Source organism: Ovis canadensis, chromosome 13, assembly GCF_042477335.2.
Source record: "Ovis canadensis isolate MfBH-ARS-UI-01 breed Bighorn chromosome 13, ARS-UI_OviCan_v2, whole genome shotgun sequence".
NCBI lineage: Eukaryota > Metazoa > Chordata > Mammalia > Artiodactyla > Bovidae > Ovis > Ovis canadensis.
The window spans coordinates 56753468-56809993 of NC_091257.1; the positions used below are offsets into that span (position 1 = coordinate 56753468).

Sequence of the window (56526 nt, forward strand, 5' to 3'; positions counted from 1 at the left end):
TTACATCGTGGATAAACCCACAGAGAGTCATTCATCACAAGTGCACACGCACAAGCTCAGAGCCTCTTGTCTTCTGAGAGGCTGGCATGTGGGGCGAGTTCCGTCCTGTCGGTAAAAAGGGAAAGTGAAGGCCACGGAGAACTAGCCTGCCTGACCCCTCCCTCCATGTTCAGCCTCAAGGTTCAGTCCTCTCTCCTTGGGCCCTGCCGCGCCCAACTCTGCTTCCACGAACGCCACTGTTTTCTCCCTTTCATTTCTTTCCATTGGGCGGCCTTTCCTCTGGCTGCTGGATTGGCTTTGCAGTTGCTTTTCTGTTGTTCTGAGTAGGATTTCCATAAACAACACATTTCAATGGTAATACAAATGATTCTGGCACCTTCCAAGAAGCAGCAAGCTGTGAGCAATGAAAGGAGCTGTCAAGCTTCCCTCTGAATCCACTCAGCAGGAAGGTGAGACCCACTTCTCAGGCAGTTAAATAGCTTTATTGTGGGGATTGTTTCCTGCTGCAGTTGAGTCAGATCAGATGACTCTTCAATATGAGTGAATTAAACCCATCTGAAGGACTGCTGTTGCTAAGGATGGTGATACCAGTTGTGCAATAATATTTCTGAATGAGTCTTCAGGGAAGCTGCTTTCACCCCAAGAGACTCTGCCCCACCACATCCATCCACAGAGGCAGGTGGAGGGTCTGTGTCAGCTGACCTGCCTCGGCCACGGCCAGTCCACCCAGAACAGGACCCAAGCTGGACTCATTCGTCGCACCTCTCTGGTCCTCCGAACGTGCACCACTAAGAAAGCGATGGGCCACCAAAAGGGAAAGGGGAAGCCTGGAGCCAAAACCAGTAGCAAGTGGCTTGGGGATACAAACAGGGTATTTGTGCAGAGAGCTGTGTAGCCAGGAGATGGAGGGGTTTTCTCTGCCTTGTGATAAGGGGCAGGCTTAGGGGCCTAGGGGACACACCTCGGCCTCTTCTATTTCTGCTCATCCATAAAGCTATGGGTTTTCCAGTAGTCAGGTACAGATATGAGAGCTAGAAAATAAAGAAGGCTGAGTGCCAAAGAACTGATGCTTTTGAACTATGGTGTTGGAGAAGACTCTTGAGAGTCCCTTGGACACCAAGGAGATCCAACCAGTCAATCCTAAAGGAAATCAACCCTGAATATTCATTGGAAGGACTGATGCTGAAGCTCCAATACTTTGGCGACCTGATGTGAAGAGCCAACTCACTGGAAAAGACCCTGATGCTGGGGAAGATTGAAGGCAAAAGGAGAATGTGACGGCAGAGGATGAGATGATTGGATGGCATCACCAACTCAATGGACATGAGTCTGAGCAAGCTCCAGGGGATGATGAAGGACGGGGAAGCCTGGCATGCTGCTGTCCATGGGGTCACAAAGAGTCGGACACAACCAAGCGACGGAACTTCAACATCATGTGAGGCAAGGTGCTGACCACTTTGCTCTGAATAGTCTTTGCAGGCTGTTTGTCCAGTGATAGCCTTAGAGAAAGAGACAACATGCCCTGGGGGCTATCGGGAGATGGATTCCTGATCAGAGGAATAAAGATAACAACTCTCTCTGTAGGAAAGTTGGGCAAGTTTGCTATCGCCCCTTAGAAGATGAAGAATGCTTAGATTCAGGGCTCCTTTTCTGATGTAAACCCCTGGTGTGCACAGGATCCACCTGGGCCCTCCCCATCACCCTCAGGAGCTTGGGGGGCGGGCGGTGGGCAAGGAGGTAACAAGCAGGGACTGGTGCCAACAGAAAGCTCAGCCCCACTGGGCCCTAAGCAATCAAGTCCCTGCGACCCCATGGACTGCAGCACGCCAGGCTTCCTTGTCCTTCACCATCCCCTGTCTGGGAGCCCCTGTTTCCTGCCAGCTGCCATGAGACCATGGCGGGCTGGCTGGGGAGCTGGGAGGTAGTGTAAACCGCCAGACCTTCACAGTTCTTGGCTGAAGGTTAAGCAACGGACCAAGTTGCTCACCGTGCAGGACACGGGCAGGCTTGTGTGGCGTGTATGCCGATGGGGCAAGTCCACTCCTGAGCTCCAGGGGTCTGGTTTGTGTCTAGAATCAGACTGTGCTCCTTTGGTCTCCAGATGGATCTGCAGGAACTTGCCCTGAGTCTATTTCTAAATGTCTGTATTGTAACCTGACCACCAGGAAGACAGTTTCCTACTTACCAAGTGCTATACTGTACAGCTGGAAGAGGGTTTGAATTTCTAAAACTGACATGGGGCAAAAATATCTTTCCAATGCTCCTGCTACTGTCCCCTCTTGGGGTCTGGAGGGACCACAGGAAGGATATTTCTTCCTGCTGCAAATAGTGTCCAGGAACAGAATGTCCAGACTAAAGGCCTGGTTCCTGTAACAACAACAATTGTAAGGGTCAGTGTTGAGAACATGCAAGGTTCAGGATCCTATGCTGAGTGCTTCACGCATGTTTTAAACAGAGGCTGCCATGCAACAAGCGTGACATGAATGTTTCCTGGTGTTATCATCACAGTAGTTCATTCAATGAGGTAAGAACTCCTGTGTTCATGCCCTAGAGATGAGAAAAGCAAGGTTTAGAACAGCCAGTGACTAGCTCAAGGATAATGGGGTAGAGTGTTTGTGGGGGTAAAGACTGAAAACGCATCTGAAGCACTAAAATCAAGCACGTGGACCACCTCACATGAAAAGGAGTTCAGTGGGAGCGGTGTCAGAGTTGGTGGCCTCATGAACACTCAGGGTTACCAAACCCTCTAGTTCCTTCCTGGTTCCTGTCCTATCGTCTTCAACATATAAAATAAGCTTTTGCCTCACAGTCACAAAGTGGCTGCAGCTCCTCCAAACCATATATTCCCACCAGACAACAGCCAAATCTTCCCCAGAATTTGTCCCTATAGGGAACCATCACCTAACCCTGGCTGCCCAGTGGTTAGGACTTGGTACTTTCCCTGCCACAACCCGGGTTTAATCTCTGGTTGGGAACTAAGATCCCACAAGCCTTGTGGGGCAGCCAAAAATAAAAACAAATCAGCCCTGCAGTTTCAGTGATGCCCTCTCATGTCTCATTGGCTAAGTTCAGGCCACATGCCCACCTCTAAAGCCAGACCAGATTCTGGGAGGGGAACCAATTTGAAACCTTGAGTACACTAAAAGATAAGGCCTAAACAAAACCAGAGATCTGGCCACGGGGAAGAGGAGCATGGACTTGGGAGGTGTGCGATAATGGCTGGGATCCTGTCAAAGCCAGATGGGACCCAGGGCATGGACGCCATACTCTCAACCTCATGTTACACTCTCCCCTGCAATGGAACATTCTACATTTCCACCCTGTGGCATGGTGGCCACAGCCATGTGTGACTTAAGTGTTTGAAATAAATGTCATGTGACTGGAGGGCTGAATTTATTATTTAAGTCAAATGGCATTCAAAGAGCCACCAGGTCTGGTGGCCACAGGATGGATGGTGCAGGGACAGCATGTCCGTGGTGTTGCTGGAGGCACTGAGATGGCCTGTAGGGCTCTGGTGGGCTAGAAATGTAACATGAGGCACCGCAGAACTCGACCCGTTTCAACAGCCACATAAATAAAGGGAAACAAAAGAACTAAAATTAATTTTCTACTACTCTTATTTTGAAGAATTGAGGCTTTTGAACTGGGGTGCTGGAGAAGACTCTTGAGAGTCACTTGGACTGCAAGGAGATCAAACCAGTCCGACCTAAAGGAAAGCAGTCCTGAATATTCATTGGAAGGACTGATGCTAAAGCTGAAACCCCAATACTTTGGCCACCTGATGCAAAGAAATGATTCATTTGAAAAGACCCTGATGCTGGGAAAGATTGAAGGTAGGAGGAGAAGGGAATGAGAGAGGATGAGATGGCTGGATGGCATCACCGACTTGGACATGAGTTTGAACAAGCACCGACTTTGGACAGGAGTTGGTGATGGACTGGGAAGCCTGGTGTGCTGCAGTCCATGGGGTCACAGAGTTGGACATGACTGAGTGACTGAACTAAACTCTTATCTGCACTTTATCTCTTCATCCAAAATATTATCACTCCAACACATAATCAAAAAATACCACTGATATACTTCACCTCCTTTTGTTCATCTTAAAGCTTTGAAATCGGGGGTGTATTTGGCACCCACAACTCATCTCTGCCTTTCAATTGCTCAGTACCCCGTGTGGTCTGCACTGCTCTAGAGATTTCAGAGGCTCTGTGTCCAATTGTCTTTCCTGACACTGGTTTCCATCTCTGGAAGGTAGGCCGGATGCCCAAGGTATCCCTGGAGGGCTGGTCCCCACCCAGAGTCCCTGGAGGGCTGGTCCCCACCCTTCCTCTTCTGATTAAGCAAACCAAGGATGAGAGGCCATACTTGAAGGAGCACTGCTCAGGGCAGCCACCCAAGCCCACTTCCTCTTAAGCAAAGGGTCTAGAATTAAGTCCACATTTTCTGTCTCCAGCTCACTCTCTTCTACACACAGAGCTATGAGACCAGGATGCTGAGACAGTCTGAAAACAACCCCCAAAGAGAACACCCCTCAACGTCCTCGATTTGGAGACTGACAGCAGCGACTGCCACCCGGACACCACAGACTCATCCCCACCCTCGACCTGTGCCTTTCTCACGCTGACCTTTTGCTCTTCTTATGATTGTAGGCTCAGTAGCTTCTGAGGAATGCATTTGACAAGTAATAAATTCTCAGAGGGAGCCCCGTATGCAGCGCTGGGTCTTTGAGGCAGAGAGGGTTGTTGCCACCGCACTGTCTGGATGTCACCGGATCTCAGCGGGGCGTGTGAAGAAGGGCGAGGATGTAAATCACTCCTGACTAACAGAGCTGGGCACCTGGCCTGGTGAATTATGCCTTTAACACACTCACTGCAGAAGTGGTCAAAGCCACTCTGAGAGCACTTCAGATAATTTTCTAATCAGTGGTTGACCGACACTCCCAGGACCTTGCCCAGCCAAGCGCCAAGCCTCCCCTCAGGGACTCCTCTGAGCAGAAGCTTCTCCCGAGAACTGCCGGCCAGGGGCCTGAGGAAATAGACGAGATGACCCCATGTCCAGGAAAGGAACCGCTCCTGTCCCTTTCGACTCAAGGAGGGACTATGAGGCCTCAGCTCCACCCTCTTGCCCATCACTCAGTCTGAAACCCCCTCCAGGCCTTGGGCAGCTAGGACCAGCTGGACCCACGGTGGCCCTTCCACCGCCTGAAGGAGAAAGTCCCTTGGACACACCCCAGGTCCAGCTCTGCACAGCTTGTAACCATACAGGGGAGCCCTGAGCCTGAGATCAGACATTCGATCAACAGACCCCAAACCGGCCCCATATTTACTTCCTACACAGAAGAGACCGGTGAGTTGGAACTATGACACAAACGGCCTTCACTCCTGCCCCTTTTACTCTGTGTGATTGTCACACTGGTGTTCTCTCCTGCTTGAGAAACGGAGTGTCTGTCCCCCTTCAGATGTTCATTTACGGCCAGGGAGCACACAGCTCTGAGGCCCAGCCTCTTCCAGCCAGGAGGACACCACGCTAACCCCCTTGAGCAGAAGGGCCTCTGACTGGTTGCTCCCAGGCTCTCCCTGCAGCCCCTCCTGGGGGCACAGTCATTCCCACCCAGAGTGGCCCCTGGCTGCCTGCCTTTCCATAATTCCATTCAATTAGAAGTTGCCTTAGGGGACTTCCATGGTGGTCCAGAGGCTGGGACTCTGAGCTCCAAATGCAGGAAGCCCAGGTTCTAGCTCTGGTCAAGGAACTAAGACCCACATGCCACACAACTAAGACCCAGTGCAGCCAAATAAATAAACTGATTAAATTAAATTAAAAAAAAAAAGTTGCCTCAGTGCATTTTAGGATTTTCCAAAAAGCCTCTCAAACATTCAGATGCCTGGGGCACCTCCAGACCAAGTAACTCAGAGTGTCTGGGACAGGCCTGGGCTCCCTGCTGCTGCCAACATACAGCCAGTGTCAAGTACTCACACTGCAGAGAGGGCCTGGCTCTCTGGGAAACAGTTCCTGAAAGCCAAGTCTACGTCAGACCGCCACCCTCCGTCCCAGGCTCCAGTGGGGATGGGACCGCCTGGTCCACGGTCAGCCTTAGCAGGCTCTGAGCCTAGCCTCTCACATACTAGCAGCCTCCATGTCCCAGGAGTGACATCTGCCCCTCCCAGCTCACCCGCACTGATGAAGTGGTCAACTGCCTAAGTCAGCACACCTGGGGTGAACACACACGCACCCAGGAACTCTGAGCTACCAAGCTCCTTGTTTTGGGGTGTTAATGATCACATCTAGTTGTTGTAACTGCTTCCCATACGTCAGCTTATTTAGCCCACAGGACAGCCCATGTGCCACTTTGTAGAGAGGTTGGGTAACCTGCCCAGAACCACACAGCTGGGGGCAGTGGAGTGGAGACTCAGCCCAAGACTTTGTGCTAGGCTACCTCCAAAAATGACTCTGTCCCCAGCCCCCGCCCCACACTGTCAGCTCAACCAAACGCCTGCTAGGTCAGCCGAGTGACGTTTTCTTGACTTTGGGGAAGAACCTCCACGTTGACCCGGGACTTCCCCGTCTCTTTTTCTTCACGTCCATGAAGTTTAGTCACACGATGACACTGGGTCAAGGACAGTGACACTTGGTATCAACTTAACTTTGTTTTCCTCACCTGAGTCATTTTTTCAAAGCTAAGATATCACTGCATCCCACTCCCAACCTGGGCCTGGGGTTCGAGGCATGATGGGACACGAGAGCGAGGTAGGATGTGGAACTTGCGCAGAAGACCATCCATCTCGGGACCAGCCCATCGTGGGGGGCCTGTGTGCCCTCAAGTCCACTGCAGGAGGAACACCTGTGCCTGTGTGCTCACCCTCTAGAGAAGTCACAGCTGTGGGGCAGCCCCCATCCCAACTGCCTCTCAGATTCTTCTCTATAAACACAGAATTTGGAGAGACAGTGACACTACCACGTGTCCCCGTTCTCCACCTCCTCTGATCCACAGGATTCCGGGTTCATCTGGGAGCCAGTTCATCAGTACTGAGCTGGGGGGGCCAGGAGGCCACTGCTTCCAGAGGCTTGGTTCCCAAGGGCCAGCACCACCCGCTACAGAACTTTCCAGGGTACACCTCTACTTCAGAAATTCTGCACCCTGTACATACTGGCAGAGAGGGCTGGGGCTGGGGGCTACTGGACGGGCATCCAGCCCGGGATAGTCCAGCCTGGGGGTGTGAAGTCGCACTCTCTGGAGTTTAGGAGAAGACTACCTGTGCTGAGTGCTCCCCTGAAAACCACCTGTTTCATGCAGTCTGTGTCCAGCCCCAAGGGCATCGGAGCCCCTCTGGCTTCTCCTCTCCCCAGGATTCTGACTTTTAGAAGGAAGTTTGCGAGGGGGCGGGACCCTCTGAGAACTGGTCTAGGATGTGAATCGTTCCTGAAACTCTGGCTGTTTTTCATGGGGAGGGAACAGAGGGTGCCGGGAAGAGTGGCCACACGTATGTGACTTGTTACAGTAACTCTGCCTGAGAGAGAACTGTCTGGAGGGTGGAGGCAGCCAGCACCCCTGCTTGGCCCAGACTTTCTGCCTGTGGGGGGGATACAGCATGTTCAGAAAGAGGAGGTAGAAGGGAGATGCCTCCAAACTCTCCCCCAGCTCCCCCTTGGCCGCTGTTCCGAGGCCCTTGTGCAGAGAGGTATTGCTGTGTGACAGCCTGGAACCCCGACCTTGTCAAACCCCCCAGGGCCCCAGTGCCTGCTTGCAATCACAGGTGTCGCCCTGGTCGTTGTAGGCCAGCAGCCAGCTTCCTGTGAGTAGAGAAGGTTTGGAGAGAATTGGCATGGGTTTGTCAGGAGGCATGAAACCAGGTCAGTGAAAAGGAAGAAACCAGGAGCATAAATGCCATCTCGTTCCGACAATGGGGTTTTTTGCACCCATCCACCCACTGGAAAATCCCATGGATGGAGGAGCCTGGTGGGCTGCAGTCCATGGGGTCGCTAAGAGTCAGACACGACTGAGCGACTTCACTTTCACTTTTCACTTTCCTGCATTGGAGAAGGAAATGGCAACCCACTCCAGTGTTCTTGCCTGGAGAATCCCAGGGATGGGGGAGCCTGGTGGGCTGCCGTCGATGGGGTCGCAGAGAGTCAGACACGACTGAAGCGACTTAGCAGCAGCAGCAGCAACCCACTGGTGTGAGAGCAAGAGGCCTCCTCATGGCAGCGATGCACACGGTGATGGCCGTGGGGGAAATCTGGGGAGGCAAATGGAAACCAGCCCAGATTTTGGATGGAGGAGGCAGCTCTATCACCCCCTAATAAAAAAGAGTCGACATTCAGTAAAACATCAGCCAGATGTAGATAATAAACAGATGGAGGCTGAACACAGTAAAAGGCCATAACTTTTTGCCTGATATTAACCCAAGGATAAATTATCTTTCCCCAAAGGACAGAGTCAGCTTAAGAGGAGCTTCAGTCCTGTTTTCTGCCAAAAGTGGAGGCGGGGGCTGCAGAGATGCATGCAGGGATCCTGCAGGGGGCTGGACGGCAAACGGGCTGATCTGTGTGCAGGGAGCGCCTCGGGGCCCAGTCTCAGCTCAGCCAACGACACTTCTGGGTCTGGCTGGCCGGTCCTGGCGGCAAGAGGAAGATACTAGGGTGGGAGGGGAGCTGGCCCCTGAGGAGAGGCCCCCTCCACTCCCCTGAGTGTTGGCCTCGTGGAGCTCACAGCTTCCTGGCAGGAAAGCTTCAAGAGAAAACATCCTGGGCCTGCCTTAGCCCAGGATCTGCCAGACTTGGGTCTCCTCTGACACCCTGGAGGCACCAAGGTGGACACAGAGGGTGCTGGAAGGCTAAAGAAAACCTGAAGGATGGGGCAAGGCCAGAGGGGAACCCTCCACCACCACCCCTACTTCCCCGGTGGGCAAGGACGCCTCCCTCAAAGCCAGGGCAGGAGGAAAAGCAGAACAAGACCCTCCCCTGAAGCTCTCGGGCCAAAGCCAGGCTTCATGAATATGAGCAGGCACCTGGTGTTCTGGAAACAGGCAGAAAAGCTGAGTTCTGGTCCTGGATCCAGTGTCCTGTGACCTAGCCAGTGGCTGAACCTAGGTCCTCAAGTTCTGCCTGTAAAATCAAGAGAGCCATCCCCAGCCTAACCTTAGGGACTTTTCCACATGGCTGCAGATGCTGTTTTCTCCTTCACTGGATGAAAAAAAGAAACAGCCTTAAAAGTGACCATTGGACACTTACTCCCTCACGTGGCCAGCCAGCCTAGTGACCCGGAAGCAGTGATCAGCGGGGATCAGTGAATCGCGTGGGCTGGAGTCTAGGTGGACGCACAGATGCATCAAGTCTGCCCCGGGGTGGTCTCCATCTGTCTCAGAGAGAAAACGTGTAGCCAAGTCTGCACTATAGACTAGAGACATGGCTGTGGGCTGGAAGCTCCTAATGAAGGCGTGAACCAACCCACACACATAAACACACACACACACACACACATGCACGCAGACACACCCAGACCACCCCCGACCTGGCAGTATGTCCTGGAATCACCTTGGGCACCTGGAGTCAGTCAGTTGTTGGGGCTGCGCATAACTGTAACCTCCTGGCAGCCTTTGAAAGTCAACCATGTCTTTGTTCCCTGGTGCCTGGCGATGCCTGGCAGGACTTACACTTGGTACAAGTGGCTGAGCTGAGCTGCATGAACCACACAGGTTGATGTGGTTCCAGCTAGGCATGTGGTTTCCTGGCGTGGGCAGTGATCTGAATGGGCCTGGGCTCCAGGTCTCTGCCCCAGCCCTGAGTGGGGCTTGGAGGCCTCTCTTCAGCCTCATGCAGTGATTCTCACGGGGCACAATCTCTGACATGCAAGACTGGGCACCAACCCAGAGCCCTGGCAACAACTCATGCTCCGCTGAGTAATTTTTTTTTTTTTTTTTGGCTATGCTGGGTCTCCGCTGAGCTCTGTAGTTGTGGTGCTCAGGCTTAATTGCCCTACAGCATCTTAATTCCCGTCTAGGATCTTAGTTCCCAGACCAGAGATTGAACCTGCGTCCCCTGCATTGCAAGGAATGTTCTTAACTACTGCACCATCAGGGAAGTCCCTCTGCCTGAGTATTTTGTGTTATTAACAGACTGAAATCTAAATACCACTTTCTTTCATCCTGCGGGAGGGGGAGACCCAGTCCTGTACAAACATCTATTCTGATTCTTTGGACATCCTGAAGTCTATATTTTAATTTCACCTGAATTATGAATAATTTCAAATACTGTAACTTATGATCACAGGGGGAAAAGGGCCTTTTCCCCCTGAATAAATGCAACCTTTTCAACTTAGTTGGTGATGATTGAAAGCAAAGTGATGGAAAGAAAGGTCACTGGGAAGCAGGGGACCTCCTCGCTAGCTGACACAGTGGATAGCGGTGTAACCTCGCTGAGCCTCAGTTTCCCACCTGAAATGTGTACAAAGCCACAGGTCCCACCTGAGACTGAGTTTTGAGTTCTTCCCAGCTGCAACTCAACTTCATCAAGGAAGCAGGAGCGGGGTTCTGAGGTGGTGGGAGGGGACTATGGCATTCTTTTGTGTGTACCGCTCTCTTCACCACTTAAAAATGAGCACTGACACTGCCTTTGACCTTGGAGTCACGAATCATGCGGTGGAGAGGGGGTGTCTTGCTGGGCTGTCTTCTTTGTCAGCTGCAGGGCCTTCTCAACTCTCAGGCTTAACAAGTCGGCAGCTATGAGTCATGCCAAGCGTTTGTTGGGAATGCACTAGAGTGCTAGAGCCAGCTGTAGTAACAAGAGTCTTCGCTGCATAAAACCCTCCCTTGAGCTCTGAGGATACCTGCACGTTTTACTGGCCTGGGGCATCGGCCATATAGACACCCTCTGACCCCAATCCTGCTCCACTTATCAAGACCAGGAGGTCCCAGTTTGTGGTTGCATCAGGAATGAAAACATTTTCATCCCGGGTAGAAACAGCCTTCAGGTACCTTCCACCAGTGAACTAGCTTTACTTTTTAAAACTGCCTTTGATTTACTGTGCAGTGACCAGCCAGGCATTTAATTTTTTGCAGACGATCAGGAAGATGGTATTCGCATGTGACAGGTGATCACTCATCAGAATTCTTGCCCAGCTGGTCAGCACTATGTTTTCAGCAAACATGAAAGCAGTTTGCACATTTATCTTTAAATTCTTGCCTTCACTTTCACCATAAACTCACCCTACCTAGCACATGGTAGGTGCCAACGCTGATATCAAAGGGAAAAACAACACGAGGTCTGCGTTGGCTGTGCTACCTCAGAAATCGGACTTGGCAGCTTGAAGAGTGGCTGGGAAAATTCCTGCAAACCTGCCCATCCAAGCTGTTCTCCACCAGGCTGTTGAAACTGTGAATCATTCCCACCCCGCCCTCCCTCTCCCTAAGGAGATAACCGAATAACCTCCAACTCTGTCAGCACAGATGTCAGAACCCAGAGACCTGTCCTGTTGCACCTGGTCAGCGGGCACCATGCCCTGTTGCTCTGCTCTGGGAAGGCAAGAGCAGAGCTCAGGGGAGGCAAGCTGACCGCACACAGGGCAGGGTGGTGGGAGAGGCTCTGTAGATGGGGCCCTGCCCTCTTAGAGCCTGGAGGCTGCTTAGTGGTCACCTCTTGCATTAATCTTGAATCTGGAGAAGACTCTTGAGAGTCCCTTGGACTGCAAGGAGATCCAACCAGTCCATCCTAAAGGAAATCAGTCCTGAATATTCATTGGAAGGATTGATGCTGAAGCTGAAACTCCAATGTTTTGGCCACCTGATGCGAAGAACTGACTCATTGGAAAAGACCCTGATGCTGGGAAAGATTGAAGGCGGGAGGAGAAGGGGACCGCAGAGGATGAGAAGATTGGATGGCATCGCCAACTCAATGGACATGAGTTTGAGTGAGCTCTGAGAGTTGGTGATGGACAGGGAGGCCTGGTGTGCTGCTGTCCATGGGGTGGCAAAGAGTCTGACACAACTGAGTGACTGAGCTAAACTGAACTGAACTGGCATTAATCAGATAAGCCCAGGAATGAGAGTACACTTCTGGGCCAAAATAAGAAGCATCAGGGATCAGGCCTCAGCGAGGTGAGGCACCCAGGACCCTACTTTGTGCAGGGCTGCCTCCCCAGGAAGGCTGTGGGGGGCCACGTCCTCCGTGGGCTACATGGCAGTTACCAGGACCATAGCGCTTGGCAGAAGGGCCAAAGCAGAGGGGACGATGGGTCCCGGTGGCCGGGAAAGGAGGCACTGAGAGTGTCCAGGAACACAGTCCAGTAATTGCTGATCATCGGGACACATTGGCAGGTGAGGACCAGAGGCTCCTCACTGGGGACTTAGGCCGTGGGACAGTGGTGGCAATGAGACGCATGGGTCCAGCTGGCCAAGAACCCATGGACAGTTCCAAGTCCCTACAAAACCGGGGTACATGTGCCTCCATTTTTCAGGGGGAGGTTGGCCAAAGGAGTCTGTCCTCATCATTTTAATGCTTTAAAATCATTTTATCGCCAAGGAGGCAGGATCCCAGGTTCTGTGACTAGACTGGCCTAGTGTCTATCAGGGTGGGCCTCTTTTGAAAACAAGGGAACCAAATTAAAAACAAAAACCCAAGATCATCAACCATGTCGCCTAGAAAGGGAGCCCTGACCACCGAAACAAGACCCGAGGCTTCCTAGCTGGCGAGATGTGGACGGTGCGCCAGGTGAGAGGACAGATTTGGGGACATGGAACAGGAATGGGTCACTGGTCACTGACCCAGCACAGCCACAAGGAAGCTGTGGGATCCCTGGAGACAGAGCAGAGCAAGAGTGTCCGGCCTGGGTGTGTGGGGCCAGCCTGGGAGGCTCAGTGCTCAGATGGATACCCAGTGGCACAGGAGGAGGATGGGAGGACTGCTCCAGGGAGCTGGGGGGTATTTGGGGGGATTGTGCTTAGTTGTTTTTGTAATTTTTTAAAATTTACTTTTAATTGAAGCATAATTGCTTTACAGCATTGTGTTAGTTTCTACCAAACATTAACATAAATCAGCCACAGGTTTACCCATGTTGAACATCCCTCCCACCTCCCTCCCCTTCCCACCCCTCTAGGTTTTTGCTGAACCCTGCTTTGAGTTCCCTGAGTCAAACAGCAAGTTCCCATTGGTGTTTCTATATTTTTTTGCATCTAGCTTTCTTTAGCCATTCCAAGGAGGCTGTGATTTCTTTCAAAACCATTTTTATGGGAGTATAATTTATATATTCTATCACCTCCACTAGCTTTGTTCGTAGTGATGCTTTCTAAGGCACACTTGACTTCACATTCCAGGATGTCTGGCTCTAGGTGAGTGATCACACCATTGTGATTATCTTGGTCTTGAAGATCTTTCTTGTACAGTTCTTCTGTGTATTCTTGCCATCTCTTCTTAATATCTTCTGCTTCTGTTAGGTCCATACCATTTCTGTCCTTTATCGAGCCCATCTTTGCATGAAATGTTCCCTTGGTATCTCTAATTTTCTTGAAGAGATCTCTAGTCTTTCCATTGTGTTTGTTTTCCTCTATTTCTTTGCATTGATCACTGAGGAAGGCTTTCTTATCTCTTCTTGCTATTCTTTGGACCTCTGTATTCAGATGCTTATATTTTTCCTTTTCTCCTTTGCTTTTCGCTTCTCTTCTCTTCACAGCTATTTGTAAGGCCTCCCCAGACAGCCATTTTGCTTTTTTGCATTTCTTTTCCATGGGGATGGTCTTGATCCCTGTCTCCTGTACAATGTCACGAACCTCAGTCCATAGTTCTTCAGGCACTCTATCTATCAGATCTAATCCCTTAAATCTATTTCTCACTTCCACTGTATAATCATAAGGGATTTGATTTAGGTCATAGCTGAATGGTCTAGTGGTTTTCCCTACTTTTTTCAATTTAAGTCTGAATTTGGCAATAAGGAGTTCATGATCTGAACCAGTCAGCTCCTGGTCTTGTTTTTGTTGACTGTATAGAACTTCTCCATCTTTGGCTGCAAAGAATATCATCAATCTGATTTCAGTGTTGACCATCTGGTGATGTCCATGTGTAGTCTTCTCTTGTGTTGTTGGAAGAGGGTGTTTGCTATGATCAGTGGATTTTCTTGACAAAACTCTATTAGTCTTTGCCCTGCTTCATTCTGCATTCCAAGGCCAAATTTGCCTGTTACTCCAGGTGTTTCTTGACTTCCTACTTTTGCGTTCCAGTTTCCTATAATGAAAAGGACATCTTTTTTGGGTGTTAGTTCTAAAAGGTCTTGTAGGTCTTCATAGAACTGTTCAACTTCAGCTTCTTCAGCATTACTAGTTGGGGCATAGACTTGGATTGCTGTGATATTGAATGGTTTCCCTTGGAAACAAACAGAGATCACTCTGTCGTGTTTGAGATTGCATCCAAGTACTGCATTTTGGACTCTTTTGTTGACCATGATGGCTACTCCATTTCTTCTAAGGGATTCCTGCCTGCAGTAGTAGATATAATGGTCATCTGAGTTCAATTCACCCATTCCAGTCCATTTTAGTTTGCTGACTCCTAGAATGTCGATGTTCACTCTTGCCTTCTCTTGTTTGACCACTTCCAATTTGCCTTGATTCATGGACCTGACATTCCAGGTTCCTATGCAATATTGCTCTTTACAGCATCAGACCTTGCTTTTATCACCAGTCACATCCACAGCTGGGTATTGTTTTTGCTTTGGCTCCATCCCTTCATTCTTTCTGGAGTTATTTCTCCACTGATCTCCAGTAGCATATTGGGCACCTACCGACCTGGGGAGTTCCTCTTTCAGTATCCTATCATTTTGCTTTTTCATACTGTTCATGGGGTTCTCAAGGCAAGAAAGAATACTGAAGTGGTTTGCCATTCCCTTCTCCAATGGACCACATTCTGTCAGACCTCTCCACCATGACCTGCCTGTCTTGGGTGGCCCCATGGGCATGGCTTAGTTTCATTGAGTTAGACAAGGTTGGGGTCCTAGTGTGATTAGATTGACTGGTTTTCTGTGATTATGGTTTCAGGGTGTCTGCCCTTTGATGCCCTACACTGAAGAACTATATAAAAAATATCATCAAGACCAAGATAATCATGATGGTGTGATTACTCACCTAGAGCCAGACATCCTGGAATGTGAAGTCAAGTGGGCCTTAGAAAGCATCATTATGAACAAAGCTAGTGGAGGTGATGGAATTCCAGTTGAGCTATTTCAAATCCTGAAAGATGATGCTGTGAAAGTGCTACACTCAATATGCCAGCAAATTTGGAAAACTCAGCAGTGGCCACAGGACTGGAAAAGGTCAGTTTTCATTCCAATCCCAAAGAAAGGCAATGCCAAAGAATGCTCAAACTACCACACAATTGCACTCATCTCACATGCTAGTAAAGTAATGCTCAAAATTCTCCAAGCCAAGCTTTAGCAATAAATAAACCGTGAACTTCCAGATGTTCAAGCTGGTTTTCGAAAAGGCAGAGGAAGCAGAGATCAAATTGCCAACATCCGCTGGATCATCGAAAAAGCAAGGGAGTTCCAGAAAAACATCTATTTCTGCTTTATGGACTATGCCAAAGCCTTTGACTGTGTGGGTCACAATAAACGGGAAACTTCTGAAAGAGATAGGAATACCAGACCCCTGACCTGCCTCTTGAGAAACCTATATGCAGGTCAGGAAGCAACAGTTAGAACTGGACATGGAACAACAGACTGGTTCCAAATAGGGAAAGGAGTACGTCAAGGCTGTATATTGTCACCCTGCTTATTTAACTTATATGCAGAGTACATCATGAGAAATGCTGGGCTGGAAGAAGCACAAGCTGGAATCAAGATTGCCAGGTGAAATATCAATAACCTCAGATAATCAGATGACACCACCCTTATGGCAGAAAGTGAAGAGGAACTAAAAAGCCTCTTGATGAAAGTGAAAGAGGAGAGTGAAAAAGTTGGCTTAAACCTCAACATTCAGAAAACAATGATCATGGCATCCGGTTCCATCACTTCATGGGAAATAGATGGGGAAACAGTGGAAACAGTGTCAGACTTTATTTTGGGGGGCTCCAAAATCACTGCAGATGGTGACTGCAACCATGAAATTAAAAGACGCTTACTCCTTGGAAGAAAAGTTATGACCAACCTAGATAGCATATTGAAAAGCAGAGACATTACTTTGCCAACAAAGGTCCATCTAGTCAAGGCTATGGTTTTTACAGTGGTCATGTATGGATGTGAGAGCTGGACTGTGAAGAAAGCTGAGTGCCAAAGAATTGATGCTTTTGAACTGTGGTATTGGAGAAGACTCTTGAGAGTCCCTTGGACTGCAAGGAGATCCAACCAGTCCATTCCGAAGGAGATCAGCCCTGGGACTTCTTTGGAAAGAATGATGCTAAAGCTGAAGCTCCAGTACTTTGGACACCTCATGTAAAGAGTTGACTCATTGGAAAAGACTCTGATGCTGGGAGGGATTGGGGGCAGGAGGAGAAGGGGACGACAGAGGATGAGATGGCTGGATGGCATCACTGACTTGATGGATGTGAGTCTGAGTGAACTCTGGGAGCTGGTGATGGACAGGGAGGCCTGGCGTGCTGTGATTCATGGGGTCGCAAAGAGTCGGACATGACTGAGCGACTGAACTGAACTGAATTTATATATGGTAAAATTGCATCACTGACTCAATGGACATGGGTTTGAGTAAACTCTTGAAGATGGTGGAGGACAGAGGAGCCTGTTGGGTAGAGTCCATGAGTTTGCAAAGAGTTGGACACAACTGAGGGATCAAACAACAACAACGACGACAAAATTCACTCCTGTTAGGCGTATGGTTCTACACATTTTGACACTGAGAAGGCTTGTCTCCAGGTGATGACAGAAGATTCCAGGAGGACAAGGAGACCCTGCCTGAAGTTGAGGGTGCCCTAGAGGGGCTTCCCAGGGAAGGACAGCTCATGGGAGTCTTGTCTGGGGGAAGGTTATTTCAGGTGTAGGCAGGGGAGATGTCTGCCCTAAGGTGGAGGCATTAACATCATGGACCCCAGTTTGGAATCTTGGCTTTCTTCACTGGATTCCTGAAACCCTTCCGCTTCTGCCACCCCATTCATTTCCACTGTTTCCAGTGGGTGTGACTGAACTAATCATCCCCAGGGCTCCTTCTATCTTTTGCAATCACACTTTCAAAACATACTGAAGAGGATTTTGATTCTGTTAGAATCTGATGTTAAAACAATATTTCATTTCTCTGGTGAGAGGAAATCTGTTGTTTGCTTATATCTGAATCTGCTGACCATAAAAAGGAAGAAGGGCGCTCTCAAAACAAAAGGAGACAGTGCTGAACCCGGGCACACATTCTGAATAAGACAGACAAGCAGAGGCGGGTGTAGCCTGTGTTGTTTTATGAAGAAATGCCAAGAAAGTCAGGGATGTTTTCAGATGAGCTTGCTGTCCCCCACCGAGTCAGGACAACCATGGAGAAGTGTTTTTCCATCTTTTCTGTGACCTCGGTTTTCCTTGAAGGGATGACGTAATGATTAACCCTGATTCAACACACAATCAATGTGAACTTAGGGTTTTCTGCCCCCTGCTCTGTCCACACGGGAAGGTCATGCCCAGGAGCCTCAGGAAGGGCTGTGTCTCTGTGGGAGTGGGGGGTGGGGCACATGGGGCACCTTGAACAGCACATCCTTACTTCCTGTTCCCTGAAATGTCTCATTTTGTGTCTTTACACTTTCCAGTGGGCTGCAAGGGTTCAGGCCTAAGCATGGGGAGATTGAGCAGGGTCTGGGAAGACACGTGAGCTGGGTTTTGTTAAAACCTATTGGTGAAAGGGAAGAGAGGATGTCAGTCTGGTCAATCCTTGGAAAATCTTGTCTTTGGATTCGAACGTGACAACACAAGACCCTCGTTTTGCGGGGAGTGTGTCGAGGGGCAGGAGGAGGGCGTATGGAGTGGAAGCCAACTTCGTGTGGCCTGTCATGTAGATGAGCCCAACATCAGAAGAGGAAAACTTCCTGGTGTCATGAAAATATTCTGTATAGTGACGACAGCAGTGTCTCCACAGATGTGTGTTCTTCAGGACTCGTAGAAATGTTCGCCAAATAAAAGGGGGGAGGGGGGCGAGTTTTGGTGTATGTCAGTTGTACAGTGGTTTGAAGAAGAAATCACGGGCATTAACCCCCACCCACCAGGGCCTGCAGATGCTAACACTCCTGGTCCCTTAGCAGCAGGCAAAAGCCCCTTGGGCCATAGGCTCTTCTTTCTCTACAGAGAGCAGGACGGCCACCAGGGGACCCGGGGTGGCTGGAAAGCCCCTCGCGGGACGAGGACACTGCCTTCCCTGAGAGGAGGAAGGTGGCAGCCGGAGCTGGTCTGAGTGGCCACTTCTGACGGGCCCCTGGAGATTCAGCCCCAGAGGCCTGTGACTCCCTGGTTGGGGGCTGGGTGCCCAGGTCCACAGCCTCGTGCCGTGTCCCCTGTAGCAGACAGACGGCTGGAGGGGCTGGGTCCCTCCAAGACCACCATGGACACAGGGCCGGTCCCTTGCTTTGAACTGAAGATTCTTTCCTCCTCGGTAGGTTCCCCTTTGGTGTGACTAGATGTGGCAGTTGGGGTGGGAGTTGCTTCAGGCTGTGGTCGCCCCTCCTCTGTGGCTTCCCTGGGAGCATGGAGGAGGTGGGGAGGAGGGGCCCAGCTCCCGCATTCTCTGAGGGGCCTGTGGGCAGGGCGAGTGGGGCTCTGAGGTGGAGTTTACACCTGAGGACGTGCTTCGTCTCTGCTGTGTCACCCTCCCCACCTGCTGCTCTGCCCCGTGCCTGAGATCCCAGCAGGATATGTGTCTGGGGGGCAGCAGCCCTTCCAAGTGACCACATGGCACCTGGAAAGAACCCTTGCCACGTGCTGGAAAGCTGGCACTTGTCCTCAAGGCACTCCAGATCTCAACACTTTTTTGTCTTTCCCCACTTATGCACCCACCAGTTCGATGGTGCATATGCTATGTTATGGAGCACCGACTCAGGCCAGCTCCCCTCATCCAGTCCTCTTGCAAAATCCAGGGGGCCCTGACAACGCCCTTTACAGCTTGAGGGTTATTTTTGGCTGGGCCCTGTGGTTTGTGGGATTTCAGTTCTCCAGCCACAGGACTAAACCCAGGCCATGGCAGTGAAAACAGCAAGTCCCAACCACTAGGCCACCAGGGAACTCCCAGCCTTGGAGGCTGCGTGGTGCCTGTGGCCGTGTGACCACCGTGTCAGGCTGCAACTCGTATCCAGGGGTGCATGACACCCGTACTCCTTGTTGGCCCTGAAGGATGTTTACAATGCAGACTGTGCTGTGCGTGTGTTGCCCATGGGGACATGTAACTAAGTCTAGAAGTAGCTGTGGTCTTCTCAAATGATTTCGGTGGGTAAATGGATCATCCGACGGCTCTTAACGAGACTGACTCCTTGAGTGGTGCATTTGCACAGAGAATAGAATTTAACATCTCTAAGCTGACCCATGGCGCCCTTCCACTTTTCTCTCTGCATACCACCTCTGCAGGCTTGTCATGGACCCCCTCCTCCTCGCCCACCTCACGCCACACCCTCTGCCAAGACACTTCCAGCACAGGATCTTTGTGCCTATTGTGCCCACCACCCAGACTGCTCTGCCCTGCCCTCTGCCTGGGACCAACCCTGCTCCTCCATCAGCCCAGCGTGTGTCCGCTGGCCCAGTGGCCTCTCCAGACCTGTCTCTCTGGGCTCCTCTTCCCCACTCCCACCATGGTTTCAGAGGCAAATACAGTTTTGTGGCAGTCAAGACAGGCTCATTGGTTGTATGCTATCTCTCCAACAAGAACTCAAGCTTCTCAAGGCAGGGGGTTGGTCCCTGAGTCACCCCCAACCCCTTAGGACACAAAGCACATGCTCAGTAAATATTTGCTGAACTGATCCAAAGGGTTTGGTCTGAGAACAAAAAAAGAAAAGCCACGTGAGCCGTCAGATTGAATTCTGACTCCTCCAGCCTGGCCTCCTCCCCCAGGCTCCATGAGCCCTGGAACACTACCCGCAAACACACACCACACACCCTGCTGAGACCGAGAGGCCTGGATGGCAACCACGTGAACAGAAGGCAGGGTTTATGGCCCATTTCACAAGGGCCACCCACTCTGGTCTGAAGTGCTGAGGACTTGTTTTTAGGGTTAACTGACTTGTTCATACGGGTCTTTTCCGAGAGAGGCTGAGGTTTGACAACCTCAAGTTCAGGTGAAGCCTATAGGTGCTTCTCCCATGGGACAGAAAGTGAAGGGCCTCAGCAAGGTCGACACCCACCCCATCAGTGTCCTTGGGTCCAAGATGCCCCGGTGACGGTTCTCGCCTCTGAGTCTTGAGCACTCGCTTTGGTTTTCTTGTGTTCTTGAAAAAATATCCCTCTTTGGAGGAAGACATCCTAAAGCAATGAGCCTTTTTTTAAAAAAAGAAAGACACTTATATGATATTTCTTTGGCCACACTGGGTGGCATTTAAAATCTTAGTTCACTGACCAGTGATGAGACCCATGCTCCCTGCAGAGGAAGCAAGGAGTCTTTCTTGGACTGCCAAGGAATGCCAAGCAATGAGCCTTTGAAAGTCAGTTTGACAGCTCCTTGGAAGCAGACCCTTTGGAAAAAATAGAAGGCCGGGTAATGAGGTGTCACTCTCCCCTTCCCACCCCTAGTACGATTCATTGGCACCTGCTTTGCCCCCACTCATGGAGTTCTTTCTTCATATGTACCTATTATTGAATCTGGATTTTTGCTAGGCTTCCAACTACTGAGAGTAACTGCTGCTCTGGCCATCTAGAGAAGGTACGCACCTGGGACGACCCAACCCTCACCACCATCCCCCTAGCTCCCACACACCCCAAAGCCATCTCCTTCATCCAGAACAGTGTGTTGAAATCTTGCATTTCCATGACACCAATTACTCAGATTAAAACTGAGAAATTCAGCAGGATCCAAATATGTAAAAATATTTGGATATTTGACTAAGTCCAATTTTCTTCCAAGTTCTGCTTTCTGAAAACTTTCAAACACTGCATATAAAATTCAGCCAGTTTCACCATCCCAGGAAGAGGGACCCAAGATATGCATGTATTAAAAAGACAGTGTTTGTAATCTCCAAGAGAAATTAGGATGATTTCATACTGCATGAGACCTTGGTTTCTGAGCCACAGGGTGACTTTTGTGTTTGAATATCTCTGAGCCCAGATAATGCCGAACCATTTGTTGAGGGATACAGGGCCAAGATTCTGGAGATGCCCCAAGAAGGACTGCTTCTTTAACTCGGCCCAACAAGTACTCCTATAATGTATTTTAAAACACATAGGCGTAAGACCTGTGTATGAGGTTGTCATGGTAACAGAAGAAAAATAAATATTTGTGCACACAGACGTGACACGAAGTCCTTCTACAGTGAAAACAACCTCCCCTGGAAAGACCTTCGAAAGTCAGCAATGAGCCAGACGTGGATGGAGCTAGTAATGGAGTAGGGGGCAGCCTTTAAACGTACCTCTTGGCATCTGCATTTTTCATAAGCCTTGTTTAATAGCATAAAATTAAGGGGCTATGGGAGTGAGGTGAACCGACACAAACCAAGAGCACTGTTATTTATTTTCTACAGGTGACATCATAAGCAGGAGTTTTGCCTGTGTTCTAGTTCATCTCCAATAAATAAATAACTATGTACAAATGTGCTGAGTTTACAAAACAATAGAGGAAAACCTTTGCATTACAAAAGATACATTTACATGATACATTTTTTTCCATACACTAAGCATTTCATTCCTAGCTTACTTGAACCAGAGACCCTGTGTAGCAATGTCTAAAGGTGTGTACCTAGGCTCTTCTACCAGAAAGCAAAGCTATAAAAGGAAAATTTCTCAGTTAATTCCTCAGTTTCTTGAATATAGGGCCTAACTTGGCCTGCTACTTCTTACTCATATTTAATCTGTTCCAGAACGTTGGCAGCTGTCTGGAACAGCTCTCCTCAAATATACGGAGCAGACAGCCCCCTGCTGAACTTGTTAAAATGTAGATTCCTGTGCAGTAGGTGGGATGGCGCCTGAGGGCATTTCTAACCAGCTTGCCGGGGCAGCTCCCGCCTCCCGGACTGCATTCCAAATGGCTGGGCTCAGAAAACTCTCCTCCAAAGTGGGAGAAATCCTGGAAGGCCTGATCAAGAAGAGGCCATGCTGCAGCCTCCATCCGCAAGCTCCCAAATTCCCAAAAAACCAGTAGAGCTGGTTTTATTTGGGCCCACAAATGACAAGGACCATGAGAGTCCAAATGGCCACTGGCGTGAATTCTGCAGCTGAAACTTTCTTGCACTGTCTCCTGGGATGGGCTTCCATCTCCTCTCAATTCAGAGCAACCATTTTCAATATTTTCACAAATAACTAATAATAAACATAGGGAAAGACACTGCATAAGAAGCTTAATGATGACTACTTTCCAAATCAAAACAGCAACAACAACAGTAAAACCCAGGTTCATTGTTTGAAAATAAAAAATGAAAATCTTGGGTTGAATTCCTAGGTCAGTCCAGCAACATGAGTCTAATAAATGCCCTTTATATTTTAACCTTTCTTAAAATGCTATTGCTCTGGAAGCCTGAAATCTCAGGATAAATTAGCAACTCTGGTGAAAAAACAGATTCTCAACCATTCTTATTTCTAGTGTTTTTCTTTCTGTTTCACAAAGTAGTTCTGCCCAGGCAGACAGCTAAGAGCAGAAAAATAGGGTCCAATAGAGACAGGGTGGCTCAGGTAGGTCAGCCGAGTTCCTGGAAAGGGAAAGTTGGGAGAAATGAAAAGGATGAAATGGGGCTTAGCTTCATAAACACAAGAGGGCTGGAAAAACTTCACCAAGATAGTGTAAGGATCCCATAACAAATGGGAGCACACACATAAATAGATAGAGCAGGAGGGAGAGGGGAGGGGAGGGGAGGAAGGCGGGAGAGATGCAAAGCAGGTGTTGGAGACACACCGGGTAGGGGAAAAAGCAGAACAAAAAATAAATATTGGGGTCATTATCCTTGACTCAGTGTCATTCATCAGTCCGCTGGAATGATGTCTGCCCCCAGGCTGCCAAACAAGAACACACACACCCCCACCCAGTGCCCCTTGGTGAGGGCACAGGGCACTTTGCAACCTGTCACAATGAAGCTGTCATCCCTGCTCGCTTGTCTGATGACATCATGGAAGTGGCTAGGGCCGAACTTCCAACACCCCCCTTCCTCTCCTCCATAGCCAAGTGCAGAAGCAGTGAAAGAAGAGGGGCGAGGGGTCTTCTATTCTGACGCCAGCTGAGGTGCCTGGGGCAGGGGAGTTGGAGAGAATGGCTGCGGGGCTGGGAGGAGGGAGGGAAGTCCAGGTACCAGGCTTCTCAGAGTTTCTGAGGTGTCCGCTCAGTTTTCACCTGCTGCAGCATCAGCTCCTTGGCAGGGACCCCGCACTTGTACTCCAGCTCCCCCCGCGAGGCGCCCTGCTTCTTGCGCAGGTGGCAAAGGAGGGCCAGAAGCGCCACCACCAGAGACAGGCTTGCGATGGAGATGCCCACGAGCACGCCCGAGTGCAGGGGACCAGCAGGTGCTGGCGAGGGGCGTGCGGTGCCGCCCGGAGTCGGGCTGACCGGGGGCTCCCCAGAGCCGTCATTGTCCTCCAGGGTGCCCTGGCCCTCATTCACCTGGATGGGGTCACAGTCGGTGCCAGTCTGGCCAGAGAGGGCCGAGTCAGGCCCGCAGATGCACTCGTAAGTGCCAGGGAGGTTGTGGCACTGGCCAGGGCAGATGCCGTTGTCACACTCGTTGATGTCCGTGCACACGGAGCCCTCGTCTAGGATGTAGCCTTCAGGGCACCAGCAGACGGCCGGGTTGTGGGGGTCGCAGTCAGCCGGGCACGAAGTCTGGTTGCAGAACATCCGGCACTTGTGCGGGGCGCCGGGGACAGGCGCGAAGCCCTCGGCGCAGATGCACTGGTGTTCGGACGGGCCCACCGGCTGGCACTGGTACTCGCAGCGATTGCCGAAGCACGGGTCCACGGGCTCCACGCACTCGCCGTCCACCAGGTCAAAGTCTGGGAAGCAGTGGCACTGGAAGCCGCCCTCAGTGTTGACGCAGCTCTGCGGGCACGGACTGGGCACCTGCGCGCAGTCGTCCACGTCCTCACATCGGTGCTGGTCGGCGGCCAGCTGGTAGCCTGCCTCGCAGATGCACGTGTAGTTGCCGAGCCCGTGGAGGTGGCAGAAGTGCTCGCAGAGTTGGTGGCACGGGTGCTCGGCCGGCGGCCCGCAGGAGCGCCCGTCCGCCTGCAGGGCGGCGTCCGCCGGGCACAGGCAGTTCGAGGCCCCGGCACTCGCCTTGCACTCGTGCTGGCAGCCGCCGCGCTCGACGCCGCAGACCCAGGCACCTGGGGCTTCCCTGCTCCAGCGCCCCTCGGTCTCTCCCAGCGGCGCCGCGCACTCCAGCTCCACCCCGAGGGGCGCCACCGCGGCGGTGCTGCCCAGCGGCAGCGCCTGAAAGTCTGCGCCGCGGGCTCCGAAAGGGGTGCCATAGGTGATCGAGAGCCCCGCGGCCGCCGTGGCGCCAGGCTCCACAGCCAGCGGCCGGCAGGAGGCGGCGAAGTGGAACTCGCAGAGGAAGCCGTCAGCCTCCGCGTCGCACGGCCGCTCCTCCCAGGCGGGCTCTCCCGGTGCCAGCGCCCCGGCCGCAGCCGAAACGGCGACGCACAGCGGACCGCATAGGCGCTCCCCGTCGTCGCGAGGTCTCGCCCACCTGCTGAAGCTGGTGCGGTTGTCGCCCGTCACCCACTGGAAGCCGCGCAAGGGCCCGGAGTGCTCTGGGTCGTCGCAGCCTGGCGGGCGCTGCAGACCGATCCAGAGGCGCGGACCGTCGCCGCTCAGGAGCAGGGAGATGACATCTTCGGCCACCGAGGAGCGCACGGTCATCAGGTGGCCCTGCAGGCGCTCGCAGACTCGGCTGGCGGCGAGGAAAGTCGCGGGGCCCCGGAAGACGGCGAAGCAGTCGAGATCGACGCACTGGCCGCCGAGGGGCTGAGGCTCAGGGGGCGCCGGGAGCCCCAGGCCCGCGGGGGCCAGCACGCCGAGGAGCAGGACGCGCAGCATAGTGTCCGCACGCGGCGCACAGGGTCCCGGCCGGGGCAGAGAGAGGCGGGGAGCCCGCGGCGACAGCTGCTCGCGTCTGTCTCCGACCCGGCGCGTCCGGCTGTGGCGAGGCAGTCTCTGACAGGCCACCAGGCTCGGGCCCGAGTTTATAAGTGAGCGGTCCCCCTCCCTGGACGTTCGGGAAAAGGAAGGAAGTGCCTGGTGGGAAGGGCTGATGCTGCGTTCTCGGATTACTGGGTCCTCCGGAGGCCCTGCGCCCGCCCTCGCGCCCGGGATCACCTCGCCCGGGGATGAGTAAATTCGGCCCTGCCTGCGAGGTCCTCGGGCGGGGCCTGCAGCGCAGGCTCCCGGGGCCCCCGCACCTCTGTCAAGAGGGACCCGCCCCGCCAACCGGCCTCATGCGCGCCGCCCTACGAGGGGCTTAACACGCTACCCTCCTGAATCTCCTTGTCCTCTTTTCCTTCATCAGTGTTGTTACCAACTAATTCAAGGAAAGCCTGGATTGCGGAGCTCTTGGAAGACGAGACTGGGCGAGAAGGGCTTAGAATGGGGGGCCGGGGGAGGGCGGTTCCGTAATCCCTAGGACCTACAGGGCTTCGGGAGAAGGTGCACGTCACCCAGAGGGTTTGGAGAGGGGCTGCCTAGAGCTTGGCCTCGCACACACACACACACACACACACACACAAACGCGCTCTCAAGGGGAGCTAGCCGACCGGATCCGCCAGGGCGCCTAGTTCAGGAGACCGAGGCGCTTGGAGACAGAGGGCGTGGCTGGGGCCACCCTCTGCCAAGGAGGAGGACTGGCCTAACACTTGGACCCTGGGGGACCCACAAGTTCCTGAGCGCAAGCTACCACGGCCAGACCTCATCTCGTTGCGTAAGAAAGTCGCGGAGACACTGTCAGGGTCCCAAATCTCGTCACCTTTAGGAAGTGGCGGCAGAAGAATTCCTGCGGACCCCTGTAGGGGAGCGAGTTAGCTTGAGTGGTCTGAGTTTGTCCATTATCTCAGAGGGGCAGTGCAATTCGCACCCCCAAAGGGACGCACGGGGTGCCCTCGCGGGGAGGGTCTGTCTGTTGGGGTCTTTTTCCCAACAGATCAGATGGATACAGGGGCGCACATAGATGCTACTTGGTCCGCAAAGGACACGGACAAGGGGCGATTAAGCGCTGGTGCGGGGTGGGGAGCACTGGGAGGAGGAGACTGGAATCTGTCACTTTCACGACCTTATCCGCTTACTCACTTGTCAGGAATGCGGAGGGGTCAGTCCAAAGCCCAACCGAGAGTGGCAAATTTGTTTTTTGTTGTGTTTTTTCGTTTTTTTTTTTTTTTTTTTAACACCCTGTGCCATCCTCCGCTGCTGTCACTCAGCGATGCGCCAGGTGGCGGCGCTGTTGAACTCTAAACGAAGCCAAAGAAACGGCGATCCCCGAAGTTGGGCTGAAAGGATTCCTCATGCAGAGTCCTTTCTCCGGGTAGGACTCGCAGATCCCCTTCTGACCCGGGGGTCGGGCCCCCTACGTCCAGCCGAGCCCAGAACTTGCTAAAGGAGCAGGACAGTGTGGCGTCGTCACGTGCGGAAGACAGACACCCGCTGGCGGATGGACAGTACTGTCTGCAGTAACCAAGGGGGCGGGGCGGGGACACCCCCGAAAGTGCAAGGGGATGGGGGAAGGCACGCTTGACCATCCCGCCACCCCCGCGCCCCACGCAAAGGGACACGGACATTTGAGGCTTCCTGGATTGGGCCAGACTGCACCTAAAGAAGGAGGAAGGAAAGACACCTCCCCCTCACCCCCCGCCCAAGATCGGAGAGTCTCGCAGCCTGGGGTGGGTCCGGGCAGGCACTCTCTGGACATCCCACTGGCTTCGGGACCAAGTCAGGGGCCACGACTCCGTGCACGGCCACCCTGGAGAGGTTGTCTCGGTGCAGCCGATTGGGGCGGGGCGGGGCGGGGCTCCAGACACAGGCTGGAACTCGTCACTTTAGAGACCTCAAAGGTGGACGCCTGAGACAGGAAGGGAGGCAGGGCCAGCCACACCCTTTGTGCCTCTTTTACAAAGGATTTCAGGACTGTGTTGGAGAAAGGCTCAAACAAAGGGTGGGGTCCTCTGAGCCCGCGCCAACCTTTAAAGGAGTTGAGGGACATTCCAGCGTCAGGTCTGGCCCCCACCAAGGTGGGTCACTTCTTGGAGGGGTTCTAGGTGATTTACCCATAAAGAGCCAAAGAGCTTTATCAAATGTGGGAGGCAACTTTTTTTCTTAAGAGACATTAAAAAAAAAAAAAACAACTTTCTAATTCCTACATGAACACCTGTTCTTAGATATATTAACTCCTAGGTCCCCTGATGCTTGGAACCCTTTCCAGTATTCTTGCCTGGGAAATCTCATGGACAAAGGAGCCTGGTGGGCTATGGCTACAGTTCATGGGGTTGCAAGAGTCGGACATGACTGAGTGGCTAAACCCCCTGGTGCAGATCCCGCTTGGCACTGTTTCTCTCCAGAGCACATGGGCAGCTGTCCATGCTCTGACTTAGAATTTAAGCCTCTGAGGTGGGGAGATGGGTGGAAATACACAATTCCAGGTGCTCAGGGCTTCCAGGCTGTGAGATGCAGGGCTGACTCCCAATTGTTGGTGATAAAAGCTCCCCACCCAGGGAAATGACTGTCACTAGCACTTGAGGATGTGGGGGAAGGAGGGATGTATAACTTATGCAATACAACAACCATAATCCCCTATGATTATTTAAACTAAAACTTATTAAAGTTAGAAATTCAGTTTCTCAGTCTCCCTTGTTACAGCAACTGCCGCACTATAGGGGCTAGTGACTATAAATTAGACATTACTGAGAAAACACTTGATCATCACAGGAACTGCTTTTGGGCCCTGCTAGTCCACACAAGCACTTCCCTGGTGGCTCAGATGGTAAAGCATGGTCCACACAAATGATCTCAAGGAAGATATTGGTGGGGGCACGTGAGTATCCCTTCTAAGATTCCAAGTACACTGTCTTACAATCATTGCTATTTTCAAGATAATGGTTGTAAAAACTGTCCTCAGAGTCTACAAGGGATATGTTAAGAAGAGTGTAGAAACTGTTTTTGTTTTTGTTTAGTTGCCAAGTCCTTTCTGACTCTTTGCAACCTCACAGACTGTAGCACACCAAGCTCCTCTATCCTCCACTATCTCTCAGAGTTAGCTCAGATTCATGTCCACTGAGTCAGTGACACTGTCTAACCGTCTCATCCTCTACCGCACCCTTCTCCTTTAGCCTTCAGTCTTTCCCAGAATCAGGGTCTTCTCCAATGAGTCAGCTCTTCACATCAGGTAACCAAACTTTTGAAGCTTCAGCTTCACCAACAGTCTTTCCAGTGAATATTCAGGGTTGATTTCCTTTAAGATAGACTGATTTGATCTCCTTGGTACTTGACTAATGAATACACTGGGCTTTCTTGATGACTCAGTAGTAAAATGGAGAAGGAAATGGCAACCCACTCCAGTATTCTTGTCTGGAGAATCCCATGGACAGAGGAGCTTGGTGGACTACAATCCACGGGTCGCAAAGAGTCGGACACGACTGAGCGACTTCACTTCACTTCACTTCAGTAGTAAAAAATCCACTTGCCAATGCTGGAGATGCAGGTTCAATCCCTGGGTCAGAAAAATCCCTGGAGAAGGAAATGGCAACCCACTCCAATATTCTTGCCTGGAAAATCCCATGGATGGAGGAGCCGGGCAGGCTACAGTCCATGGAGTCGCAAAAAGAGTCAGACAGAACTTAGAGACTGAACAACAGTAAGTTAGTACATCAATATTATGTTTAACCTGGATATGAATTATAATAATTTAGATATTAAGAAGAAAGACATCTAAAAGGTAAGAACGTCATGTGTATAAGCCATAACAATATTAAGATGAAGACACAAAAATAAAGCCTCTGTGATGATACAGCAACATACGATTCTAGAAGTGGAAATTAACTGCGTGGTGAGCAAACGTTATTCAATAAACAAGAGCCTGGCACCTAGCAAGGTGCAGATTTTACTAAATTTTTGCAGTCAGCCGGACTTTCTTCAAGAAGCAAGATGAAAATTGACAGTCCTTTATTGGCCTATTTTTATGAAAGAAATTATGTTGCATCTACCCAAACCCAATATTTGATAACATATTTGATGGTGAAAGACCAACAGCTCTACTCCTAAGGTCAGAAACCAGACAAAGATGCCTGTTCCTGCCATAGGATTTTGGAGGTTCTAGCTAGATTCTATCCAGGGTAGTTCTGCATGGAAATGAAATAAAAGGCATCCAGATTTAAAAGGAAGACATAAAATTATCTCTTTATTGATGATATTGCCTTGCTTATATGCAGAAAACCCTAAGAAAACTATCCCCAAACCATAAGATCTAATAAACAAGTTCAGCCTTACAGAAAGTAAAATCAATACCTAAAACCCATTTGCATTTCTATATAGTAACAATGCATAAATTTAAAATGAAATTAGAAAACAATTTCATTTACAATAGTATTAAAAATAATTACTTAGGAATAAATTTAACAGAAGAAGTGCAAAATACATACTCTGACAACTACAAACAATGTTTAAAGACATTTTAAAAGACCTAAATAAAGGAAAAGACAGTTTATGTTTATGGATTGGAAGATTTAAGCTGACCAAACTCCCAAAATTAATGTACAGAGTCAATACAATCTCCATTAAAATATCTGCTGATTTTTCTACAGAAATTGTCATGCTGATCCTAAAATTCACAAGGAAATTCAAGGGGCTCTGAAAAACCAAAGTAATCTTGGAGAAGAGAAACAAGACAAGAGGACTCATACTTTTTTATTTCAAATTTTACTGCAAAGCTACAGTAATCAAAACAGTGTGGTTCTGGCATCAGAAAAGACCTAATCAGTGTCTTTGGCACAGAATTGAGTCCAAAAATAAACCGTTTGAATATATACAGTTGGCCAATAAGCACATGAAAAGATGCTCAATAAGAAAAATTTTTATATTTAATCAATTTAGTCAATTTTTACAAGGATGGCAAGACAGTTAAGTGGAGGAAAGAATAGTTTTTTTTTACTGTAGCCATCCTAGTGGGAATGAACTGATATCATATTGTGGTTTGATTTACATTTCCCACCAATGACATTGAACGTCTATCTTCATGTGCTTATTGGCCATTTGTATGTCTTCTTTAGATGAATATCTATTCAGATTCTTTTTTAATTTTTAAATTCAAGGATAATTGCTGTATAGAATTTTGTTGTTTTCTATCAAACCTCAACCTCAGTCAACCATAAGTGTACATATATCCCCTCCCTTTGGAACGTCCCTCCCATCTCCCTCCCCATCCCACCCCTCTAGGCTTATACAGAGCTCCTGTTTGAGTTTCCTGAGCCATATAGCAATTCCTGTTGTATGTCTATTTTACATATGGTAATGTAAGTTTCCATGGTACTCACTCCATACATCTCACCCTCTCCTCCCCTCTCCCCATGTCCATAAGTCTATTCTCTATGTCTGTTTCTCCATTGCTGCCCTGTAAATAGATTCTTCTGTACCATTTTTCTAGATTCGATATATATTTGTTAGAATACAGTATTTATCTTTTCCTTTCGACTTACCTCACTCTGTATAATAGGTTCTAGGTTCATCCACTTCATTAGAACTGACTCAAATGTGTTCCTTTCGTGGCTGAGTACGTCGTGTATGTGTACCACGACTTTCTTATCCATTCATCCAGGTAAGGGGATAAGGGTAACTTCCTTATCCCCCTTATCCAGTCCTTAGGGGTCTGAGAACAGACCTGCAGGATGCTTTGGTAGCCACCCTGCCCACCCCCAGGTGATGGAGTGAGACCATCTCGAAGTTGGGCAAACAGGGGCCCTGAAGAGTGAAGGAGTCACAGAGAGCAGCTGTTAGGAGGGAGCTCTGCTCGGAGTCAGGGGCTGCCAACTCTGAATCCTTTCTTCAGAAATCCCACTCCGAGTCACAGGCCCAAGGGGTGCCCAGGGTTCGGTCAAGCTCTGTGGAAAGGGGGATGGGAGTGGCTCCCCGCTGGGAGCTCCCAACCTCACTCACCTGCACCCAGAGCCAGCCCACCCACAGAGGGAGGGGGAAGCATTCACCCACACCCAAACCCTGGGAATGCTCTTCAGACTGCGAATAATTCTGAAGCCAGATTTAAGAGAAGTGCTGGCAAAGGCTTCTCTTTAGAGTTTATTCTCCTTTGGAAGGGACTCTGGGGACATTCAGCAAGACCCAGCCTTCTGGGGTCCCTTACAACACCCCTCCCAGGAAAGAGGACCTACCTACCTCATGTTCCAACAGGTGATGAGGACAAGCTTCCTCCTTGGAGCTGGATGCCACTTTTATGCTTCTGGTGTCCAGCTGGCCCCTGAAGAACTTGGAGTCAACAGATGCATGGGAAAATCCTGGCAGCATCATCCATGGTGCACAATTAAAACTCCAGCTGGTCCTACCGCAGCCAGGATAAATACACGCAGCTGGTAACAAGAAAATCCAGAACTTGAAATACGCCACAGAGACACTTTAAGGCTGTTTTCTTTCAATACTTACTCTTCTGCTGTCTTCCTGTGGTTTGAGCATGGACAAGATTTTTGTATTTTATCTAAAAGTCTTGTTTCATGGTGAATTAAGCAGTCTCTGAATCTGGAGAAAATCATGATTGGAAAAAATATCTATTTGGCTTCCTGTTTCCCAGTAAGTCTTTGCCACTGTTTCCATTTCTGGCCCAGCATCTTTCCAAAGAGTTGAGAATGTCGTTTGAATGAGTCAGTCCCCAGAGCTCAGTGGAAGTGACAAAAATGTGGACTGAACATTCAAGCATTGTCAGCTCTGGTCGAGTGAGGGGCAGCTGGGGTCGGAAACAGGCAGAGGGAAAGGAAGGAATCTACTAGCCAAGTGGCTGCCTTGCTCCCCAACGTGAGGTCCCAGACCAGCATCCTTGTCTGGGGACTGCTTCCAATGTGCCATCTCTGATGGGCCCACCCTGTGCTTCCCAAATCAGGATCTGCCTTTGACAAGATCCCCTCCTGGGGGCATGGGGGGCACACACTCCCCCCGCCAAGTGGTTGTGCTGGGGAAGGACCTAGCCAGGCAGCAGAATGGCCTCACTGAGACCTTGCAATAAACCAGCCCCTTCCCTGCTCGCTCCCTACAGAGGTTCACTGACCCTCTCTAGTTTGTGAAAAGGAGCCCTGAGACCAACAGCATCACCGTTATGTCTTATCTCTGTAAAGACCATTCATCACCTCAGACTTGTCAGAAAGGCAAATTCCTGAGCCCAGCACAGACCTCCTGAGTCAGAAACTCCAGGGCTTGGGCCCAGACATCTGTGTCTATTTGGTTCCTTCACTGTAATCGGATTACCATTTCATGCAGCTGACTACCTGCCCAGTTGGTGCAAACATGAATAAATTAAAGTGTAGCTTCCTGGGTTGCCATCTCTCTGGTCTAATTTACTTAAACTTAAAAGCTGACTTCTATTTTTAGTCAAATATCATCATTAAATAGTACCTTCTATATGTTGACGAGGTCACATCCCTCAAACCAGAGGTCAACAAAAGGGACAGAGAGTCAATATTTTATCACAATGGTGGGCACATAAGATGAACTTGAACAAGTCCAAATGCTCTTAGCTCTGTTTCTATGATAGATAAGCTCCCTGAGACTCAACCTCTCTTCTCAAAATGAGGAAAAGAGCTACATCTTAGGGTTAGATGACAAAATCGGGATCCTAGGATGAATCTCTGAGTCTGCTTCATGGACACTCAGGATGGGCAGGGGAATCAGGCAGATCCGTGGGGCAAGCATTGAGTATTTGTTCCCTGAAACAGCTGCTGCTATGTATTCTGCTGTCAGCAAGCACACTTCTGTTTATACCGATATCCAAGTCTCACTGGCCAGAAGATTTTATGAAGATCCCTGGCCCTCAAAACTTCAAGCTCATGAGGACATATGATCACCTTCAAGAACCTACACACCAAGGTCATACGCAACTAATGGACTCCTCTTTAATATTAATCTAAAATTAACCGTGTCAACAATAAGTAGAGAAACTGAGGCACGGGAAAAAATAAAATTACTTTGTCAAATCTCATTCATTTAGACAAGATAGAGGAACATGTGTTTGTCTTGCTGGGTAAGGAAGGAAAGTGGGTCAGAAAATGTGAAAAGTCTGAATTAGAAAATGTTTAAGGCAACAAGGCAGACACTCTTGGTTGGCTGACTCCTCCCCCATCCACAACCCTTCACAACCTTGCTCTCTAATGACCCTCCCAGTGGTCAGCCTACAGACAGTCATGTTGTTCAATTTTAGCCAACACAATATTTTTTAAAACTGCTTGGAGGGCTATCAGGAGGATTCTTCAAAAAAGACAAATAGAGGATTTGTTTCTGGTAAAAAAAAAATTAATTAATTCTGGAAAAAATATGAAAACAGCTATTTGAAGGCACTGGGTAGTGACCAGCCTCAGATAGAAACTGGAGGGATTTATCCCTTCAAAGAAGGAAACCACTTTGGGTGAGATTCATATTTATTCATACTTCATCCCAAGCACACTCTCAATTTACGAGGTATGGGACAACTAAGACCCCTTAAGAGAATGAAAAGACAAGCCATGGACTTGGAGAAAATCTTTGTAAAAAAAAAAATGATAAAGGACTGATACCTAAAATATACTGCTGCTGCTGCTAAGTCACTTCAGTCGTATCAGACTCTATGCGACCCCATAGACGGAAGCCCACCAGGCTCCCCCATCCCTGGGATTCTCTAGGCAAGAACACTGGAGTGGGTTGCCATTTCCTTCTCCAATGCATGAAAATGAAAAGTCAAAGTGAAGTTGCTCAGCCGTATCTGACTCTTAGTGACCCCATGGACTGCAGCCCACCAGGCTCCTCTGTCCATGGGATTTTCCAGGCAACAGTACTGGAGTGGGGTGCCATTAAAATTCAACTGTAAGAAAACAGCCCAATTTTATTTATTTATTTATTTTTATTTTTATTGGAAGCTAATTACTTTACAATATTGTAGTGGTTTTGCCATACACTGACATGAATCAGCCATGGGTGTACATGTGTTCCCCATCCTGAGCCCCTCTCCCACCTCCCTCCACATCATATCCCCTCAGGGTCATCCCAGTGCACCAGCCCTGAGCTCCCTGTCTCATGCATTGAACCTGGACTGGCAATTTATTTCACATATGATAATATACATGTTTCAATGCTATCCTCTCAAATCATCCCACCCTTGCCTTCTCCCACAGAGTCCAAAAGACTGTTCTATACATCTGTGTCTCTTTTGCTGTCTCACATATAGGGTCATCGTTACCATCTTTCTAAATTCCATATATATGCCTTAGTATACTGTATTGGTGTTTTTCTTTCTGACTTACTTCACTTTGTATAATAGGCTCCAGTTTCTTCCACCACATTAGAAGGGATTCAAATGTGTTCTTTTTAATGGCTGAGTAATATTCCATTGTGTATATGTACCATAGCTTTCTTATCCATTCGTCTGCTGATGGACATCTAGGTTGCTTCCATATCCTGGCTATTATAAACAGTGCTGCGATGAACATTGGGGTACACATGTCTCTTTCAATTCTGATTTCCTCAGTGTGCATGCCCAGCAGTACAACTCAATCTTAAAATGGGCAAAAGACCTTAACAGACACCTCACCAAAGAAGATACACAGATGGCAAATAAGCATTTGAAAACATGCTCCACTTCATGTCATCAGGGAAATCCAAATTAAACCAACAATAAGATAGTGCTCAACATTCAGAAAACTAAGATCATGGCATCTGGTCCCATCACTTCATGGGAAATAGATGGGAAAACAGTGGAAACAGTGTCAGACTTTATCTTTTGGGCTCCAAAATCATTGCAGATGGTGACTTTCCTCTTTGGAAGGAAAGTTATGACCAACCTAGATAGCATATTCAAAAGCAGAGATATTACTTTGCCTAAAAAGGTCTGTCTAGTCAAGACTATGGTTTTTCCAGTGGTCAAGTATGGATATGAGAGTGGGACTGTGAAGAAAGCTGAGCGCCGAAGAATTGATGCTTTTGAACTGTGTTCTTGGAGAAGACTCTTGAGAGTCCCTTGGACTGCAAGGAGGTTCAACCAGTCCATCCTGGAGGAGATCAGTCCTGGGTGTTCATTGGAAGGACTGATGTTGAAGCTGAAACTCCAATACTTTGGCCACCTCATGCAAAGAGCTGACTCATTGGAAAAGACCCTAATACTGGGAGGGATTGGGGGCAGGAGGAGAAGGGGACGACAGAGGATGAGATGCCTGGATGGCATCACCAACTCGATGGACATGAGTTTGAGTAGACTCCGGGAGTTGGTGATGAACAGGGAGGCCTGGAGTGCTGTGATTCATGGGGTCGCAAAGAGTCCAACATGACTGAGCGACTGAACTGAACTGGACTGAACACACCTATTGGAATGGTCAAAATCCAGAACACTGACTACACTAAACGTTGGGGAGGTTGTGGAGCAGCAGAAATGCTCACTCATTGCTGACGCAAATACAAAATAGTTTGGTCACTTTGGAGGACAGTTTGGAAATTTCTTACAACACCAAACACACTCATACATTATTCACAATCTTAGGTAGTCACACTAATGAATAAAAACTTATGTCCACACAAACACATGGATGTTTATAGTAATTTTATTGATAATTGCCAAAACTTGGAAGCAACCAAAATATCCTCCAGTAGGTAAATGGATAAATTAACTGTGGTCCATCCAGACAATGGAATATTATCAGAACTAAAAAGAAATGAGCCCTTGAGCCATGAAAAGACATGGAGGAAACTTAAATGTTTCCTATGCCAATCAGAAAATGCAACAGGCTATATGATGCCAAATGTATGACATTCTAGAAAAGGCAACAGTACAGAGACTGTGAAATGTCAGTGGTTGCCAGGATTTGGGGAGGGGGGATAAGGTGAACAGGTGGAGCACAGGGAAATTATTCTGTGTGATACATGCAATGGTGGATACAGTTTTCAAAACCCATAGAATGGGGACTTTCCTGGTGGTCCAGTGGTTAAGATTTTATATCTCTACTGCAAAGGGCCAGGGTTAAATCGCTGGTCAGGGAAACTAGATCCCACATGTTGCAACTAAGACCCAGTGCAATACACACACACACCCTTGTGCAGAGCTTCCCTGGTGGCTCAGATGGTCAGGAGCCCACCTGCAATGCAAGAGACCCGGGTTTGATCCCTGAGTCAGGAAGATCCCCTGGAGAAGGAAATGGCAACCCACTCCACCATTCTTGCCTGGGAAATTCCATGGACAGAGGAGCCTGACACACTACAGTCCACGGGGTCACAAAAGAGTCAGACAGGACTGAGCAACTGAACAATATTTAAGGTACAGTACAAAAGTGAACCCGAATGTAAACTATGGACTTTAGTTAACAATAATGTGTCAATATGGCTCACACATTGTACCCCATGTGCCACACCAAAGCCCAGTCTTAGTAATAGGAAATTGAGAAATCTTTATGCAGGTCAGGAAGCAACAGTTAGAACTGGACATTGTACAACAGACTGGTTCCAAATAGGAAAAGGAGTACATCAAGGCTGTATATTGCCACCCTGCTTATTTAACTTATATGCAGAGTACATCATGAGAAATGCTGGGCTGGAGGAAGCACAAGCTAAAATCAAGATTGCCAGGAGAAATATCAATAACCTTAGATATGCAGATGACACCACCCTTACGGCAGAAAGTGAAGAAGAACTGAGAGCCTCTTGATGAAAGTGAAAGAGGAGAGTGAAAAAGTTGGCTTAAAGCTCAATATTCAGAAAACGAAGATCGTGGCATTTGGTCCCATCACTTCATGGCAAATAGATGGGGAAACATTGGAAAGAGTGGCTGACTTTATTTTTCTGGGCTCCAAAATCACTGCAGATGGTGATTGGAGCCATGAAATTAAAAGACGATTACTCCTTGGAAGGAAAGTTATGACCAACTTAGACAGCATATTAAAAAGCAGAGATATTATTTTGCCAAGAAAGGTCCGTCTAGTCAAGGCTATGGTTTTTCCAGTGGTCATGTATGGATGTGAGAATTGGACCAGAAAGAAAGCTGAGCACCGAAGAATTGATGCTTTTGAACTATGGTGTTGGAGAAGACTCTTGAGAGTCCCTTGAACTGCAAGGAGATCCAACCAGTCTATCCTGGAGGAGATCAGTCCTGGATGTTCACTGGAAGGACTGATGTTGAAACTGAAACTCTAGTACTTTGGCCACTTCATGCAAAGAGCTGACTTACTGGAAAAGACCCTGATTCTGGGAAAGATTGAGGGCTGGAGGAGAAGGGGACGACAGAGGATGAGATGGTTGGATGGCATCACTGACTCAATGGACATGGGTTTGGGTAGACTCCAGGAGTTGGCGATGGACAGGGAGACCTGGTGTGCTGTGGTTCATGGGGTCTTAAAGAGTTGGACATGACTGAGCAACTGAACTGAAAATGTTGAGAGGTTATAAAGGAACTTTCTGTACTTTCAACTCAATTCTTTTGTAAACCTAAAATTGCTCAAAAAATCCAATAATGGAAAATAATACTTGATTAACCCAAAATAAAACAAGAAAAAGGCATCAGATTAAAAAAAAAAGTGGGCAAGGCAGAAACCAAGTAACCCAAGAGGCTTGAACCTGATAAACTCTGATTTCGTCTGTTTCAATTCCTAGAACAGGTGAAAGGACTGAATATACATAAGAAGTGAAGCAATGTTGATCTACAGGGTGAGAACAGACTGGAAGGAACACAGGAGACCCACTGGGCAGTGGAAGGTCTTCCTGATTGAAGCACTAGTTATGGGATCTGTACTCTTATCACAACTGAGCAAATTGTCGAGTTGGGATTAGTGCCTTTCTCTGCCTATAAATGAGGAAAAAAAAAGAATTTTTTTTTTTTTTTTTGCATGTGGTAAGCATGAGGATGAAAGTCACAGGCTGGTGATGAAGGACCAAAAAGACAGAAGGCAGCCTGAGATTTCCCATCTCTGGGCCCTTCATCATATAAGAAAATAGACATTATGTTAATCAGGCATTATTATGGGCAGACGAATTCACCACTGAATACTACAAGTTCACTTAACATAAAAGCAGAAAGAGAATAAAATACCCAGAATAGATATTGAAAAATACTGATTCATTTGCATTCATGTGAGAATCATTTCTAGTTCCCATCTATTCTACACAAATGGATGTAAACACTGGGATAAGCCCCTGAAGATTAATTTGGTAGGCTACATAGATCAGCTAAAAATCTCGTATGAACCTCATTTCCCCAACAAAACTTCATTCATTCATTCATTCTGGTTTGTTTTCTTGTTTGTTAAGCTGATGCGTGAGTTGATTCCAGACCGTGTGACTCCAACTTTCAAAATAACAAGGCCCAAATGAATCATCTTTTCCTATGCTCAAAAAAGAAAAAAAAAATGCCTCATGTTGAAGATCACTTGGCACATAACTGAAGTTAACAGAGCCTTTCATTTCAGCCACAAATCAGTAAGCACCAAATCCAGTCTCCAAGCATCAAAACCAGTCTGGGCATCTGGTCCCCTCTGAAAAAGCCTCTTAAAGAAAGGCCATGACATTGCTGCTGACATCAGCACCTGCAGTGCCCAGGAGCTTTTCCAAGATTGTTTTCACTTATAAACTTAAATAACACGAAAGATTGTTTCTACAGTAAAAGATGCTTCCCTAAATAGGCAGGACCTGAAGACAAAGGATAGGGTTTGACTGTGGCCATTGCTCAGAGGGAAATGCAGTTAGGTAACTCGAAGGCAAGGGGATAAAAGAAGAAACAGGACACTGTGAAAAGAGAACACTCAGCAAGATGTTGGGCGGCGGTACTGGGGGTGGCACAAGCGGGGGCTGGCAAAGACCACTTCTTAGCGAGGTATGTGCCTCTCGTGATGGAGGCCAGGAAAATGAATGGGATTCATGATTCCTGAGCTGCCCTGGAGGGAGGTAGAGAGAAGACTGGGAACAGTTGTGTCCAGGTCCACGCTCGCGAATAAACCTCCTGTGAATACCTGTGGCCAAGACTGTGAGCATCATGGTTTCATTGCCCTTGAGTAGATGTCTAAAAGCAGAATTGCTAGGTCATGTGTGTGTCCGTTTAACTTCTTAAGAAGCTAGCCCACTGTCTTTGACAAAGCAGCACCTCTGGCATTCCCGTCAGTGTGCACAAGGGGTGCAGTGGAGCAGTGGTCTCTGCCAGCAGGGTGCAGTCACACCTCCGCCTCCAGGACACACAGAGGCGCTACTGTGACCAAGACAGAGGCAGGCAGGCCCCTGTGGGCCAGTGAGGCTGCAGGCACCCTCAGATCAGGTGGGCCTCAGGTACACAAGCTCTCAGGGATGGCAGAGAGCTTTGAGCGGTACGTGTGTGTGTGTGTGTGTGTGTGTGTGTGTGTGTGCGCGTGTGGTGTACATGGACACATGTGTGCCTGGAGGAATACACAAGTGCAAGAATACAGAGGTGCTCGCTTGGACATAAGTTGTTATTAGAAATACCCATCATTGCTCAGTGCTCCACCTTCCTGTCTCACACAGGATGAAAGCCAGCTCGTCTCCTCAGGGACCTACTGGTTGACACCCTTGAAGTTAGCCAGAGGTGGTGAGACCTAGCAATCCAGGTGAGGCTGCAGGGTTTCATAGCCCTACTTCACCACTTGTCAGCTGGGACCGTGAGCAAATTTCCCAGCTTGTCTGTGTTTCCACTTCCTTACCTATCAAGTGGGGAGAGTAATTCTGCCTGTTTCTCAATAAATCAGTGGCACTTTTTATCTGATAGTAGTCAAAGTTTGGTAAATTTTCCTGTCACCTTGCTTTAATGTGTCCCAAGAACTGAACTATTCAGGTGGCCTTCTGTTGGCCACATTTGAGATCAAGCTGTGTGTAAAACCGTGTGTGAGGCTCACCTTTCCCTTGAGTGCCCCCCAGCCTCACAGGAAGACAGACGCAGAGCCACTGAGCCATCACGTCAAGAACAAAGGGGTGGGGGCGGTTAGAGAAACCTGGAAAGAGAGCTCTCTCCTCAAGGTCCCAGCTGCCTCCTGAGGAAATCGGCCGTGACTTGCGGAGGAAGGAAGGGCTGTTTCTGCTCGGTGTGGGGGCGATGAGGACAGGCGGCAATTCACCCAGACTGTTCACCAGAGGCTGTGTCTGTGCTCGGGTCAACTCCCATCCCCCCGTGTCTGCATCTCTGTACCTGAAGGCTTCCCCATCCCAGAGTGGAGCCCCTCTGGAAGTACCGGGAATTACCCATCCGCCTGCAGCAGCCCCATCCACAATGGATGGAAGTCAGTGTATCAATACCCCAGCTCCCACGGCCCTCTGATGGAATGACATTTCCTAGTGTTTCCACAGTTGCATCGCCTCTGCATGACCCTACCGCTAATGTCCATCTTTCCCATTAAACTACTTTACTGGAATCCCTGTCTCCACGTCTGCTTCTGGAGCAAAAGGAGCCTGAAGACCAGATGGAGAAGACAGCGCTGGTCCAAGAGGAATAGGGACATCTTGAGTGTGGGCAGTGCTCTGTGCAGGGGGAGCAGCCTGGGGTGAGGAGCCAGTAAAAGATGAAGGTCGCGGACAACATCAGAGATTCAAGTAGGACCCTCATAGTCTCCCCCTGCCTGCCATTCTGCTCCAAGACCCCAGGGCAGCCAAGCATCAGACACAGAGTTATTGAGTTCTACTGTGTGCCAGGCCCAGGGAGCATCAGGGACCAGGGACCAGGCAACAACAACAAAAATTGCCCTAGAGGTGCTTACATATATGTAAGTACAGGCAATAAGTCAATAAATCTTAACCACAGGAAGAAATGATACGCCAGGTTAGAAGGTGACTGGTGCTTTGGGCAGGACAGGGGTCTCTGGGGGGGCTGGAGAGACAGTGCAGTTTCACAGCCACCTCAAGAGACAAGAAAAGAGAGGAGCAGGGGAAAGTCAGGAGACTTGGGAAGGAGGCCCATCCAAAATCACTTCTAGAATAAGAGAGTCGAGAGAGTGGCCAGGAGGGCCTACTCCCAATAATGAGACAAGAGAACCACCCCCAAACAGATAAAGCAGAGCTCCTCCAGGGGGGCCCCCAGACCAGCAGCAGCAGTCTCTCCCGGAAACCTGCTAGAAATGCAGAGTCTCGCAGGCTCCAACCCAGACTTGCCCACTCTGGGCAGAGGCCCTGTGAGGGCTCCAGGCTCCTGAGATGGAGAGAGCGGGCCCAGAGCAAGGCAGGACGGGAACACAGAGAGAAGAACATAAAGAAGGCTGGAAACAGAGATATTCTAAGAGAAATGATTTGTATTCATAAAATGCCACAAATTAGCACAGGGTATCAGTTTGGAGATTTAGACAGGATGTAATTGGAGGTGAAGATGCCCAGAAGGTTGCATTTCATATTGGTAAAGAAAGGGATAATGCCAAACGCACGTCAGTCACCCAATTGTGCAGCTTTGCCGGTGGTTCAGCTGGTAAAGAATCTGCCTGCAATGCAGGAGACCTGGGTTCAATCCCCGGGTCGGGAAGATCCCCTGGAGGAGGGCAAGGCAACCCACTCCAGTATTCTTGCCTGGGAAATCCCATGGACAGAGGAGCCTGGCAGGCTATAGTCCATGGGGTCAAAAGAGTCAGACACAGCTGAGTGACTAAGCCATCGAGAAGACAGAACTGCTAGAAATACAAGGATTGACAAAGCTGATCTCCATGGGAGATGATGAGAAAGAGGATGGACTAGCTGGTGTGATGGGTGTACAGGACTGCACCCCCCACCCCCAGTGCACACACCAAAACCTTAACCGTGACCATGAGGGTGGCTACTGGGACACACAGGGCACCTTGCCCTAGTTCAGAGATGATGGGCTTGACAAGGAAGTGAACAGTTAGGTTTGGGACTTAATCTTTTTCAGAAAGGAAGGCTCTGGAGAAAGAAGGTAAAAGGTACAATTATTTCCTTCCACCTCATAGATCTCATTATTTTCACTGGATATTTGAACACAGAAGGAGCTCGAGAGAGCAGATGTCATGGACCCAGCTTAAGCCTTTATGATACCAGGACAAGCGTGAAACGCAGAGAGGGCGAGGCAAAAGCGCTTTGCAGGGAAAGGTGACAAGAGCCTGATGAGGAGGGTGTTGGTCCTCCACGGGGGTCAGCAGCAAAGAGCCTGGCTGTTCCGCCGTGTGACCCAGGAGGTTAGAGATGGCGTGGAGAGAAAACAGCCTTGCATGGTCTCCGACTGAAAGCCGAGATGTGCTGTTGGGGCCCAGTGACCTTCACTTTGACCTTCATCCAGGCATCCCCCACCCCCTTCCCTCTCTCTCTCTCCTTCCCTTCTTCCCTCTCTGTTTATGCTCCACTCCTCCCATCCTTCCCTCCACGCAGCTGAAATCTATGGATTTTAACCACAAGGGAGGACCAGCATCAATGGTGGCAAAACTCAAATAAAAAGCCCAGCAAACAGGACCCAGGGCAGCAGCTCTTGGGGAGCTCTGGCTGCCGGCTCCTGGAAGCTCAGGCAGAGTGTGCTCCCTGCTGTGAAGAGAAGAGCCTCAGGTCAAGTTCAAGGGAGAGACTGTTGACCTCAGGGCTTATCCTCCAACTTGACCTTTCACTCCTCTCCTCTTTCTTCACTTTTCACCACTCCTGGCCTTTATTTCCTCTGAAGACAATGATCCAGGGTGTAAGAGATGAGACACTTTTGAGCGGAGGCTTTTTGGATTGGGGTTTATTGTCTCTTCCTCCTCATACTGAATAGACTGAGGAGTCAGCTCAATCAGGATGGACTCTTTCAGTCCATGTTAAAGCCGTGGAAGGTACATGATGTGTATGTGGCTCTTTCATGTTAATCTATGGGTTTTCTGTCACAGATGTACTTGTTTTGCACAATAGGTTTAATTCTGTATACATTTTTTGTGTGTGTGACTCAATCATGTTTGAAAGACTTGCTAGCACTTGCATCACTCTAAGTCTCTAAGAGGAATTGCTGCTGAAGTGTGGCATTTTTGTTCATGGGCTTTTCCTATAAATCAGGAAACCCTAGCCTCAAGGTTTTTCAATATGAAACGGAGGATGTTAGGATTGTATATATTTGTGTGTCTCTTTGTGTCTCTCTCTTTGTGTGAAAGGTGCTTTTCTCTGTGTGTGTGTGAGTGCGTGTACGTTGCATGCCTCTGTGTGTGTGTATGTTGGGGAGAAGGCAGCCACAGTTCTTCATATTAAGATATTATTTCCAAATGGGTTTTGTTAGTGACTAGACAGCTCAAGAATAAGTTTTATTGAGCCCCGGTAATGACTGTTTATCACAAGTGTCCAGGCCATTAGCATCACCGGAAAGCCCTTGATTCCCCATAAGCCCTGTTTTTACAAAGTCCACAGTCTGGAAAGCAAGTCAACTGGGAATCAACCACCATCTGCTGCTCCAGCCTCCAGTCACGGTGAGGTTTATGTGGCCGAACAGTGAGCGAGCGGTCGGCCTGTCCAATTAGTTAAATATACTGGAAAAGGTTTGGTGCCCAAGTGGTCATAAATGCTCCTGTGATCATTGCAGAATGGTGTTTGCAAATCGCACCCATTAGACACATTTAATCCAGCACCAGGCGTCACCCACACAACTAAAACGATGCAGGGGATAGAACAGTGGAGATGGAGGCGTGCAGCAGGGCTCAGGGTCAGAGGGCAGAGTCTAGACGCGCGGATCTGGGCCTGAGGGCCGCCCTACCCTGTCCTCCACCCACCTCGGTGCCCTGAGGCCAGTGCTGTACCCAGTGAGTAAAGACACATGTCATCAAGGCATCTCTGACAACGGACACAGGTACCTTTGAATGCAGTTCCTGCTGTGTATTGTGAGCTGCTGTGAAGCATATTAAAATATTAAACCAGACTGACAGCAATGTATTCCAGAGTTTATTAGGATAAGTGGGTAACAAAGCACAAAAGATGACAACCCACTTCCGAGGTTGCCCTGAGGTGCTTTTCAGAGGCCTGAGGGCAGCTCAGTGTCCAGCCCACCCTCCCCCATCCTGGGATAAAATGACCCTGTCTAGAAAGCCTGTGATTCCAGCATCAGTGGAACAAACTTCAAATACACACATTCAAAGAGACTTACATGTTCTCTTCTAGCACTCAGGGAGGGACTGTTGATGTTTACAATCACATCGAATTGTATCATCATGCAAGACCTCACCTATGATCTAATTCTAGCTTAAGCCAAATATGCAAAAAGAGTTTTAGGCCAGGGGAATGGTGGGCAAATTCTGCTGAAAGGAAACACTTGCCCCCTTGCAGATAAGAGGAACAATGAGAGAAAGGAGTTCCAGAGTTTCTTTCTAAAACGAGTGGGTGTTATCTCCATGAACAGACCAAAACACACTTCATTTTGTTAAAGGAAAAAAAAAAAAAAAAAAAAGGCATTTCAGTGAGTTTTACTCCCGGAATCTGGAACAAACTAAGGTACTTGATTATTGAACACGTGGAGAGTTTGATCATCCTCTTTCTTTTGGTTGATAGGCTCCACAAACCACACAGATTTAAGCCTTGGGTTTTGCAGCCAGAGAGGGACAGATGTTTTCAGGGATTCTCTGTCTCTGATTTCCATGCTAACCCTATTGTTTTCAGGGGTGGAAATATGTAGGGGACATTACACCATTTTGCAGCTGCTGGAAAGCAGTGCTTTCCTGTTTTCCTGATTTAGACAATGGAGAAACTAAGAAGAAAAATAATAGGAAAAGGCTTTCCTCTATTTGTTTTTTAAAAAACTGCATTATTTTGAATTTGGTACCTTTTTCAGAGTCAAATCTCATCTCTGTTCTCTTAGTTTTTATAGAAATCTATATGGGAAAGACAGTAGGAATAAAAGTAACTAACGATCAAATCCACATCTTCCAGAGGTTGTTCAGGGTAAAATCCAGGCCCTGCGCAATGTGCTCAAACAAAGCTCACAACCAGAACATAAAAGGCGGAGCTACACACGCGCGTGTGGGAGAGAGTTTCACCCCCAACTCTGCTCCTCTTGAAGGCTGCACGGAAGCACACTCACATACCTGTTTAGTGTTTTATTTCACCTTTCACCTGAGCATGGGGAAAGATGTGAAGACTAACCTTTTGGAGAGGCTGCTAATCTATTGGCGATGGACACTCAGGCCTGAGATGGCCTTGCCAGGCCTGGTGGTCACCACAGGCTGAGTCCCTCCCAGCTTCAGGCCAGAGCTGGTGGGTTCAGCCTTAGTGCCTCTGGGGACAGGCGACAGGCACCAAAGTGACACCAGCAAGGTTGCTTCTGCCTCAAGGCCACCCAGACAAGCAGTCGTGGGTTCATCATACAAAGGACCCTCCCCAGGTCCTCCAAGCCCAAGGCAAATCTGGAGAATGGCCCATCCTTGGCTGTCTACACTCCACTTTCCCAGGGGACTGTCCTCCTGCTTCAGCCCCTCCAAATGGCCAGCAAGAGAGAAGAGCAGTGCCTGCAGAGACTGCCCCTGAAATTCAGGAGCGGGCCTGTTTGAGGAGACAGTCTCCCTTTAAGTTATCTGCATCACTCACGTGATGAGTGTGTCCCAAACATAGAACTATTGAGCCATGGACAGAAGCCCAAGTTGTCTTTGAACGTGTTGCTAAGCGGAGCCTCTCCAAGACCCCAGCACCCGGCTTGCTCTGCCGCTCCGCAGGCCAGGGGGCCAGGGACAGAACGGCACCTGGTCGGCCCCGTCCAGCTCACTGCTGGGGGAGTCCTCGCGTGGCAGAACCCACCTCTCCCCACACTCCATCTGTCCATCTACCTGGCTGTCATGATCGAGCCACCTGGCTTCTGGACAAATAGATACTTTGTCCACCGGCCTCAAGCTCCCAAAACAAGAATTCAAACCCCTAGACCAAAGCAGGTTCAATGGGAGAAGGAAGCATCTATCTGACGCTTTTTATCAGAGTCACGGCCCGAGGTCATCCAGCTGGGTGGCGGCTGCAAGGGCGGGTTGTCAGCAGAGGGGCCGACTCTGACCGAGCAAGTTTGGAAAAGCTGTGACTTATCCACCCATTTCTCCCCATAGAGGTTCTCAGGGGTTGGGGGAACTGGGGGAGGCACAGAGGGCAGGGCTGCGTATTCCCTACTCACCCCCAGAAGAATTCAAACATAGAAACCAGATGGGGCCGGGCCGTGGAAGAAATCAAATGGCCTGAGCCAATTCAAGGCTGGTGGACCATGGGGGTCGGGGGCACCCTGGATTGGGAATGTCCCCCTCACCCCAGTGACCAGGGTGAGGTCTGTAAAGGCCTAGAGCAAAGCATTTCTGTAAGTGCAAATACCAGCCAGCAGCACACACAGCCACAAATGGCCCACAGTCAGCCCCACACAGCACGGCACCCGGGGACCCTGGGCTGAGGGGCACAGCGTTCCACCCCTGGAGCATTAAAGCCCAGTGTTCCAAGTGGAAACTGCAGAATATTAGGTGCCTTTCAGAAGCAGACACTCCGAACCCTGTGCTGGGCCCCCTCAGACCTCCATCCTTTCTTCCTTCCTTCCCCCAACCCCTTCCAGTTTTCCTTTTTTTCCCTTTCTTCAATGTGAGCTATAGCACCTTCATTTCGAAATTGGCAAAAGGCATCTACTTGGCTCTGAAGGCCAAGCACATGGGGTGCTGACCTCTGGGGCAGAGTTTGGATCCCAGAAATAGTTTCCTCGGTCTGACCTGCAGAGGAAGGGGAGCATCAGGGAGGGGTGCGGCAAGGGGTTCACCCCCAGTCCCACCTTCTCCAGGTGCCCAGGCCTCCTGTGCTGCTCAGGCAGCTTCTAAGGGCTCTGACCCGCAGTGAATTCTGGGCTGCTTTCCAGGAACCCAGGCGAGCACCACCGAGCACAGCAGTCTCAGCTGTGGGAAGTCTGGCTAGTGGGCACTTAGAGACAAGGCTGTAAATTAAAACGGCTCTCAGCAGTGTCTGCTGTTGCACAAGATCTTAGTTATACTCTCATTCTCTCTCCATCTCCTCTTGTCTTCTTTTTTAAGGAAAAGGACCAGAGGACACCTTTGTTGTACGCAGCGCTGGGCCGGCACCCAGGGGACGAGTCCTGACTTGGCTGTGCTGTGTCCACAAGATGGGCTCAGCTCTCAGGAGGCCTCCACCACCGTGAACTGTGCTAAATGCTCTCACAGCACCTTTTAAACTCAGCCCCTCACATCATCCAGAAATCACCAGAGCATCCAAGCCCAGGCAGAGTGCAGAGACGGCAGGATGGCATCGGGGGCGTGGGGCCACTTGGCCCTGGAGACCAGTGGTCTTTAACCTTTGACCTCACAAGTGTCGGTCTCACCAGTCAAACACATGGTGGAACATGGGAACATTTATTGAGATAAATTGACTCACGTAGTTTTGAAACAAACCCTGCCTTCTAACCCTAGTTTCCAGAGTCACTGTTTACTCGCTTGGTACAATTTTCCCGACATTTTTGAGATTTCATTTGCAAATACGCTGAAGACAATTGGAACCCGAAGAGCTAGAGAGATGTGATTTCTAAACGCCCTGCCTCTGCCGCCTAAGTGGATGGAAATGCAAGAATGGAAAACATATGTCTCCAGCCTGAACACGTTCCCTCCGTCAGAAACAGAGCTTCTTACATAATCAGACAACTGATAGACTCAGGCTTCATCACACCAGAAGGCACAAATCATTTCAGTCCAAATTTGCCCTGATTAGCGTCCTCTTAATAGATGTGTATGCGGGCAGAGAAACAGTTCAAACAGAGCCTGTTAGCACCTGACATGTCAAGTCTGATCCAGAGTCAGGGGTTACATGAACTCAGTCACATTTGAATTTCAACAGGAAAGGGAAGGAGAATTGTTAACACGCATGAAATTCCTGAAATGACACCTGACCCTCCCCTGCTTCCACACTACACACGTGTGATACCTGCACAGTTCAAGCTGCCAGGCATTTAAAGAGAAGGTTGACAACTACTTGCTAGGATTCCAGTCTAGTCTTCCAGGAGGATGGGGGTCCTGCTTTCAACGGTCTCCTGGCTCCGAGGATGGTGGTCGCTGCCAGTGTCCAGGGGCCTCGTCAGCATCAGCAGTCTGTCCCTGGTGTCGGACTACAGGAACAAAGGGCAACACGTTGGAAGCTGTGGCTCCGGGGCCATGCCATCTGGACCCTGGGCGTGGGGACACAGGGCAGGGTGGCACCCCCAGAGGGCACGTGTGGGCCTCGAGGTGATCCCGGGGGGGCGTGCCTGCCCCTCACCTCTGCCTGCTGCGTGCCACGGTCACTGCCGCCCCCACCCCGCGCCCCTGCCTGCCACACTCCCCCCGGGCGACCCAGCCTCCTTCACCTGTAGGGGTTCTCCGTGGCTCTGCTCTCAGCCCGCTCGGGGACCCAGGCGTAGCTGTCCGCGGCACTCTGCGGCTGCTGCTTCTTCTCCTCCCTCTTGGCCCTGCGCTTGCGACAGACCAGCAGCCCTAGGGCCAGAGCTAGCAGGAGCAGGATGGCCACGACGGTGCCAAGAATGTAGAATAAGAGCAGCTGCTGTCCGTCCGTGCCCTGGTCGCTCTGCTTGGCTGTGAAATCCTCGCCTGCAGACTCCCTGTGGCCGGTGGTGGCTGTGGGGTGATGGGTGCTGGGCTCCATCCAGACCCCAGGCGTCTCACTGGGGGCCAGCATCTCTGGTGGAGGCAGGGAGATGGGGACCCTAGCTGGGAGGGAGGGTCTCCTGTTGGAGGGCGCCACCATGGAGGTAGCCTCAGGGTTGTCCCCGCTGGGACTGGGCACGGTGGCAGAGGACTGGAGCCCCTCTTCTCCATTTCCTGTGTCTTCCCCAAGGGGAGACCTGCTCGGTGGCCCCAGCGATGTGGGCCCCCCAGTGCAGGAGACGCCGTTGGTGTCCAGCTCCCAGCCCGGCAGGCAGCCACAGCGGAAGGACCCCTCCGTGTTGAAGCACAGGCTGTCGCAGAGGCCACCCTGCTGGACCTCACACTCGTCCACGTCCAGGCACTGGGTGCCATCCTCCCCAGCCAGCTCGTAGCCCTCCTCGCAGGAGCAATAGAAGGAGCCCTCGGTGTTGGTGCAGCTCTGGGCGCAGGGTGAGTGGCCAGGGGCACACTCATCCACATCCACGCAGGCCCCCTCTTCGGGGCCACCAGGCTCAAAGCCCACCCAGCACTCACAGCGGAAGCTCCCAGGGGTGTTGACACAGTCCTGGGCACAGGGGTTGTCCTGGCACTCGTCCACATCCACGCAGTCTCGCTGAGTCGAGTCCAGCTGGTAGCCTGGGGGACAGTGGCATGTGAAGTCTGTTCCGAGGGACCCGGGGAAGCACGTGGCCTCCCCTCCGCACGGGCTGGAGCTGCAAGGGTTCCGAGAGGCACAACTGACCAGGTCGTCCAGCAGCCGGAACCCTGGCCGGCAGCCGCATCGGAAGGAGCCATCCCCGCCCTCGAAGCAGTCCTGCTGGCAGCCTCCATTGTTGAAGTCACAGCTGAACTTGGGGCTCACACAGAGGGGCCCTGAGCTGTCCCAGTCAAACACACTGGGGGCCTTCTCCTTGCACAGGAAGTAGTGCGGCCTGCCCTCGTCCCCGTCCTCACAGGCCACACTGGCCATCGAGGCAAAGGGCACGGCCTGCAGGGAGGAGCTGGTGGCCTGGAAAGGGGTCGTGTAGTTCACCTGACCCGGGCCCCCCAGGGTCAGCGGCCGGCACATGCCTTTGAAGCTGAACTTGCACACAAAGCCCTCGATGTTGCTCCCAGGAAACCCGGATTGCCCACAAGGACCATCGACCCACTTGGAGAGGCTGCTGGCCAGGCCCGGCACAGACAGGTCCAGAATCAGGGACACGCAGCGCCTCTGAATGCAGGTGTTCTTAACCTCTTTGTACCAGTTGTTGTACTGCGAGGCCTCCCCATCGCCCAGCCAGCTGAAGCCTTTCAGGGGTAGGCTGCTGTCCGAGCAATTGCCCTTCTCTCGCTGGAGCCCAATCCAGAATTTGTTCTGGCGTTCTGGCAGGGGCGCCCCCAGCAGCAGGAGCTGGGTCAGGGCGCCTTGGATGTGCCGGGCCTCCTCCTCACTCTTCACCGTGGCCAGATTGCCCCCTTTCTTGCTGCAATGGAGCTGGGCATCCTCCGCATTCAGCTTGCGCCTGTGGGCCGTGTAGCAGGCAGCCCCCGCGCAGACCACAGCCTCCTGGTCAATGGTGTTCACCGCCCGGGACTGGATCGACAGCAGCAGCAGCAGCAGCAGCAGGCCAGCGGAACTGGCCATCGTGGCCTCTGTGTCCCTCTGAGTGGGAGGCTGACGCCCCGGCGGTGACAGCGGCAGCCCGAGCTGAGCTCCGAGAGCCGAGGGCTCAGACGCGGACGCTCCGTCGCAGAGAAGGACACAAAGGCTGAAGGCTCTCCGCGGCCCCCTGACCCAAGGCGCATCCTGCCGCTGCACTTATTCCTCACCGGATACAGGGGCTTCCTGTGCTGAATGGCTTCTGACTCCTGCTGCCTTCATCACGGTTTTGTTGTTCATAAAAGGAGCCAGGCAACGTCGCTGGGTGCGGGCTAAGGAAATGCAGCGGCGATGGGGGTGGGGAGACGTTTACGGCTTGCATGCACCAGCGCCTTTATTTACGGGTCCCTCCTCCTTCCCATCCATGTGAGGGCACGCCGCGGAGTGAGTAGAGATTTGGAGGGGGCCAGGAACTTGAGAAACTCACTTCATAACCCATAATAAAATTCCACTTTGGTTTGCAAACAACCAGAAGAGGGAAAGAAAAAAAAAATCCTCAGACTTGAGACACGATGGTTATAATTTTCAGCCTTTTTTAGAAGCAAACTGGGCTCTCCTTTTGCTCTCTCATGTTCCCTTTGGCTTTGAGAGTCTTTTTTCTCTTATGTCCCCTCATCGTGAACTTTAAATAGATAGGCAATTTTAAAATAGGAACTGGGCCGTGGGAATGTCTGAGTTTCTAACACAATGCCAAGCTCCCTCCTCGAGAACGTTAGACCCAATTGGGTGAAATTTGGCAGTTTTCAGGGTTTTGTAGTGCAAATGCTGTGTTGTGATGTGGCAGCATCGCAGAAAGCATCATAAAGGAAAAGATGAAAATGTCTTTGAACTCACAGGCTGAGGCTTGAGCGCCTGTTTTTCCTCAGCTCCAGGTTACCGGAAGGGTGGGAGGTCTGGGCCCAGAATCCATCCAGGCCACGGCTGACCTCCTTCCGCACAGCGACTCACAGAGGCCCTTGAATCGAAGAGCTCTTTTCCTGTGATGACAGTGCGTTCTGCTCACTGAGACTGTCACCGGTTGGGGTCCCCAAGAAGTAGAGCCCAGACAAGGATTTGGGATTCGCAGTTTATTTGAGAGGGGAGGGGTGAGACAAGGGCAAGGAAGGGGCCAGCACTGGGTGACACCAAATTGAGCAGGTGACCTGGGGCTCCAGCTGGGACTCTCAGGAGACCTGCAGACCACACATCCGGCTCCCCAGAGAAGGGAGGGGACTGGACCCTCCCCCTTTTGCTCCCCCTACCCACGGGCACCCATGACTCTCGGCACTCTGGGTGGATGGTGAGGACCCAGCCCCCAAAGGGAGCACTCAGTGGAGAGCAGCAAACCTCCGAGTGACTAAGATGGGACACCAGCTCTCCTCAGAGCTTCCAGTAGGGTGTCGTGGGGATTGGGAACTCAGGGGCTTTCAGCCTCCACAAGGATAAAGCACTCATCTCAGACTCCAGTCAGAGAGCCCTCAGGGGGAGCTTCTTACGTTCTTTTTATTTTAATCAGATGTTTGCAAGAGTCCAGAGATGCTTTCTTAGAATCCACTGAGTTCTCCTTGTGCTCTTTAGTGTCTGTGGAGATCCATCCACCCACCCACCTATCTGTCCATCCACTCATCCAACCATCCACCCACCCATCCATCCATCCATCTTTTTATCCATCTATCCATCCACCTAACCATCCATCCACCCAGCCAATGTTGATTAAGGCCTTATTGTGTACTGGGCTGAGCACTGATATTCTAGGAGAAAACGCCTGCCTTCATAACCTTTGACATCCCTTGGAATGGACAGATTTAACATGTTGAGCAGTTTTAGCTGTGACAGGTACCTCGGGGTGTCAGGAGAAATCCTTGGGATGGACACTTGGGACAGGCTCCTCTGGGAAAGAATGACAGTGAAGCTGGAATTTAAAGGAGGAAAAGATGAGAGGGGAAATGGCATTCATGTGGGGGAACAGCATGTGCTAAGGCCCTGGGGTGGGAGGCCCATGACCTTGTTAAGGGAGTGAAGGAAGGGCGGTCCTACGAGAGCCTGAGGAATGGGAAGGAGGACGGGGGGAGGGGAGGAGCCCTGAGAGCTCAGTGACAACTTGACTTATATCTGAAATCCGTGGGGAAGCACTGAAGGGCTAAGACCTTCATGTGGCAGCCCCCCACCCTCTGTGCAGAGAGACCTGAATGGTGTGTGAGGACCACTCAGCAGGCAACCGTGGTTTCAGGCTGAGATGGAGCTATATTGTTCCCCTTTTCATAGAATTAGAGCAGTTATAAACATCTCTAAAAAATGAAAAATGAACAAAACTAAAGAACAAACTCTGTGCCACGTGTGAGCTACTGCACTGAGCCTCCTGGGTACACTATCCTACGTGTGTAAAATCATGTGAGGACACACTTCACCAGGGGTGGTTTGTGAGTTTCCAGCTGTTTAAAGGGACAGAACACATCTACCCCTGGTTCAAATCCCACTCTGCCCCTCAGGAGCTGTGTGGCTTTAGATGAGCTGTGGGACCTCTGTCCATGTATGAGAGTCCGTAGCAGTTCCTCACGTCTCCAGGGAGCTCTGTGAGGGCTCCGGGGGCTCTGTGAGGGCTCCGAGGGCTCTGTGAGGGCTCTGGGGGCTCACATCTGGGCAGGGGATTTCGGGGGAGGAGTCACTGTCCCACCAGTATGCTGATAAGCGTTGATCACCTAAACTTGCCTCTGGCTTTGGTGCCTTGGTTTGGATATTTGCTGGCTTTGGGGTGAGACCTAAGCTCCGCATCTCCAGAGGGCTGGGTTTCCTGGTCTGTAAGAGAGGGGAGATGGGAGTCCTGATGCCATCACCCCAGTGAGGAGTCCATTAGGGCAACAGAGAGACAGAGGTGCTGGCTAAAGTCCGACTCCACACCCCCCCCGCCCCCCACTGAGCAAAACTAAGCAGGAGGAAACCTGTTTCACTGGCTGCAGACAGGGAGTTTTTTCTTCAAAGACTCTCCCCTGCCCTTACCCCCACCCCTGCCCCTTAGCTGGTTCAGTTCAGTTCAGTTCAGTTGCTCAGTTGTGTCTGACTCTTTGCGACCCCATGAATCGCAGCACGCCAGGCCTCCCTGTCCATCACCATCTCCCGGAGTTCACTCAGACTCACGTCCATCGAGTCCATGATGCCATCCAGCCATCTCATCCTGGGTCGCCCCCTTCTCCTCCTGCCCCCAATCCCTCCCAGCATCACAGTCTTTTCCAATGAGTCAACACTTCGCATGAGGTGTCCAAAGTACTGGAGCTTCAGCTTCAGCATCATTCCTTCCAAAGAAATCCCAGGGCTGATCTCCTTCAGAATGGACTGTTTGGATCTCCTTGCAGTCCAAGGGACTCTCAAGAGTCTTCTCCAACACCACAGTTCAAACGCATCAATTCTTCAGCACTCAGCCATCTTCACAGTCCAACTCTCACATCCATACATGACCACAGGAAAAACCATAGCCTTGACTAGATGGACCTTAGTCGGCAAAGTAATGTCTCTGCTTTTGAATATACTATCTAGGTTGGTCATAACTTTCCTTCCAAGGAGTAAGCGTCTTTTAATTTCATGGCTGCAATCACCATCTGCAGTGATTTTGGAGCCCCCAAAAATGAAGTCTGACACTATTTCCACTGTTTCCCCATCTATCTGCCATGAAGTGATAGGAGCAGATGCCATGATATTAGTTTTCTGAATGTTGAGCTGTAAGCCAACTTTTTCACTCTCCTCTTTCATTTTCATCAAGAGGCTCTTTAGTTCCTCTTCACTTTCTGCCATAAGGGTGGTGTCATCTGCATATCTGAGGTTATTGATATTTCTCCCGGCAATCTTGATTCCAGCTTGTTCCAGTCCAGCATTTCTCATGATGTACTCTGCAAACCCACATTTCATAAATAGTGTCCTTTTGTAATGTATCATGCACAGTATTTACAGACAACTTGACTGGGCCGAGCATTGTTTTTAAGGCTAACTAGTACTCACTTCCCAGATCTGGCTTTGGCAGACAAAGTGGCTCATCAACATTTGGAAAGAAATAAACCAAGGAAAGGGTACGGGGCTTGGGGCAGATTCTGTCTCCAGGAGAGCTCAGCGTGGGACGCAAGCCTGTAAACCCTGCTCACACAGCTGGGTTGGCAATTTTCAAGATCTCTTTAGCATTTACAACACTCTCAGTGGTTCCAATAAATGGCATAGAGTTTTGCCCTATTTAGACAATACAGTTTTATGGAAATAAAGATGTCTATATGTCCCACAATCAAGGTTCAATTCTTCATGAAAAAAAGCAAGCATATAACAGTCATTAGAAAACAGTGAAGTCAGACAGAGAAAAAGAAATTTGTATATTAACACATATATGTAGAATCTAGAAAAATGGTACAGATGAACAGATTTGCAAACAGAAATAGAGACACAGACATAGAGAACAAATATATGGGAACCAAGAGGGAAAGGGGTTGAAGAGATGAATTGGGAGACTGTATTGACACATACGCACTACAGATACTATACATAAAACAGGTAACTAATGAGAACCTACTACACAGCACAGGGAACTCTACTTGGTGCTCTGTGGTTACCTAAATGGGAAGGAAATCCAAAAAAGATGGAAACCTGAATGCAGGAAAAGAAGCAAAAGTTAGAATCAGACATGGAACAACGGGCTGGTTCAAAACTGGAAAAGGAGTATGTCAAGTATTGTCACCCTGTTTACTTAATTTATATGCAGAGTCCATCACAGGAAATGCTGGGCTGGATGACTCACAAGGTGGAATCAAGATTGCCAGGAGAAATACCAACAACCTCAGATATGCAGATGATACCACTCCAATGGCAGAAAGTGAAGAGGAAATAAACAGCCTCTTGAAGGTGAAAGAGGAGAGGGAAAAAGCCGGCTTAAAACTCAACATTCAAAAAATGAAGATCATGGTATCCAGTCCTATTACTTCATGGCAAACAGATGGGCAAAAAGTGGAAACAGTGTCAGGTTTCATTTTCTTGGGCTCCAAAATCAATGCAGACAGTGACTACAGCCACAAAATTAAAAGACACTTGCTCCTTGAAAGAATATCTATGACAAACCTAGACAGTGTATTAAAAAGCAGAGATGTCACTTTGCCTACAAAGGTCCATCTAGTCAAAACTACGGTTTTTCCAGTAGTCATGTATGGATGTGAGAGTTGGACTATAAAGAAAGCTGAGTGCCAAAGAACTGATACTTTTGAACTGTGGTGTTGGAGAAGACTCTTGAGAGTCCCTTGGACTGCAAGGAGATCCAACCAGTCCACCGTAAAGGAAATCAGTCCTGAATATTCATTGGAAGAACTGATGCTGAAGCTGGAGCTCCAATACTTTGACCATCTGATGCGAAGAGCCACCTCATTGGAAAAGACCCTAATGCTGGGAAAGATTGAAGGCAGGAAGAAAAGAGGATGACAGAGGATGAGATAGTTGGATGGCATTGCCAACTCCACAGACATGAGTTTGAGTAAACTCAGGGACACAGGACAAGGAAGCCTGGTGTGCTGCCATTCATGGAGTTGCAAAGAGTCAGACACGATTTAGCAACTAACCAACAACAGCATATAACACATATACACACAGTTATAGAAAAGGAACAGAGAAAAAATACCAAAAAGAATAAAAACTTTTCCCTAACAACCCAGTGACATGGGTACTGATGTGACCATCATCCTCATTTTCCAGCTGGGAAAGCTTAAAGTGGTTAGGAACTTGTCTAGCTGGTAAGGAGTACAGACAGAACTTGAATCTAGGCCAACTGACTCCAGTCGAGGTACAGATGGCCCAGAGTGTGCAGAGAGCCCTCTCAATTTCTGGTGGATTCAGCTTCTATGGCTACCCTGAGCCTAGATTCACATGCCCAAGTTTGGGCCCATTTGTTTAATTTTATCTGTCTGGTGTCTGTTTCTGTGATTATGGTTTCAGTGTGTCTGCCCTCTGATGCCCTCTTGCAACACCTACCATCTTACTTGGGTTTCTCTTACCTTGGACATGGGGTATCTCCTCAACAGCCACCCCTCCTGACCTTGAACACGGAGTATCGCCTCTCGGCCCTCCTGCTCCCACCCAGCCGCCGCTC

At 49.9% G+C, this 56526-nt stretch overlaps 2 protein-coding genes and 1 long non-coding RNA gene across 3 annotated transcripts; all 3 read right to left on the reverse strand.

The window, feature by feature from the left end:
• Positions 1 to 21584: 21584 nt before the first annotated feature.
• Positions 21585 to 25415, reverse strand: THBD (thrombomodulin). Its single transcript, XM_069546506.1, has one exon. It carries the CDS (start codon positions 25110 to 25112, stop codon positions 23376 to 23378), a length of 1737 nt encoding a protein of 578 aa, XP_069402607.1. The 5' UTR covers positions 25113 to 25415; the 3' UTR covers positions 21585 to 23375.
• A 4008-nt stretch (positions 25416 to 29423) lies between these two features.
• Positions 29424 to 31649, reverse strand: LOC138416963 (uncharacterized). Its single transcript, XR_011247920.1, has 2 exons — positions 31437 to 31649; positions 29424 to 31147 (listed from the first exon to the last, which is right to left on the reverse strand). It is a non-coding gene; the product is annotated as an uncharacterized lncRNA (long non-coding RNA).
• A 15850-nt stretch (positions 31650 to 47499) lies between these two features.
• CD93 (CD93 molecule) lies at positions 47500 to 51358 on the reverse strand. The gene is made up of 2 exons (XM_069546507.1): positions 48502 to 51358; positions 47500 to 48264 (listed from the first exon to the last, which is right to left on the reverse strand). The coding sequence occupies exons 1-2, from the start codon at positions 50424 to 50426 to the stop codon at positions 48240 to 48242; spliced, it is 1950 nt and encodes a 649-aa protein (XP_069402608.1). The 5' UTR covers positions 50427 to 51358; the 3' UTR covers positions 47500 to 48239.
• Positions 51359 to 56526: the final 5168 nt, after the last annotated feature.

Bases quoted from the DNA above. Each gene is read 5' to 3' on its own strand.
- THBD (XM_069546506.1), bottom strand. From the start codon at position 25,112: ATGCTGCGCGTCCTGCTCCTCGGCGTGCTGGCCCCCGCGGGCCTGGGG.
- CD93 (XM_069546507.1), bottom strand. From the start codon at position 50,426: ATGGCCAGTTCCGCTGGCCTGCTGCTGCTGCTGCTGCTGCTGTCGATC. The intron at 48,265-48,501 runs GTGAAGGAGGCT...TTGTTCCTGTAG, and splicing joins GCCACGGAGAACCCCTACAG to TCCGACACCAGGGACAGACT.